This window comes from Diadema antillarum, unplaced genomic scaffold, assembly GCF_040938485.1.
Source record: "Diadema antillarum isolate AM-2024a unplaced genomic scaffold, OU_Dant_1.0 scf00000029, whole genome shotgun sequence".
In the NCBI taxonomy this organism is placed as follows: domain Eukaryota; kingdom Metazoa; phylum Echinodermata; class Echinoidea; order Diadematoida; family Diadematidae; genus Diadema; species Diadema antillarum.
Genome location: NW_027270918.1, coordinates 5405088 through 5466436, shown reverse-complemented (window position 1 = coordinate 5466436; position 61349 = coordinate 5405088). Strand labels below are relative to the sequence as shown.

The 61349-nt window shown below is 38.6% G+C and overlaps 4 protein-coding genes and 1 pseudogene across 4 annotated transcripts; 3 read left to right on the top strand and 2 right to left on the bottom strand.

Annotated features, from left to right (window-relative positions):
* The first annotated feature begins 1705 nt into the window (after nt 1-1705).
* On the top strand, nt 1706-2563 carry LOC139739869 (beta-1,3-galactosyltransferase 1-like; annotated as a pseudogene).
* Nucleotides 2564-11983: 9420 nt separating this feature from the next.
* LOC139739860 (beta-1,3-galactosyltransferase 1-like) lies at nt 11984-12613 on the top strand. Its single transcript, XM_071650464.1, has one exon. It carries the CDS (start codon nt 11984-11986, stop codon nt 12611-12613), a length of 630 nt encoding a protein of 209 aa, XP_071506565.1.
* A 6119-nt stretch (nt 12614-18732) lies between these two features.
* On the top strand, nt 18733-28059 carry LOC139738524 (maleylacetoacetate isomerase-like). Its single transcript, XM_071649151.1, has 8 exons — nt 18733-18912; nt 19568-19619; nt 20339-20400; nt 21803-21883; nt 22876-22953; nt 23743-23790; nt 26099-26280; nt 27819-28059. The coding sequence occupies exons 1-8, from the start codon at nt 18898-18900 to the stop codon at nt 27943-27945; spliced, it is 645 nt and encodes a 214-aa protein (XP_071505252.1). The 5' UTR covers nt 18733-18897; the 3' UTR covers nt 27946-28059.
* An 8981-nt stretch (nt 28060-37040) lies between these two features.
* LOC139738513 (uncharacterized) lies at nt 37041-44696 on the bottom strand. Its single transcript, XM_071649141.1, has 2 exons — nt 43607-44696; nt 37041-38108 (listed from the first exon to the last, which is right to left on the bottom strand). Exons 1-2 carry the CDS (start codon nt 44397-44399, stop codon nt 37459-37461), a joined length of 1443 nt encoding a protein of 480 aa, XP_071505242.1. The 5' UTR covers nt 44400-44696; the 3' UTR covers nt 37041-37458.
* Nucleotides 44697-52214: 7518 nt separating this feature from the next.
* On the bottom strand, nt 52215-54591 carry LOC139738502 (left-right determination factor 2-like). The gene is made up of 4 exons (XM_071649131.1): nt 54324-54591; nt 53739-54030; nt 53087-53320; nt 52215-52608 (listed from the first exon to the last, which is right to left on the bottom strand). Exons 1-4 carry the CDS (start codon nt 54589-54591, stop codon nt 52215-52217), a joined length of 1188 nt encoding a protein of 395 aa, XP_071505232.1.
* Between the last annotated feature and the right edge of the window lie 6758 nt (nt 54592-61349).

Sequence of the window (61349 nt, the reverse complement as noted above, 5' to 3'; positions counted from 1 at the left end):
CATTATTATTATCATCATCATTATCATCAGCATCATCATACATCATCGTTTATTGTTATCATTTTTACTATATTATCATCATTACCAATTTACCAGAATATCTATCTATCTAGTAACAAAAAGGCCTTTCAAGCACCCATTCTTGGTAAAAATGTGAGATTTGAAATGCGCCTTCTTGATACGACTAATACGGCAACATTTTCATTCGTCATCATGCTGAGAAAGCTGCATTGAAAACATCACTTCCGCCGTACCAGTCAAGATAGCTTTCCACATAAACCGACCTGCTTTATTAGTCACTCAGCAGTGGACGCGTAGTCACCAATACATGTAATAGAAAGGACTGCAAAGCCTTGTGTTAGTGTTCTTTGTGGTCACCAACACGCTCATGACATCATGTTATGTTCAATCTAGCTCATCTCCTGCCTACATTATCCATCCAGATATTTTCCTCGGAAATGAACAATCAGTACGTGATCATTATGAGCGTCCCAATTCTGACCCGGCGAGGTGCCTGTGCAACGATGAACAGGGCAATTATGCAAATAGATAGGAGGCATAGGAGGGAAGAACAAAAGAATTACTTTGATACGCAATATATGTTTCATTTCACTTTTTGTATGTCGACAATGTTCATGAATTCATTTCTGCCTAACAACTCACCATATCTCCTCTCTTTTCTCTTGTCGTCATAAGAAGTTTGTTGTACTTTCTTCGACAAAATTACTAATCGTATTTGCTGTGAAGTTGATTGAAATGGAGAGATAGGCTGTGTTTCTTTTTTGACATTACAGGAAAATTTATAATCCTTTTCAATTTCCATTTCAGATCGTCGGCTCCCCATCTTTTATGGAGGATTCGTTCCATCCAGACAATCGAGTAGGTAGCCAGCGTTGGCGAAGACTGTATCGGATTACTACTCTAAAGATCTTAGAAAAGGCATCACCAAACTGATCGTCATCGCAACTGGGATTGCAAAAACAACAGAATGAAATTTACTCAACTTCCAGTCGTATTCTCTCCTTCTTTATTGACTGCAAATTAACACTCTTGATAAGAACGAGACGAATCTCAAAGTAAGACGTCAGGTTTCCGCCGCGGTTGACGCTTTACAATATCTTTATACATTTTGAGTCCTGCAAGCATCGACTTCCAAGAGTGTTATCAACATGGCGCTTTTGATGTGCAGTCAAATTGTACATCACTATGCTTTGGAGGTCATGGAAATGATGCATTATTCCCTGGAAATTCATAGCCGGCAGGGTAAAATGATAGCTTGTTCTTTTCATCGTGCAACGGCTGAACCAAGTGAGCAGAGATGAGACTACGACTAAGGCTGAGAAAATGGAAGCCCAAAACATCGCAAGTCGCCTTTATCTCCCTCTTCACTTGCATTGTATTGTATGGGTCGACGAGAGTGCGAGAAGTAGCTCAATCAAAGCGGACTCAATCCGACCCGCTAAGCCGGCGGGTTAGCCGTTACCTCGATCCTGTACTTCCGACTCACAAGGAACTCAAAGCGAACTCCACAGGAATTCGTATAATGGTCGTGTGCACGAAAGGAAGGACCGCACAGACAACTTCTTTCTGAAATACACAAAATCAGTTAAGACAGTAAGGGGCAATGGCTCTCAAAAGCGTAAAGGCAAATACCTTTCGGAACGAATAGATCCACATGAATATACATATCTGAATAGCCCGTCAAATGTATTGTAGTGATGAGTTAGGGGAATGCAATCCATGTGCAATTACTGATTTTGTGATATCAGCCCCAGATCACTTGAAACGGCGAGATTACATTCGTGTGACGTATGGAAATGCCGAGACGTGGGAATTTGGCAACCGTAGTATAGCACGGACGGTTGTTCATGCTTGGAGCCACCTCGGACCCACTGCTACAGGCAAAGATTGATGACGAGGCCCGCATGTACAAAGACATCGTTCAAGAGAGTTTTGTTGATTCTTACCTAAATCTTACACGGAAAACTGTGATGGGGTTAAAATGGGTGAGCACATATTGTCGACATGCTCGTTTCACCCATCAAAATTGATGACGATTCCATGATCAACAAAGCTCGCATCTTAGATTTCATATTCAATGCTCCTTCAACCGACTTGCATGGTCGGGAAACGTCAATATAAACATGCCCGTAATGAGAAAGAAGAGTGGCGAGTTTGCAAAGTACTACTTGTCTGAGGATTTTTACCCTGAAGCAATTTATCCGCCCCTACATCTCGGGCAACGCATACATGATGTCCACTGATTTGGCGGAAGCTATCTACCGCACGGCGCTCGTCACCCCCGCTCTTCCCGTGGGAGGACGTGTTTGTCGGCATGTGTCTTCAAAAGATGGGAACCAGACTAGTGCATGATGAATACTTCCTGTGTTCGCTCCTAGGGCCAAGGCCTGCCGGTTGCTCCGACAACCAGTGGATCAGATATGCAGTGTTCATGGACCTAGACACTGATCACATGATGCGAGTTTGGGTGGAGAGCAGTATCTACGCAGACAAACTATTAACTTCACTGCCTGCCTTAGAAAACTTAGAAAACATCTATTAGCCATGTGAACAGTGAAAAGCACCTTTTAATATCTATGGTCCTACATATCCGCACTGATAAACTGATGTCACCTCAAGTTTCATTGCTTGTTTGTCTGTTTTGTTTTGCTTTGTTTTGTTTTGTTTTTATAAAGTGAATGAATCTGCAAGTACCAGTTTACTGCCTGGGGAAGGCAATGATCAGATTCCGCAAATGAGCCATAATGAATTATTCCTTCTTTTTGGCACGGTGGTGGGTGGTGAAGTCAGTAATATGTGACAGGGAAGCATAAAGTTAGTCGTCTTGTTCCCGATTTAGGAGACGTTGATGACTAATCCTGAAGCGAATTCCCACGGCGTCTATAAATGGCGAGTCGGGAGCATGACGTGTACTGTCAAACTGGTGACTAGGAAATCGCTGGGATAAATCCAGGGCGACGGAAAATCCTGATTTTTGTGCGATTTCGGTCAATCATACACTGTAAGAAGACTGTTCAATTTTGCACCTTTACGTGCGGGCACCTATTGTAGCAACTCTCTACGGGTGCAATTTTGCATCTTTCAAACCAGAAAGTGTGCGATGCTAGTATCCACCATTCAGACCAGAAAGGTGCAAAGTTGCACCTTTAGAGGTGCTCAATGTTTTGAAAGGTGCTAAGTAACACCCAAAAAGGTGCTACAATTGTGTCACACGTGAATGTGCAAAGTTGAAAATATTTTCTCAGAGCGTAATATCATTAAGGTTAAGAGTTAAGCCGCTCTAAGTCGAGCTTCTACGGTGTATGGACCAATTTTCATTGTTGCCTCTGCTTTGTCTTTTCTTTTTCAGTTCGAACTTCGTGTAAAATTATACATAACTGTGTATGAATGAGTACCATACAACTTGCTGCAATTTTCCTTTAACTACTGAAATACGCCATGCTTAAGTATATATTTTGGAATAGTCTACATGTATCATGTAAAGTTTGTGGTAATTTCCACGCAACAAACGCAATATTTTGTAATAAACTGATTGCAGTTTTATAGCAAAATGTTTCTTACATTTAACCTTGTTTTCCTTTGTTCTCCATCTTTTTATCTCATGCTTCATTATGTCCATAACTTTTCAAGTTGCATTGCTTTTGTTTTGAGTGTTTTATTGTACCAGTCAGATCATATCTCTTTGGGTATCATTGCTTCAATGTTGTTCAATGTTGCAGATTACTCGTAAACTCGTGGAATGGCTCCTATGAAATCAAGAGTAAATTTTGTATATCATTGTGAATGTTCGTCAAAGGAAAGGAAAGAACTGTGGTAAGGCCAGAGGTTACTTTCTGCAACCCATCAAAGTCGTGCTGCAAGCTTCATCGTCAAAATGATTGCAGCTTTTAAAACAAATCTCTTCAGAGAGACGAAGTAACAGGAAAATTTCAACTGAAACGGGTAGCAAATGGTTGATATAACTTAATTTTGCCGCTAATCTGCCTCCAAAAAAAAAAAATCACCTTTGGTCTTGACATTCGTTGATTTGATTTTTTTTTTTATAAATGATGTAACTTGAGATTCAAATAAATAGGGAATATTTCAATTGATAGCAATTTTTCATTGATACTAATATCAACACAATTTTTAGCAGGTAAAAAAATACCAGTGCATATAAATCATTGGCATCTATACACGTGAATAAGATAAAAAAGAACTCTTTTTTTTGGGGGGGGGAGCAAAGCATTTCATTACAAACCATTGTGAGCATGATTATATTACTTGAATGTTACAAGTCGTATGGATGACTTTGCCAATTTTGAGCTTTCCTTTTACTGGATTATATACGGTTATGTATGATCACATTGAGTATTTCTGATTGGCATAGAATAAGGATAAACATTTTGCTAACAGTAACAACAAAACAGATAAACGAACACAAGCACTGACAAGGTAGGCGGTTTTTGTTTTTCTTTTTTCTCGTGTAAATTAGCAATTTTCGAATATGTTTCCCCAAATTTACATTTCGAAACGCAGACCTTCTCATGTTACCCTCATCTTCAGGGATAGGATAAAAATGGCAATGACAAAACACAATGGCACTACAAATATGCACCTACGACCAACTGACGAACTTGCCGTCATGACAAATAAAAGAAAGATGAAGCCGGTGCTCATATCAAAGCCATGTAAACGTTACGAATGCCCAACGGAAAGAATCACATCGCAGTACAACATTAAGAAGTTTGGGTAACTCTTCGTCGTTGATTTCTGCACAGAGTATAAGTACGCCCAGTCATTTCCCCTTATTTCCACTATAATTGCAGTAGCATGCACAAACAAGCTTGCACAGTGCGGCGCAATAGCTACAGCGTTCTCAGAATGCGTATCGGCATCTTTCTTGACAACGCTAGACATCATGACATCTAAATCCTCTTGGGTCTGCACATTTATCATTGGCAAAGATAGCATCACGGAACAAGTAGACAGGAAAGAGGATAATTGCAATGCGGGTGCGATGACTTTTATTTTTTAACCCCGTGAACCGGAAATACTGCAACATTTTGATACAGTTCTGAATTCGAGAGGGGCTAGTAGCTCGCCGTGAAGTAGGGATGTGTCTCAAGTTTCTGAAAGTGTTCCCATAGCAACCGAGGAAGTACGCACGCGATAGCCAATTTTCTCATGACAGTTCGCACCAGCAGTTTGAAAAAGAATTATGTATATGAAGACAGTACTAGCATTTAGGATCCGAATGAGGTGTTTGAAACTCTGTTCAAATTAAAACAGACACACAGAGCTTGAAAATAGCAAAAACAAAATGGCTTTCGAATGTTTTTCGGTAAAAGCCAGATATTTAAAAAGTATCACCAGTTTTCAGACATATTATTGTACTGAATTCAGTTTTGAATCAAATATTGTAAACTTTTATCAAGTGGGAACCTTTCAGGATACCTGGCAAGTGGAAGCCTATTAACTAACCACATCCATAGTTTGCAAACTGCAATCTGTCATGGTAGATCTGAGTTTATAGCAAGTGTTAAGGTATTCATTGCAGCTTATTCTTCTCCTGATATTATCAGTATTAACTTGTAATTATTTTAGAAATCAGCATATATGAATACCGATGATAAAATAATCAACAACAGTTTACAGTTTGTATAGCATATCATGATTCAATATGATGTCATTTATGGAAGTTATGATAGTATCTAAACATTCATACAATCTTCACTTCATGTGCAAATGATGACGTAGCATTCAATTCATTTCGATTTACTGATTCATCGTAAATTACGAAAGAAAAAGGTGCACATACATACAGAGAGCATGCAGGGTAAAGAATGAACCAGAGAAGTGTTAGAGACAGCAAGGAAATACAAGAGAAGCAGTGTCTACATAGTAAGATTTTTGACGCTTCTCTGCAGACGGCAGAGGGATAGCTGACTGCTGCCTCTAGCGAAGACTGTCATCAAACAGCGGATGTGGCGGGGAGGGTCTCTTGCTCATGCCGACGTGACAGCGAGTAAACCACTGCGCGTGACACTGAACTTGAGCTTGTGGTCTCGAATTATCATTGCTGGATTATTCCAGGGTATCCATTACAAGCTTCGCCCCTGCGCTCATGGAAACCGCGTTACTATTGGGTGAGGAATTTTGATATCATGATTGTGAATCATGTTATCTGATTAACGGTCTTGATCTAAGTGGTCCTTTTACACTTCTCCGATTTCAATCCCGAAAATAGAGTTCATGAGGTATATTTCTCAAAACTGCCCATTACTGATGAATGTCGGCAGCTTTCATGGTCTGTTTAATGAATATGTTGATGACGTAATCTCAGAGCACTTGTCGGCTAATACGATGCTTCCCTGGCTACATGCGGTTCCATGACATCTGATCCGCCAACAAATGCTCCGCCGATAATTACTCCGAAAATTGCGATAAATGCTCCATCGGCAATACCCTATTGCTCCGCCGACAATTGACGGAGCATTTTGTCAGCAAAGCATAATATTGTGTCAGCGGCTAAAGCACTATATATGCCTATGAAATATGAAACAATTTATTTACATAGTGAGTCAGCTTTACAATGTTAGCACAGAACTTTACCATAAGCTTTCATACGAAAATAACACATTGGCATTAAAATTACAAATCGAATTGAATTCCATCGTAGATTCTATAATCAAGCAAATAATTAAACTCCAGTGAAGAAATAGAAATCAAGGGTGTTGATGGTGGGTGGGGGAGAATAGCCCTGTTCGTCACAGAAAATGAACCTGTGGGATCTGTGTTGATTGTGATTACAGACTCTTACGTAGATTTTTCACTAACAAAATGTAAGATTACTTAAAGAAAAAGCCGAAACCCTGTCGTGGTCAGCACTTTGAAAGAAAATGAAAAAGGAAAATAGATATTTCAGTGTATCTAACGATCAGGGTGCAGTATTTTGAAAGCAAATTCTGAAACCCCTATAGTTATATCCAATGTCCGTGTACAGAGATTTCCATGGTTAGAAGCGGGCTTAAATGGTATAGTACAGTCCCTTGTATTACATCACATTCTCTTGACGAGGAGAATAGGAACGAGCTCACGTAGATATCATGGAGTCCCGGAGTCCCAGAGTCCCGCAGTCCCGCAGCCCTGTATGGAGTCCGGAAAATGTTTAGGCTTGTTCAACTTGACAGTTTGCTGACACGATATTAAGGTGGAATCATCTAGGCCGGATTTTTCTAGCCTATCTTTCAAGTCATTTTCATTGCAATCGTAAATTAAAGACCATATTTTGCCATCGACAAAGAATTTGTAAAATTCCAGTTCATAATACATTCTCACCGGTTTCGGCTCTGAAATTATACAAGTACATATATCGGTATTCATACCAATGTGTCTGTCCAATTTTTCTGAATGAGTCGAGCATACATTATTACCCACATTACAATATCATGTTACAGTTTTACCATTGATGGATTGTCACCATGCACGTGTTACTACTGTATGGATTATCATTCCAAGCAGCACATAACAAAACATCTTTCACACCCACTCCACCCCATCACAAGTTGTAAAAATAGGTTCCCTTATCTACAGATTAAATGAATACAAAATGAGCTGCTAATGAAAAGTCAAATATTCATGACAACAGGTGACTCCTGGATTTGAATTTGTTATAAGATTTACGTAATGCCGATCCACGCTTTTCTTTAAATCTTCAAATCAATATTTTTTCTAGATTACATGCAAAATTATTTAAATCATTTCTTTTATCACGTGCCTGTTGTACATAAGAGCAAGTTGACTTTCGTAGAACCTGTTGCTGAGTAGTGCAAGCCTTCTACGAAGCTTTATTTCTTCTTCAGTTGGCAAAAAAAAATGACGAAAAAAAATCTGTGCTTAGCAAACAAAATAAAAAAAATCCTGGATTTCGAACCACCGAAACAGTCACATTTTGAGACAATACTTCTTCATTAGAACTTTGAAATTTGAAATGCTAAAGCTTTTTACCATAGGAGGGGGAAGGAATACCCCCCTTCTCCACACCCTCTCTCTACGTCGATCCCTCGGGCAGCAGCGGCGCTAAGGTGCCTCGAAATCTCTGCCCTTGGCATCTCTGAGTTGTCCGGGTATTGCAATGACATGAAGAGGTCATACAGTACTTGAAGAGTAGAATAACTCTGCTGCAGTGGACGTAGAGGTCGCTGCTACAACACGGCATAACTGATGAATTGGATGATAGTTTTTGTTTTTGCGAATTCCGCTTGTTAACTTATATTCACGAGATTGGCCGCTTGTGAAAATGTTGCCGCCGATATGGCAGAAGTAAAATATTCATTGTCTTCAACTCAGGAAAGCACTGACTTTTCTCTTGAACAAAGGATAATAAAATTAATTCAACCACTCTCAAAATCGTTTTACACGGGTCGCAAAATATTATGTAATGTGCGCAGTATGAGAGTGTCCCTCTAGTCCTGATTATGTTGCATATAGGCTTAATGCCACCAGGGAGGTGAATCACCTCCCTACTGCCACGTAAAATAGCAGAGGTTATTAAGCCAAAGTTGTTTGACACTTGTGCCTGCACGACAGGTTAGTTATTTTGATAGACCAGTAGGGGCAGTTGTGGTTTGTCTTGTTTCCATGTGGTTATCAAAATATTGTTAATTACTATATTCAAAAAGTTGCATAGCATTGCTTCGTAGTACAGTTTAGGGCATACAGTCTCGTGAAATAACTTGCAGATGAAAAATACGAAGGGGGTGGGACGGATACTGTCTGCGCGGACACGCTACTAGAGAGTTGCCATGCAGGGAGCTTGGACTGGTCGTCGGGTTGTCAGCTAGCTGTAAAAGGAGGTCAACAACGCTACCGACGAGGGCTAAAGCTATATGGCGCTATAGTAATAGTCGCGAGGACGGTGGGCCTATAGTCAGGTGGCGCGGTCACGATGGAAACGTTACAAGCAGCTTAGCAGCCGAGCTGGGCGATGGTTTTAGCGGGTACAACCAGCTATACTCAGGGGGTCAGGGGACTGGTCTCACCTCCCTGCTTAAACCAGGCGCCAAGTGTATTGCAGGTGTCATCACACCTGAGTACAGCAATACTCTAAACACAAATGCTCAGACGATATTCTATGTTCATGCCCTTTATAATGTCTCGGAGTTCCTTATACAATGGTTAAAAAAATATCAACGCCACATAGATTTTATCGTATCAACGCCACATAGATTTTATCGTGAGACATATACATAGTTAGGTAACAGGTGCATTGATGACGTGTGTTGATAAAAGCGTTCATCAGAAACCAAGTTTTGCGTAGACTGAGATGATAGCAAAAGTAAGCACAAGCATAACAGACATTAGGAAACGTGATGTAGTAGTTCAGAATTGGATGAACCAGTTGTCGAAACGATCTTTCATTTCTTTCTGTTTCTATGAATTTTACCTATTTATAGAAGACCAGAGAAGATTTAAAAAAATGTTTTTTTATTTTCATAAAAATAGATAACTTAATTAATGATAAGCATTTTTTAGATTATTAAGAGTTTGAGTTTTAAGACAAATTTGTATAGAATCTTAAGTTCTTACTCATGCTTTGGTGACCTTTCCAGATAACTGAATGTAAACATTGTCTTGTTTTGTTTCTCTCCCTTTCTTTGTCATGCCTAGCTTTAGTTTTATTTTCTGTCTGTTCCGGGAGGTTATTTCCTGATTATTTCGCCTGACATCAGGATATCAAACTTTTCATGCTTGGAGTCCTTGACAGATCTTGAGATGCCCTCACCTTCTAAAGTAATTCACAAATTTTACAAGCTATTATGATACAGTAGTATGCTTTTCTTGTGAATTCCTCTTTTCCATAGAGTTACAAATTAAGATTGTATTGCTTACTTGTTTATTTATCCAAACCAAAGTTGATATCATTATAATATTGTATTCATGTTTTGTTGAAACTTACGTGATTTAAAGTTCCTTTGAATGTTATGTACTCTCGATTATGTATATTACTTTGCATTATACTTTATATGGAAATAAAATCATTTTGAATTGAGCAAAAAAGATGATTTTTTATTCATTGGTATATTCATCTAATCATCTATCCCATTCGGGGGGGGGGGGTAAACTAAAAATGAAATAAGACGCAAGACTAACTCAAACCAATGGAATAGTACAACCGACGTGCTTGAATGCTTCACTACATTTCCGGATAAAGAATCCTAGACATCCATTGTAGGCCTATTCAATCTTGTATAGATGTCTATCTTTCATTCTCCACTGAATTGCTATTTTGTCTGTCTGAACCAGGCTAAGAAGCTTACTAGGCCTACTATAATGAAAGACGAGATTGAAACCAATATGATATACACACAAGGAGAACACCACTATTATGATTATAACGAAAAAGCATGGGGGAGCGGGATGGGATGGCGCAATCAAGCAGTTCGATATGTTGGTAGTGGGCACAGGGCCAGAGACGATCTGCGAGCTAGTAAGATTATATCGTAATTCAAAAAATTGAACACACAGTGTACATAGGCCTACACCGAGACGATGGACTAGCGGTGCTATATAAGGATGGCATGTTACTGGCAGCACGAAACACACGAACAAAGCGGGAGAGATATTCTTCTATTTAATACATGATACATTAATGAAACATGCAAATCTCTGGTCGTTCTTATCGAAAGTCCTATATCATCTGATGACTTTGTAATCATTTTTTTTTTTTGTGGTAATCTTTTCTGCTAGGATGTGTAGGATATTGGTAAAGATTTAATAGGTCTACATAGAGTTAGACTGTCCATCTGATGCTACCCCAGAAGGTAATCTCATGCTAGTTAAAACTTGCTGTAGAGCAGAAAACTAAGGTCTCCTTCTCCACAAACTTCTTTTGTATTTCGAGAGATGCGAGAGAATTGATTGAACTTCCACAATGATAATTATGACCAGCAGAAATGCATGAATGATATACCTATAGTTTAGAACAGCTCAGTTGAGGAAGGAACTCAGTTAATCGGCCTTGATGCACTGTAAGTTTTGTTTTTGTTTTGTTTTGGGTTTTTTGGGGGGGCTGTTTGTTTTGTTTTGTTTTGTTTTGTTTTTTGCCAATGTTCATACAATGCGGGGGGGGGAGGGAGGGGAGAAAGTAGGAGGACAAACAGCAAACATTCCAACCACAAAATCACAAGCTTTAATGCATTATTTGGTAGGAAATATAATGCTGCAGTTACAATAGAGCTGGTAGGATTGTCCCTGAAAGAAAAATACGTAATGTTTGCGTTTCTATAACCGATCAGTGTGAGAATGTTTTTTGTTAGATGACGGAAACTTTTGATTGGTTGCGGTGTATCTACGTGGGTAAATGTGTGTGTAAAATCACTTTCCGCACTGGTGAGGATTACGTTGTGTTATATTTACGTTAGTTTAGTTTCAGGTATTCATCTAATTAACTCAATTGTGCAACTACAGTCAACACCATAATCCTGGATAACAAAATCTACCAATATACACTCGTTTGAACATGCATGCACGCAAGCCGAGATGTTGGCGTCTAGTCTTCTTGATCATTGTTGGAATATGCATCGTTTCCTTTCTACTGAAAAGCCAGAAACGAACACAGAGGTATACTTCCTCCTTAAGCAGTCCTCTTCATCTCAAATCGTCGACGGTGGCCACTGGAGGACGGTCTAATGTCTCGTCAGCCACGAGAGAGCAAGCGGATAAGAACGTCTCGAAGCCATTACCCAAGTATATGCTAGAGCCGATCGACAGTCACGATTTCCTATACTTACACAATCCAAGAAATCTGTGTGGCACAAGTGATCATCGTGGAGAGCATCAAAGGGTGGATATTGTTATTTTCGTGTCATCTGCTCCTGCCAATTTCAATCGACGATATATCATACGAACTACTTTTGGACATGAAAAACAATGGTTGTCATTTAAGAAGACCGTAGTACGAACAGTGTTCATGTTGGGCATGACATCTGACGATGCTGTGCAATCGAAAATTGACCAGGAATATGAGTTGTACAGGGATATTGTGCAGGAGGACATGATCGACAGCTACCAGAACCTGACACGAAAGACGATCATGGGTTTGAAGTGGGTGACGAACCATTGTCGACAGGCCAAATTCGCAATTAGAATTGATGACGATGTAATATTGAATGTACCCCGGATTGTCGACATGCTCTCTAAAGCTCCATTACACAACTATACCGCTGGAAACGCTCTTTTCACGTCTCCCGCCATTCGAGACAAGAACAGCAAATTTTACATTTCAAAAGAGTTCTATCCGGAATCGATCTACCCGCCTTACCTGACAGGGCAGGCTTATATTATGTCTACAGACCTCGTAGAGGCAACTTACAGGACCGCTCTGACCACCCGGCTCTTTCCTTGGGAAGATGTCTTCGTTGGTCTGTGCTTTCAGAAGATGGGAATTAAGATCACGAGAGATGACTATTTCGTGTGTTTTCACGCAGCCAAAAACTTCTGCAATGCCGCCAAAGACAAATGGAAATTATATGCCGTATATTTTGATCTGTCCGAAAATCTCATGCGTCAGGCGTGGCAAAGTCTGTCGCCATACATGTTCACCAAGTAGATAAATGTTGCTATAAAAGTTTGCTCCATGTGAATATTGAAATGTATGTTTGTGGTGTCATTGTACATTGTGTTATATGGGTGATTTTTTTAATGAATTTACAGGGGAAATTGTTATAGTTCGTTCTGCTGAAGTTCTTAATCCAAATATGAAATGAGGTTCGTGATTCCGAAGGTTCATTAATTTGAAAATTTTAAAAAAAAAGTTCATCAATTCCAAACGTTCGCTATTGTGAATAGAAACAAGGTTCGCAATTCCGAAGATTCAATACGTACATTTTTTTTTCATTTTATTCAATATGTACTTCGATTTTAAAGCCCTCTCAGCAGACATTGAGAAGAAGAATACGAGCAAATCGCCAATTACCTCCAAAATGCAAAAGCTAGCTAAGATCGTGTTTATTTGTTTATTCATTTGTTGATCCATATATTTAACACGTAATTCTCCCTCATTCAATAGTCTTGCTGTTTAAACATTCGTCAATAGTTACATTGAATTTTAGTTGTTCAATTGTCTATCTATACAGTCCTTGTATTTGATATTTCATTGTGTTCAGTACAAATTACACCTCTCATCCAATAGAATCAGAACAACACTCAACACCGCATCAAAACAGTCACAAGATTCATCTCCTGAAAGAAGTAATGCATGGGATGGATGGGTTTATAATGATTGATTTCAGGTAATAGACGAAGACGCATTCTAGGGCATGGTCCAATCATGCACCAGGCACCTACTTTATGACCTCACATATAATTATGTTGAACATAGGTAGGTTAGATAGGTTATGACGTCATGCAGCACTCTCGAAACCTCCCGTAGGAGGTAAGTCAAGTGCTCTTTCGATTGCCTTGAGAATAAAATTTTGATCATCTGTTCCACATAGTATATTGAAAGTGTTTGAGGGCATTTCCTGTAGTTATTGTAAATTCACCTTTTTCGACCTCTATTTTGAGTTTCCGGTGTTGACTTACATAAATAAAGGCTACCAGCTGCGACAAGAATGATTACAGAAATGTTTGATTAATATTTTGCATAGTGATTTATATTTAGATATAATCGTATCAAATATATTTAGATATTTTTTCTATTGTGATGGTTTGGCAACGAATTTCATTCTTTTCTTTTTTCGTCAGTGACTTCTTCCTACCAGTGCCCATGTGTATTGGTGTTGAGCTGAAGCTTGCTTCAGAGAATACGGCACTACTGTATTTATGCTGTGCTGTAGTCATTATACATGATGAAGTGAGCTGCGGCAAAAAGAAATTTGGACGTGTAACACGTATCAGTGGCACTTGCATTGTTCAACCTTTGACCTTATAAAAACTTTTCATGTGAATGTAATTTTCCATGACTACAGTATCAGGGTCCAGATTGGTTGCTGAAAGATACAGGAGTACAGACGGCCATGGAAAATTGTCGAAGGTAATTTTCTTGCGGTAGATTACTTTGTCCTTACAGCGTGCTCTGTGTGACAAACAAGCGTTCTTTTTAAGGCGTGCTTCATTCGCTTCAAATGACAGTAATCCATGCGGTGTTCATTCAAGCCCATCGCAATGTTCACATTGTCCCTAGCACAGGAAGGCCATCCACTTCTTGCCTATAGGAAAGAGTAAAATGTATGTGTCAGATATTATATAGAATATATTATATATATGTATATATATATATATATATATACATATGTATGTATATGTATATGTAATATGTATATGTATATGTATATGATATGTATATGTATATGTATATGTATATGTATATGTATATGTGTATGTATGTTTGTGTATATGTATAAGATAACCGACTGGACACGTCTAGTCAGTGTTAACCGACAATAGCTTAAAATGAAAATTAATCACCTGGTTTGGGGTTTGTTTTAGAGAAGACTAGGAAAAAGAAGGAATGTTAAAAAATGATTCTCTATATTTCCTTTACGAAAAAAAAAGTGTCTTTGTCATCTGGCCTTGTTGTAGTACATATTTCAACTTAGCCAAAATCAATACAAATACAAAGGAATTTTAGCATCAAATGTAACTCAAACGCTATAACTGAAGACATACTGTAGAAACGTTAATTAAAGCAAACAAGTAAACAAGCATGCAATGCAACGACGATAATATAATGTACGTGCAACACGATAGAACAAAAATGTAACACAATCTGCATCGCAATTACAGAACAACGCAACATTATCTGCAACGCGATAAAGCAACGCAACAATATCTACAACGCGGCAAGTGTTAATGGCCATCTTGATTATTATACAAAGATAGAGAAGGGATCAAGATAATAGTGTAAGACACGCAGAAAAGATAGAGAAAATAGAAAAAAAAAAACCTGGAGTACTACTTGAGAGTGTCTGTAAATCACTGTGATCACGGTTCCCGTGTGATCGTTTTTAATCCAAAGGCACTAAATGCGCCCAACATAGGAGGTCCATGCAGTCAGGACCTGATGGTTCCAGGTATCGGTGAGTAATTGCCTGTTTTTGTTTTTGTTTCTGTTTTTTTTTTTCATTTTAGATTTTCGTAGATCGCGATTCCCTTTTCTCATCCCAATTTGCGTCTTTCGACGATATTGTTTTCTTTGTTGGTTAGGATACTATGTTTTCTTTTGCTCTTTCTCTCCCATTTCTCTTATTCGTATTCTGATGTGTCTTCGTTTGTTCTTTTATTCCGCCGTCCTTCGTTCCAACTCAATGACCTCGATTTATCTATGATCTCTGTATAAATCTGCAACTTTCTCTTTCGCGACTTTTGACAAATCTGTAGTGTGTTTTCTTGCCCACTGTCAGTTGATTGTCTCCGGTATGCCGAGGAAGGATACTAGTAAGCAGTGAGTATTGTCTAGGGTCATAAAATGCCTGTTGTACAGGTGGATGATCTCTTAATTCCTCCTCTCCAGCTTTCAGGACGAGATAGCATATCATTCGATGATCTTTTCAATATTTTTTTTTCTAAATCTAATCACGCAGCTCTCTTGTCGTTCGATCACAAAACCAACAAATAGTTGCCAGACATGCAGACGTAGACTTTAAGCTTTAAAATTATGTATGATTCAATTCAAATGGACTCTTCTAACCTGTCTTAATACTGAAAAGAAAGCAGTGCACTCCAGAAAGTGTACAGGGTTTGTTCAAGAGCTTTTGCCACGCTGTGCTAGCTGTGCGATTAAGGGAATAAAAAACAGGATCTAAACCATCGGAGCAACAACAATGAAGGGATTATCATATTAAGCTGAAATTAAACTGCTGAATCAACACATTCTATAGATTATAAATGCCCACTTTCAAAGCAGTAGTATCATCCTTTCCAAAGTTTTTATAGAGTTGAAAGTGAAGTGTGCGGACGGGGTTTTTAAGAAATGAAAAGAGGACGCTATAAGACACACCTAATCACACTATTCAACCAAGAAGTGTTCAAGAAAAACTGTTAAAAGGCAAATTTCCTGTTCGTTTTATGCTACTTCAAACTTCAGTGTAATGCAGAAGACCTGCTTTTTCAGGAAATATGAAAAAGTCAAAATTGGCTGGGCTGACCAATTTGACCTTATTTTCAGCCCAAACACAAAATCAGTGCTTGCGACTTTCTGTTGGTTTTGTGATGCACGGTCACAATTAATGTCTCATACAATATTTCAAGTTCACTCCTTGCAGCTTCTTTCACTTAAATCCCGAAAGTACGCTAGGAACACATTGTTTGTGCTCACCTCCGTAGCCATCAGGTCGACCAAAGACTTCGTTGATGGTCGGTGGCGGCTTCTCCCTCGTGGGAGGCGCCAGTTGGTAGAAATTACTAGAGTACGGTACTCTAGAAATGACAAACGCACGAACAAACCCTTTTCAGTAGAGATTTGTGTCAATTTGTGATGACATAAGACTTCAATTCCATGCGACTTAGAATAAAAGTTGGATATTAATGTATATAATTATATATATATATATATATATATATATATATATAATCACACATATACATGTACAGTGTATACATAAATATATATATATATATATATATATACATATATATATATATATATATATGTGTGTGTGTGTGTGTGATAATATCATCAAAAATAAAACTGAAACGAAGTTCATGCTGTATTCACCAACAGTTTATTTCGGCACACAAATTTTCGAGCGATTCGCTCTTTCTCAAGTGTTGATCCTAAGAGAACAAGAGGTTCCAGGTATCTTTTGAACTATGAAACTATTCCTCGAACACCCAATAAATCTGTTGTGAGTGTTTAGGTTTACTTAAGGCATAATTTACCATTTACAAAAGAAACAAAAGCCCAGCTGTAGTGCTTTGAAATAGTTTTAAAATATGAGTTAGGGATAGAAACAACCAATGTAAAAAATTTTAATCAGTATAATAATGTTTAGTGTTGTTTAATATACAAAATGTAAACAATAGTTATAATAAAAATGAAGAGTTTGTTTGCAAAAACCGATAAGTCCATTTTGGAAGATTTTGAAGTACAGTATCTGTCATAAAGTAAAAAAAATACCTTTTAAATGATATATTGGTCACTACACAGAAATGTACATTTTTGAAGTTATGGTCAAAAGAAGCAAAAAAATATTCTTTTCATTCTTCTTGACCTTCAATCGCAAATATCTCCATTTGACAAATATGGACTTATCGCTTTTTGCAAACAAACTCTTCAAATGTTTCTTGACTAAACAGTTATGATCTACTGAGAAGGATAGTGATATCTCCCTATGTTTTAGGCTTTATTGCAAAATTTTTACATGGTAGGATGTTCTGTGATTCAACTGACCTACATATCTGCATCATGTGTTTTATGTCTCAAACATTTTATAATCACTGCTCCTAAAGGTAAACTATACCTTTAATTTGTGCTCAGTGGTGCAAATGTCATTGACAAAATAAGGAGTTCAATATGAAAATACACAAATCTAAAAAAAAATATACCAAGGCAGCGTATTGCCACCGTCAACATATTATCATTAGGAGTTTACCTAATATTTCAAAATACATTCAAGTCATATAAAACTAGATAGGAAAGTAGCTTTTAACATAAATTAAATTGTTATACATAGGCCTAGATTACATTATTGAAATATAGGCCTCCAATCAGGAAAACATTTCGTCTTTTTTATAAACTTTTTTTAATCTTCGAAAATAATGGGCAACAAAGCAATTGATCTGTCTGTAATTTTCAAAGCATCTTTTGATTATCGTTCTTTTTATATGACTGTAACCAATTTGGCTACTTTATTTTGTTCAAGTTACCTTTAATTGAGACAAAGACTTATTAAAGACATCACACACTGATCACCCATGGTATACTATGCAGTCTAAAATAATCACAGGAAAAAAAATATCGTCAGAGGCAGGTGACTTTAAAGGTTTTAAGGCTCAATGCTGAAAGAAAATCTTTTATCTACTGAATATACGTTTGTCTGAATAATAAAAATTGATACTCTGACCCAAAGGTGCATTATTGTGTTGATTTTGCATAACGATATGCCAAACATAATTCTGCTGAATCAAGTCATGTAATGGTACAAGTCAGGGTGTAAACGCGAATTATTTACATTATTTCTGGGAAGTTTGTGAACCTGTATCTCACTTTTTTCTTTTTGTTCTTGTTCTTCTTCTTATTCGTCTCTTTCTTCTTCTCCTTCCTCTTCTCCTTTCTTTTTGCGTGTCATTTTCTGGTGAGGGCTATTATTCAAACTTACTTCTTATGTAAGGGCATCCCTACACAAATTCAAAACAATTTCCTGGGGTACGTTCTTCATCAGATCACTGTTTGTAAATCATCACATATGACCTAATCTGTGTAAATGTTTTCCAGTAGTTTGACAGATCCGACTGGAATAAATCCAGATCCGATTGCTTAGATTCCAACGGCGTAATATTACGAAAACACCACTCGCAAGCGAGGAAGAACACCCGTTTGCAAGATGTCGAAGGAGTACTTGAGTACGTGGTGTGACTGCAAGCGGTCGAAAGAGGGCACTCTTTCACAAATCCACAGTGAAGAGATGAATTGGGGAAAATCTCTTTGGTGGTACATGTACTATATCACACACGTGTGGTACGGAAGTTCAGTTTCCCAGGCATCACCATTATTGCACAGGGGCCAGCTAAATCTTGTTGAAGCAGCACAGTCGCCCGATTATAAACGACACAGCAACTGTACAAAAAAAAAAAACCGGGAACCGTTCAACGGCCTTTACTGTACGCTAGAAACAAATATTTCTTACCTGCCTTCAGTAACAGCAACTCAAGAGGATATCAACGTCAGCAGCCATGGCTTCGTCAAAGGTTAGTAAATCTTCGATCCATAAAAACACACGTAAGAATGTATGCAGCCTCTTCTCTTGATCTTGTTCGGTGGCGTATTGTGAGTCAATGTGACTGCCTACGTATTTACTCACTGTACAAATGTACTACAATTCACTGATCATGCTGAGCGAGCTAAGTCTTAGACTTAAGTTCGACCATATCTTGTCTGATGACAGTGATGTAACTTACTCTTAGTTTCTACTATTCTTGTCTGGAACTGTACCGGTACCAAGGCCAAGGGGTTGATATTCTTACACGGTGTGGCCCGGGGGCTCGGGGCGTCAGTCATTTCTGTTGAAATGTTGAATGTTGAAATGTTGAATTCTAACTTACTAGAACATAGACCTAGTTCGCAGAGTTTGGCAAGTCTTTTTCACTCAGTGTATAACTAGTATCATTCTTATTTGCTAGTAAGTTGAAAATTCACACTTTCTTTGCCACTTCATATTTTCTCTGGTCCCCCAATCGCGAATTTAACTACTCGCGAAAATGTGTGACAGCGACAATTCGCGAAAATTTATGTACCCGGTACGCGAAAATTATACTAGCGTATACAGTACAAAACCTATCCTAGGTAAAATAGGATCAGAAGTGTCTGACTCAACTCTTTGTCTTCACTCATTGATATTTGCAGCCCATCCTTCACTCGTACTTCAGGAGTTCTTGCTCATGGAGAGTTCGTGCAGGTGAGGTGAAGTAATATGGCCGCTATGGGTGATGAAGGTGTCTGTGTGTCATGTCTGTGACTGTGTCCCCTCTTCTTTTGGTAAAGTACCGTCCATCAGCATCATGGGTTGTGCAGCAGACTACTTGTACTACAACTGTCTCTGGTATTAAATGGTACAGTGATGTGAGGTGCAGGCATGTACAGCTAGTAGAACTGTATGCCGAATTATTTGCGAGATTTTTATTTTCACAAGTCAGATGCTATTTCATTTGCAAATTTAAAAAGACATGAAAATATTAACTCTGATTCCGACGTGAATGTGATGTATGTGCATGCACTTCTCTGTTCAGTACTGTCCTCCATAATCGTGAATCTAATTGCGAATCTTACTGCTCACAAAATTGTCGGGAAGTCCCCATTCGCGAAAAATTAGACTCGCTAAATATATGGCATACTAGTACAGTACTTTAAAACAGCTGTGAGGGTGTAAGTATGTAAAGTGCTAATTAAAACATGAGCACATCAGAGGAAAGCCAGAGGTGCACTTGATGGTCTGGTCAGATAGGCTGTTCCATCTTATAAAATTCCTTTTTTTTATCTTTGGAGGCAAACTTAATGTATATTCTTTATTTATCTTTATTTCAAAGTGAACAATGAAGACAGTGCATCTACATAATTTGATTTAATTAATTGATTCATCAAAATAATCTCAATCAGTCTCTTTCTTTCCCTCTCCAGCTCTTGCTTTAAAAGGCATCGACTATGAGTATCGAGCCGTCAACTTGCTGAAGACTGATCAGGTTTGTAATGTGGACCCAAAGGTCATGTGTAGGATGTAAAAGAAAGCTAAATTCCAGCTCCAATAATGGGAATATACATTTTGCTTTAGATTTTACCAGGGCAGGCTAATCGGTGGAATTATTCTAACCATTCCCTCATTGTAAAGCATAGCTGTGCCAATCAATCACAGACTTTGTGAGGACTCTCTATCTCCATTGGAAAGTGCTGCATACACTACAGTGCACTCCTGTGTGTTATAATGAACATGGTTATGATGAAATGCTCGATGTAAGACTTCAGGTCAAAATATTGTCATGTATATACATTTGTGTACTTTACTCTTAGACTGTAACAAAATTTCCTTTAACCTGTTGAGGACGGTTTGATTTTGCTACAACACGCATTTCCCATAGACACTTGCCCGAGTATACTCGGCCCCGAGTATACTGAGGACTCGTCCTCAACAGGGTAACAAAAGAAAACTGCCAGTCCTTTACATAGGACATTGTTATGATGGAAGTGCACTATGTTACCTAGCCTTTTGTCAAGGCCCTCTCGCTGTATGGTGAAAAGAGCCCAGCTGAGTGGGGTTGCGCGAGGGCCTTTTGAGATCTGCTTCGCATCCTTTTGTTAGCCCTATGAATTACCGACTTTTGCTCCCCGATTTCGGGAGTAAAAGTCGACCAATCAGCGTGTCTGTCTGCTCGAACCCGATTTGAATGGATCGAATGCACGCCACTGACCTCACATAACTCTACACACAGAGTGTGTAGAGTTCTGTGGCAGACCTACACTGACCGGGTGGTCAGTGATGCATGCGAACAGGCATGACAACACACCAAGACTGGCGATTCGGGGAGCGCGCCATTCCATTGGTTGACTGGAACTGTTAAAATGAGTATTCAGGAGGGTTCACGTTCACATTACAGCGAGAGGGCCCTGACAAAAGGCTATATATTACCAAGCTTGTAGTTGTACGTCCATAGGAGCTGCATAGGTGTATTTATGCAACAAGTCATTAGGTCTACACTTGAATGGTTATAGGCTGGTCCACTGTTTATTGCTGACTATACCACATAATATGGAAATATTATTCCCAGGCTTGTTTGCCTGTAATTTCAAGTGATAAAAACTGTAAGATGATTAGCTTATGTAAGATATACAAGTAACTCCTGGTATAACAAAGTCCTAGGGATCAGTAGTTTTCTTTTCTCATATCAAAATCTTGATACTGAATAACTGAAAGAAAAAAAAAAACCATAAAGATATGTACCATGTACTGTAGATGATTTGGAGACCTGAATGTTTTCATTGTTGTAATAAAATTTCATTATGGGGGTGTATTTTTCTGTTTTCAGGTACATGTAATGGGATATCATTTTCTTCCAGTAATATTTCATTACTATGTTTCATCCTAAATAGCTGTCAGATGCTTACACAGCCCTAAATCCACAAGGACAAGTTCCATCTCTGCAGATAGATGGCGTGTTGATGACCCAATCAGTAAGTATATCTTATTTACTCAAATAATGCCACGCTGCCATTCCGTTTAATTTCTAGAAAAACAAGAATAAAATAGATTTTACAATACCCAAGTTTTCATCAGTAGCAGAGTATCAAATCTGGAGTGAGTTTGTAAATGAAAATAGCAAGATTTATACTCAAATCATTATTCTTTTTCATATTCAACTTTTTTTGTGTGTATCTTTCTTGTTGGGGATATTATGATTTGTGACTTGTAAGCAAATTTTTACATTGTATATTTCCTGTAGTTCATAATGACTCAAATTGTGATGCAAGTGACAGCTTTGTGATTTTGAAAATATGTTGCTTCTTGAAGATTGGTATGTTAGGATGTAGTCAGATTTCCATGATTTTTTTGTTTGTTTGTTTGTTTGTTTGTTTTTTAATTCAGAGAATTAATTGAATATTGAGTCACAGTGTCATGGCACTACTCTGTTATCCACAGAAAAAAAAAAGTTATATTGGGATGTTAGGTTTTGCTTTTTATGCATCAACCCCCCCCCCCCCCCCCAAAAAAAAAAAGACAACAGAGAACAAACACACACCAAAATCATCATTACGAATTTGTTACACCTGAAACTAATGGAGCATCAAAGTAGTGCTTGGGGTCACCTTTGGTATTATCCCGGCTAGAGTACAAACACTGATGTTTTCTTTTTTGCTTTTTGTCTGTTTGTTATTGTTTTTCAGTGAGTGATTACTGTATTTCTTCTAAATGGCCAGATATGTTGAACAACTACGTAGAAAACATGGCTCATTTTTCAAGCCTGGTCCACATGATTTTCTGTGGAAGTAGTGTGTGAAAACTACTATCTCCACAGATTTGATTTGCTTGAATTGAAACTGTACCAATATTAGAGTGATGATTAAAATACTATAGCCATTATTACTGATGATTTTGATTCTATTTTAATGAAAATGATATGCTTGTTATTATTGTCATTATTTTGTCAATGAAATACCTCTTTCAGCTGCCCATCATTGAATACCTTGATGAAACTCGAGATGGCGTCAGTATACTGCCAAAGGACCCCCTTCAGAGGTATTCGGTATGTCGACTTTCTTCCTTCTCCAATTTCTTGTCTCTGTGTTTCTGCATTCGTTGAAGTCATTTTCATGATCTGTTGTTGGCACATGGTGCATGTGCTCTCTTGAACACATATTCCTTCTGATGAACAAGTGTACAACACTGATTTGAAATGAACTGATACAAACATTATTGATTTCTGAGAATGTGTACAGTGTAGACAAAGACATTAATCCCATAGTAAATGCATGACACCTTATGCTCTGGAACAAATCCACCATGGACTTGGTGCAGTACTTCATTACTGGAGATTTAATTTCTTCTTTTTTTTTTCATTGTGAAACTAAGGCTGTGACCAGATGTTAGAGGTGATGAAGTGGGAGATAGGGGTTTGAAATGTGTGTTTTATGTGTTTTACAGTGTAAACTGTGTGCAATTAATGCACAAAAACCCTCATCAATAATGCTGAGCATTCAGGAAATTTTTTGTTATGAATTGCACATAAAAAGATGAACACTAGGAGAAATTTATAGTATGATACTTAGGTATATTAAAGGATATGCAGGACTTTGCTAAAAGAACCCAATTATGTTTATGTTGACATTTAATAGTTTGGGCATGTTTTTATGCCTCCGCAACGAAGTGGCCGGAGGCATTATGTTTTCGGGTCGTCCGTCCGTCCGTCCGTCCGTCCGTCCAAGACATTGTACTATAGACCTATTAGGAGAACCATGCATTATGGCAGAGGCATATCAGTCGCCGTAGCGATATATCTAGTTATCATTTTTGTCTTATTTGTTTCATATTGCAGACTCGCAGGTTGGCTGAAATCATAAATGCAGGAATCCAGCCCCTTCAGGTACAGGTACACCATTAAATGTGTGCAGTGTAGGTTTCTCCAATTAGAACACCATAAGCTCCGCTGCTACGCTTTGCTAATCACAGTGTGATCAACATTCATGGATGCTTATGCATGCTAACAATATCGTGTTCAAGACCTTTCTACCATTGCTTGTGACGCTCATCAACTGTTGAGTAAACATTAATGATTTGTTTAGTAATCAGTTATGAATTTCACTTTGGCACATTTCCGTATCAAAAGCTGCTTATTTGCATGTTTAGTGCATGCTATCTCAAAGTTTTGCCATTTGCTATGCAAGATATTGTCTGAATTTGTGATCAACTTAACCATATCTCTTTGCTTTCATTTATTGGGTTTGTACTGTTTTTGTTTTTTGTTTTTGTTTTTGTTTTTTTTATGGCTCATTTATAGTTTATCAGTCACTCAATTTGTGATGGGTCAAAAGAAAAAAGTTGCATGCTTGAAAACTGGTATTCAGGATTTTTTCAGCAATAGGAAAAACAACACATCACGATTATTTTTGAACAGAGAAATGTTTTTGTCATTTGCATTAAGACTACATTGTGAATGTAAGATGTGTTTCTCTGCCATACAAAATAATGTGCCCCTACAGTCATCAAGAGGGGGCCACTGTTTTCTTTTTAGGAAACACTTCAGGTCTAGTCAAATTAGAAGGTACAGAAGAGTACCTTCAAGAAAATAATTTGTGAGCATTACCCATACCTCAACCTGACCACGTCCCCTTGGACAATTTTAACTATCTCAAACAAGTGATCACTTATTCAAACGTACGGACCTTATTAACCCGTTGAGCAGGCGCGCCGGAAGCAGTTTTGGATTGGGGGGGGCAAATATTGGAGGGGGCTCACGATAGACCATACTTATGTTACACAATACACACGTACACACACACACACACACACACATATATACATATATATATATATGTATGTACAGTGGCGTACCGTGAGTCGAGACATTGGGGGGGGGGGCACCTTGTGGAAAAGTAATTTTTATGCTTGTGCGTGTGTGCGTGCACTGTCAGTCTGCAAACTTAATGGGACTACAATACATTACGGAATGTGATACATTCAACAACGCAGTCATGAGCAACATTGTAAGTTTTCCTTACATGGATTATGGAATGACGGTGTGAAACGACAAGTTACTGTCAGCAACATCTCAACTCAACTGCTGGCAATTACTGGCAGCAACATTAGGAGAATGGCATAACGATTAAATGCGAGCGAGCAAAGCGAGCGAGCTTGAAAATTTTGACAGTTTAAAGTCCCCAAACTGCCGTTTGTAGCTATTTTTTTTTTTTTTCGCTTTGGAAATTAAGGGGGGGGGCAGCCCAGGCGCAACTGCTGGCAATTACTGGCAGTAACATTCTCTTTTACAATGGCATAACGATTAAATGCGAGAGAGCTTGAAAATTTTGACATTTTACAGTCCAAAAACTGCCGTTTGTGGCTTTATTTTTTCGCTTTGGAAATTAAGAAGGGGGGGTGGTGCGGGCGGGGGCTAAAACTATTTTCTGGGAGCGCTACCTACGTCAGGTGTCACGTAAGTAATAACGACTAGCGGTGGAAGAGGGACGTATGGAAGATTTTTTTTTTTTCTCGGGGGGGGGGGGGGCACACGTATAAAAATTACATAACAAAGAAGAATTTTTTAAAAGTTGCTTCAAAAGGAGGGTTGGCATGGGCCAGTTGTGCCCGCCTCTAAATCCGCCAGTGCTTAAAGCTAACATTTTGATATTTACACGATTTTCCATAGCCAAAGGCCTCTAAAAACTGCAACGGTTACCGTTGAATGCGGTTGAGATAATCTGCTCACATGCAACGAAAAATGAATGTCTAAACATTTATGAGAGTTAGAATTACTAGTCTTAGCTAATAAATTTCCCTATTGTATTTTATATATATGTATATATATATATATATATATATATATATATATATATATTATTTTATTTATTTTTATTTATTTATTTATTTATTTATTTATTTATTTATTTATTTATTTAGTCATTTATTTATTTAGTCATTTATTTATTTTCTTTTTTTTGGGGGGGGGGGGCAAAATTGCGTTTTGCCCTCACCCACTTCCGACGGTTTGATTTTGCTACAACATGCATTTCCCATAAACACCTGCCCGAGTATACTTGGGACTCCTCCTCAACGGGTTAATGTCTAACAGGAGAGCCAGTACTGGCAACTATTCTTAGAGATGCGGGTTGCATTTTGAGAGACCTGTTACATACAGGAGAGGAAAATGGTTCATCTTTTTCTCATCCTTGCAGAATCTCAGCATGCTCAAGTTTGTTGGGCCAGAGAGAAAGATGGAGTTGGGCAACTCAGTCATCACCAAAGGCTTCAAAGCCTTGGAGAAGATCCTGGAGACGACTTCTGGCAAGTACTGTGTGGGAGACGAGGTGACCCTCGCAGACCTCTTCCTTGTCCCTCAAGTCTACAATGCCAACAGGTGGGTGTCGGCTTCAGATCAATATACAATGTAGTAATGATGGTGATAATGATGATAATTACCTCTGCCAAGGGAGGAGGTTATGTTTTCATTACCATTGGTTTGTTTGTAAATAGTTAGTTAGTAAGTCCATGTGCAAAATAACTCAAAAAGTTGTGCACGGATTTAGATGAAACTTGCAGGGAATGTTGAGAATGACACAAGGAACAGATGATTAGATTTATGTAGTGATCTGGAAATCTTTATGGATTTTTTGAAGGATTTTCAATATTTTGGCAGGTAGGATCACTGAACTTTGGATTTCAAGCTGCACATTTTTGAGGTTTTCATACGCGCACTATAGTGCATGCTCTAATTTCTGCTAGGAAGAGGCGCACCACGCAGCTGAGGGTTTATTACATAACAAAGGCTTCTATATTGGGAAATTGGTTGATTTTTCAGCATGCATACGTATGGTTGGAAATCACTGATCTCTAGGGAAGAGCAAGATGATCGGTGGAAAGTAGCTGATTGGCAGTGTTTTCTAGTTACGACTGTGATTACAACAATATACAACAGTCGACCTTGCCTAAGTGCATCTCGCATAATTCATCAAATTGGCTTAGTCAAAAAAGAATTCCAACCCAAATGGATATTTTTTATTCTATTATGTAAGTCAACATTCACTTACATGGAAGGATTTTCTCCAATTCTTTTGGATTTAACAGAGGCTAGGTTGACTGTACCATCATTTTTATGTAAATCTGTAACTTAGTACTATCAAATCATAATTACTCTAGTGGGGTACAAAAGCCACTCATACTTGATGTCATAAGACTATCAGTATTTATATATGTTTTTGCACTTGATTCAAGGTTGTTGGTGATATTGAATTTCTTATTTATACAGTGCACTCCCGTTACAACGAACACGGTTATAACGAAATTTCGTTATAACAAAATAAAACTTCTGGTCCCAAAATTATCGCCATTAATGTCTATGGTACAAAATTCGGTTATAACGAACACAGTTATAGCGAAATTTTCGTTATAACGAAGTCTTTTCCAAGCCCCACGGACAAAGGAAAACAATAGAAATGTGCTCCGTTATAACGAAATGTGGATTGCTTTCGAAAATACGTAGCGGAACAAGCATGGGCGAAAGCTTCACATCACGGTGTGTTCGCTCTGTGTGTCACGCACAGTTTCCGTCAGTTTTATGCTCTCTTTAATGTAATATCCAAACGAAATTTAAAAGGTACAGTGTACCATCATGTTTCACATAGCTGCACAGTGTAAGATGAGTTTTAAACAAACAGAATTGATATATGCGTGGTTTCCTTGTTTTTGTTATATATTGTATTTGTTCGGTTATAACGAAATTTCGTTATAACGAAAGAAAACTGCCGGTCCCGAGCATTTCGTTATTACAGGAGTGCACTGTATAGGTAAGTTTTTGTATATTTCGCATGCTGCCTATGCAAATAACATTAAAGCAATCATTACCCATAGAAGATGGCCCTGCACTGACATGGTGGTTGCCTCCTTTTTGCATAGCAGGTTTAACGTGGACATGAAGGAGTTCCCCACCATTTCAAGAGTCAACGATGCCTTGAGCACCCTGGAAGCCTTCAAGGTCAGTCATCCACATGTCCAGCCTGACTGCCCCGAAGATTTGAGACAGTAGGAAGACAGCACAGTGCAGTGTGACAATGTCAAACAGGATTCCTGCCTTATCTAGGAAGACGACACCCGTCGTGATACAGACCAGTTCCATGGTGATGCTGAATGGTGTGCAAATCAGGACCATGTGATTGAAATACCTGTAGAGGCGACATCTGCGAGTGATCTCTTTATTCCTACCTTTTCTTTCTTTTCTTTTTTTTATGCAGTGAAAACTCACTTTGAAGAAAAATTACAAATTCTTGACATAACAAAATCTTCTTCAGTCCAGATGAAACATGTTTCCATTATTTTAATTGATTTTCATAGCAGATGATATGACGAAGTAGCTGATATAATGAACAGAAGTTACCAGTCTCGAGAACCTTTTGGTATTGAGCTTTCCACTGTATCATGATGTGATACTGAAATTGACTGATGCTGCTGAAACTGACTTGTGCTGCGTACAGTTCTTCCAGAATCTATACAATTTTGAGGCAATCATTTGTTTGTGTCAAGTGGACATGTACCATATAGATGGCAAATAATGTCATGACTTTTCACAACAGTAAGAGCACAAGGTATGCATACCTGTCCTAAACATGGCAACTGAGGGGGATATTGATATATCTTTTAATGACATAACTCATCCTCTATAATTTTGGAAGGTACGGGCCGAGGACGGATCAATATATCAGCACAAGCCCCTGTTGAAAGGGTTCATCATCGCTTCCGTAATTGATGTGATGATTCCGTCTCGTACCATCCAGTGTATACATCATCCATCATTTTCAAATTGATTGTCTTCAACTCATTTACGTGGGGATCAGTTATTAATTCACTTTGGTATTTCTGGGGTCTATCTCATTTTCAGCTTAGCTCTAGGAGAAATTACAATTCAATTATGAATAAATCATGTCAACTAAATCTTGCTTGAGAAATTAGAGCTTGTGTATTATCCATAAACTACCAATTATACCAATCATGCAAACAAGGTTCTCATTCCTTTCACAAGATGTTCAATTTGACATAGATAAAGAGTAAATTGGACAAACAGAACTAGAACTATCACTCCATGGGATTAGTGATCCCACCTAAAACTGAGAGAGTTAGCTAAACCAACAATAATTTTGTATGCTTTTTATTAAAGAAAAAAACGAACAAACAAGATGTTGTAACCATGACAATGCATTGTTCAACGTTGAATAAAGATGTGTCTTACTCATTTAAGAATCATAGTAGTCACATGTGACATATCTCAAGCCAAATGCTCAAATACTGAGTGAATTAGGTAAATAAATTGGTAATTGCTTTGATTTTCATTCAAAAAAATGTTGTTACCATGGCAACACGTTTTTCATTAACAAAAATTGAAGTTTGCACATGTGGTTACGTGTGTCAAATTTCAAGTCAAATGTTCAAAAGCTGAGGAATCCATAATATCTTGTATGATTTTCATAAAAAATATGCTCTTACTATGGCAACATATCGTTTGATAAAGACCAAAACTAAAGTTTGTACATTCACATACTACTGTATACGATTCACATGTGCCAAAATTCAAGTCAAATACAGTGTATTCAAAACTAAGGGTGTTGGCTTAAAGGGATAGTACAGTTCTGGTTGAGACCTAATTTCAGGTTTCTAACATTTTTAGGTAAGATAATGAGAAATCTCATATGAAATATGAAAGAGCATGCAATTTTATGAGGAATTTAACGTTTATTTGATAAAAATTGGTTTTGAAATGGCTGAGATATCAAAAAAAGAATGATTCTAATAAAGTGTGGGACCCACAATTTGTAACGATCGCTTTGTTTTACTTTGTTTTTGGATGTTTCAGTTATTCCAAACCCGATTTTCATCAAATAAACTTTGAATTCCTCTTAAAATGGTATGCTCTGTGCTATATCATAAGTGTTTTCTTGGTATCTTGCAAAAATTCGAAAGCCTATTTCTCATCTCAACCAAAACTGTACTATCCCTTTAATCCACAATATTCTTGTGTGAGTTTCATGCAAACTGTGCTGTTACCATGGAAATGCATTGTGAAACAATTACGAAAGATGAAGTTTGCCTATCTATATGCAATAGCAGTCACATGTGCCAAATTTCTAATGAATGCTCAAAAACTGAAGAAGTTAGCTGAACCATGAGAGAGATATGTAATGCAATGACTGAAAGTCAATCTTTGGTCCACTATATTCATATTGAAAAGCAGTTTAAGCCACCAGCTGGGTAACTTTCCAATTAAACTCCTCCAAAAAGTCCTGCAATTCCTATTTGATGTGTATTTGATGTGTCATATTTCTCTTCAAACTACATCATTTCATTAAAATGTGACTTTATAAAGAAAGCCTGATTAATTTTCTTTACGATGGCAACTCACTTGTTTACATTAGGCATTCCTGGAATGCACAGTATGACTGAGTAGGAGGAAAGGTCAAATGTGAAATGTTGCAAAATAGAGCAAACGTGTTATGTCAAGCAGTATGATTCCCATTTGCTTTGTTGTTTCAGGGAAGGAATTTGCTTGAAAAGAATGCATTGTGATATTATCATTAGATTCCAGTCTTCATCCATGAATTAAAAACTGCAGTAGTATTAGCAGATTAAGATTGAACATAAAGATTGACCAAACAGTCATCTAATGTCTAGGAAATGGGAGTTTTTGAAAGTGCTCTCATTTCAGCATTGCTTATTCCAGTGGCCTTTTTTCATCAAAACTGTACGTTATCAATCGGAGAATTGTTGCGACTTTTCACTTTTGATCTGTCCCCATACTCAGCTGTTTTGCACATTCCAAGAACACCCAATCACAGCAAGTGAGGTGTTATTTGAAAGATAATTAAGGAAAGGGGGGGGGGGGTTGCCAGTTTGAAACCCATATAATGACCTGCTTTTATTGATGCACTGTACACATTTTTGTACTTTGTGCAAGTCTCAAAGCCCCCCATAGAGACACATTCTGTGTTCATCGTCTCACCATCTCTTTGCACTTTAAGCTAGTTAAGGTTTGCTGAATTTATGCTTCATTCGAAAATGTGTCATATGAGGCCATATATTGTATTTACAGTCTTCATCTTTTTATCCAAGTATTTATTGCAAAATGTGATTACACTGAATTCATAACATGTGAAGAACCTTTAACATTTTGCCATTGTTTTTGCTTTTAGCTGACACCAAATTCAGTGATTAGTGCCCTGTGCAGTACTATGTATTTAGGGATTAAAGTGGTCTGCAGCAAAATTTTTTAATGCAGTCAGTGTCAGTTTTGAATGGTTTGTTGTGATCATCAAACCCCCTTTGCTTGTGTCCTTTCATATACAGTCAACCTCGCGTAAGTCGACATAATCGGGACTGAGAAAAACACGTCGACTTACGCGAAAGTCGACTTACGCGTAAGTCGACATTTTGTCGACTTATAAATGAACACAAATTTCCCCTATACAGAGTGAGATTACGATGCGGATCGCTACCCAAATCTTACTCCTTTTGCCGCCAAAACATACCTACTGACATTAACAATTATGTTTTATATCATGCATAAATCTCGCGCGGATTAGTAACGACAACGCACAATTCCAAAATCTTTAGAGAGATTTTGAGAGAGCAGGATCGGAAACCTTCGCCCGTTTCTAGACACTGCACGTTTTAAATTTGATTTGAAAAATCAAACGCATATCCCCCAAATTGCATGCAACTTTTCGATTTAAATTCAAATGCGTTGCTGTGAAGATATGCGTGTGAATTCGTATGATTCTGTCGAGATAACTTTTCAGTGCCGACTGAGTTGAAATATGATGTGTGATTTTCCATCCCTACGTCGCCATATTTGTTTTGCTTAAATTTCTATTGCCATACTCTGAAAATGAATTGTTCTCGCGCTCCGATTCGCAACATTACCGTTCTGTATGGCGCATGCCAGTCTGAAATAAAAAGAAGAAGAAAAAGTTTGACAAAAAACGACATCTTTCGGATTACTAACCTTCGTGAAAACAAATCACTTCCCAACGTCGGACTAATTTAACTTTGGTCTGAGATTCAAACCTTCGGCATAGCGAACTGTAACAATAATTTGCTACAACATTCATTGACATTTCGTGAAGCAGCATGCGTTTCGGTAGTTTGAAACGTGTAAATGTTGCGATGTCTTTCCCCTGCTAGTGCAGACTAAGTTCAGTCATGGCGAAAGTTCCGTTACGAAACAAAAAATAATGCAAGTCTTTTCAACAATAACGCACTTCCGTAGAGATTTTTATGCGTTTAAACGCAGTTTCTAGTTTCGTCAAAAAACCGCAAGTCTTTTCTGCAACCCTCTTGCGTTTTAAATACAGCGTTGCTTGTGATTAATGATGGACTTGCATTTGATTTTTAGAATTGCGTTGAAACGCAATTGAGTTTAAGTTTCTTACAATTTTCTAGTTTCGTATGATTATCAAACGCAAGTCTTTTCAGCGTTCCGTGTGATTTGATGGACTTGCAGTTGATTTCCGGGGTTGCGTTCAATTTTTAATTTTGCGTATACGAAATAAAATGATGCAAATCTTTTCAATAATAACGCACTTGCGTAGATGTTTAGAGATGCGTTTAAACGCAGTTTCTTATAGTTTCGTACAAAAACTGCAAGTCTTCTCTGCAACGCTCTTGCGTTTAAACACAGCGTTGCGTGTGATTTGATGGACTTGCATTTGATTTTTAGAATCGCGTTTAAACGCAATTGAGTTTAAGTTTCTTACAATTTTCTAGTTTCGTATGATCATCAAACGCAAGTCTTTTCAGCGTTCCGTGTGATATGATGTGTATTTGATTTTCAGAGTTGCGTTTAATTTGTAATTTTGCGTACGAAATAAAAAATAATGCAAAACTTTTCAACAATGACGCATCTCCTTGGATGTTAAGAGAAGCTTTTAGACGCAGTTTCTAGTTTCTTACGAAAACCGCAAGTCTTCTCTGCAATGCTCTTGCGTTTGAATACAGCGTTGCGCGTGATTTGATGGACTTCATTTTGATTTTTAAAGTTGCGTTTAAACGCAATTGAGTTTCAGGTTCGTACAACTATTTTGTAGTTTCATATTTATGATTATCAAACGCAAGCCTTTTCAGCAACGCAATTGCGTTTATGTGCAATGTTGCACGTGATTTGATACACCTGCGTTTGATTTTTAGTTGGATTTAGTTACATGTAGTTGCATTTTAATTTATTTTCTAAAAATGGGCCCCAGGTTTCTAATACGGTTTCGATATACATGTAATCAACGTAAGAATATTCGGATAAACGGAAACACCTATTTTATGTTCTGATAATGATTCTCTACTAGGACCTATAGGTTTACAAAATTTGTGCGTTTTGAGAATAACGAGAAGGAGAAAAGGGGGAGAGTGAACTACTTTCGGTACCACATGTAATTCTCCAATGTATAGACTAGTAAATGAGTGTATGCCCTTTCTATTTTGGCGTACAAGACAATGGACGCGTGGCGCGAACGCTACCGCGCCGTACACTAGCAAATTACCGAGTAGAAATGCTGCGAATCGGAGCGGGAAAACAATTCTTTTTCAGAGAATGGCGATAATATTTTGAGCGAAAAAATTATGTCGACTTAGACGAGGGAATTAACACGTATTTTAGCTCAGTTGGCACTCAAAAATCAGGTCGACTTACGCGAGTTGTCGACTTATAAATGTCGACTAAGACGAAGAAATTTTCAAGGAATAACAAAGGCAAAAATCGGGACTTTTTTATTGTGTCGACTTAAGCGAGTTGTCGACTTATGCGATGTCGACTTACGCGAGGTTGACTGTACCTTAAAGCCAAGATTTTGGCAAAGCCCATACATTATGTTAGATATTACTGGTTAGCCTAGTTTGGTAAGAAATGTCACTACCATTGTAATTTGGGACTAATTACATATGTATGTTGATTTATGTGTGTAATTTGAAACATATACATGTATTGCTTTTAGCTTCTTTATGCCTTGACAACACAGGGTGCCATAGGTTGTGTATTTTAGGAGTGGGGTTGTGTATTATTTCCTTCCATGTAAAGAGGCATATCTGCTTGAATTTATTCAATTTTGTACATGATAAAAGTAATATGTTAGACAGGGCTAACTCACAGGTGAAAAGCTGCTTAATTTTACTTTGAATCTTTTATTTGGTTTAATGTCACTGAAAGTTGAACTTGACAAAGTTCAAGCAAGGTATTTCCAGCTGTGCTGTATACATGTGTGTTAATGTTAACCACTTCTCTCAAGATGTAAATGTGTGCTTGTTATAATGAATTCCACTTCATTATCATTTACATTAGTACAAGTGATGATGTGATTTTCCAAGAAGGAAAGATGTGTTGAAAGAATAACTTTTAAAAGAGGTGCAGGTTACTGATTGTCATTCAAAGGAACTAAATGTGCTTGTTACTGTCATTGTAATTGTTACTGTCTATATGACAATAAAGTCTAGATGAAATATGTGCCATGCAGTGTCAAACTTTTCTTAATGTATTGTATTTTGAACATAGTCCCATATACTTTCTGCTTCAGCATAGAAAGCATTGTCAAGTGGATTAAGTTTTTGACATTTCAACATATGTGTATTCTGTTCAAGAGGGAACTCAAGACCTTTTTATTTCCTTTCAAGTTCTTTCAATTCCTGAATGAAGCAATGTGAGAGGATTGAGGTCTTACCTTTCTGCGCCAGGAGTGCCACTGTGCGACAGACATGGCGCATTACAAGACTCCATTATTATTATTATTATCATTATTATAAATTACCACCAGCCTTTCTTAAATCCTTGTCCACTGGAACATTCTAAAAATCAAAAACTTATTGAATAGCTTACTCAAACTACTGAAGAAGAAAATCTGTTTGTGTGTGTGTGTGTGTCTGTTTGTTTGATGATTTTAGTGCATACATGCAGGTCGACCATTAAAGAGCCAGAACCAAGTATGTTTCTGACCTCAAGATTAAGCAGATCGGATTTAAATTTTTGCATTTCGAACATAATGAAGATAAAACACTCACACCAATACGCTGAAGAAATTGATTATGTGTCACAGTCCTATTTTTAATCAAATGAAAGAATGAAAGGCTGTTGGAAGGAACATCTGATAGTATTTTCTTTTCTTTTTTTCTTTGAGAAACAAGGAAAAGTAAAGACATGTTTCACATATGAAAACACTGAATCATCTAAATCACTGATAATTGTCATTCGTGCATGTCTAGATCACTAATTGTACCATTTCTTTTTAAAGTACTGCTCACAATAACATTACAGTCTAATCACGATTTCAAACAAAGCGAACTGAATGAAAGTGAAATTATAACTACCTCTTCCACCCAAACGAATTCTACATAACATTTGCCTAAAGAAAGTAACTTCAAACTCGAATAAAGAAAATGAAAAAGTGTTTGTGCCTTATTCAAACTAACGCACGGCTTTGAGTTGGTCTTAGAACTGAGTGAATTTTTGAGAACGGGACCACAAGTATATACTTCAGTAACGCGAGTGTTCAACTCGGCATGTAATTAAACTTTCACAGACATTAAAAAAAAAAAAAAATGAAGAGAAAGAAATGAGTATCTCGAGTGTGGTTGTATACATCATGCTTTCCAAAGAATATAAAAATATATGGCAATCATGAGCCCAACAGCCTCGTACACAGAATAAGCAATATTTCAGACCAACTCGTACAAGCAGTAATATTTGTGTACTTTGTATGCAAATTTATGGTGACTGTCGACTTTGGTCAATTTTGCGAGCTGACACAATACCTTGTCATCTCTTTTCACCTAGATGGTCCACTTATCACAAACCGAGAAAAAATAACAATCTGACATTTGCATCACAATCTCTTGCCCTTACATACATTGTTTTAACGCAAGATAGTACTTGAAATTAACTGAAGTGTAACAACCACAAGAACACTGGAACATAACGATTTCGAGCTGAAACTTAGCAACTCTAAACAATTCAGCAATCCTGTGCATAACAATTATAGGAGATCGCGTATGCTGATACTTTCGTTTACCGAAATACCAGATATCATTTGTGACAGTGACAACTTTATAATCATACCTTGACTTTTATCTGAAATGTATACTTCACTTTTTCCAAAACTACCCTTTCAGTTTGGAGAAGTGTGAATGCTGTAATTCCCTCAATTTCACCTGATAAGAATAGCTCAACCACCCGTCGTCCGGCAAGGAGGGGTGCTGTCAAGTTAATGTCGGGTCTGACATCATACAATGCATTATACACGGAACACCTTTCGAACGAGACATGATATGCTTACAGCTCTGCAAGGGAAGGGAATTTACACCTTCCTTGTCATAAAGATATGCCGTGTATATTATACGTATCCGATTCACATAAATGAACTAGACACCTGGCTCTGATAAGGACGCTTCTTTTCACGGGACACTAATTGCGCCGACTTACTTCAAGCCATGGGTTCGTCTTCTTTTCACCTTCTAGCATTGCTAAATCTGGACTGCAGTCTCAAAAAAGAACAACTAAATTTCAGAAATGGGATATCGTGTCCAAAATGGGATATCGAGGAGTGTATTTGAACAGTGCAAAGTCACATCACTGATAATATGTAACATAGCACAAGATCCTGAATATTTTGTTTCACATAAATTCAGCTGAATTCAGTTGACTAGCAACGAGACAACAAATGAACAAATTCAATCAAAGACAATGTTGTATTCTCCAACAACTCTGCACAGATCTTATTACGGTTTTGCAGGACCAGTTTGATTGTCGCTGATTTAAATCAAAAAGTATGTACGATTTATTCATGGAAATTTTAGTTTTGAGACAAATTTGTGTTTAAGTTTTGCTTGCAGATTTCTTTGTTTGTTTGGCTTTCTTCAACCTCCTTGCTTGGATTCCTCAGACCCTTCACCTGGCTTGAAGTAAAAACAAAACGTTTTGTCAATCTCTTTGGAGACAATTAAGTAGCAAACAATGGCAACAATTTGGGCAAATGAATACAGGGACGTAAGCTGCATGGCTGAGATTTTCAACCCTTATTACAAATGGTAAAACTCAACACACACAAAAAAAAAAATATTCAGCTAAAAGCACAACGAAAAGAACTGCCTTATATCCTGCTATAAATTTACGGTACACTTATTGTAGATATGAATCACGTTGAATGCGTATCACCCTACAGTTCACGTATACATTTGTGTGTCTGTAATCATGTATCGTGCTGTTGATTTCCATACCATTCAGTAATTCTTTGCAAAGTAAAGTCTTTATCAAAGCTCACTTATCTCGACTTTGCATTGTAATTTGCTTACATACCAGATGGCAAGGCCTCATACGACAAAACAAAAGTTACAAGGTATTTCCGTTTGATTCTTATTTGTCATCAAATCCATGTCAAACATGTAATATGTCCCTCAATGTTATGCGTCTGTCATTTAATTCTCGTTACGCCTACAATCTTGTGAAGAGGCTTCGTAGTATGAGTTGCTATGCAAACGTGTGTCATATTTTTTGAATGGCGGTTTCCCTACCCCAAGGTGGTCACAACAAGACTTGATCATTTGGAGGGGCGCCATTTATGAAAATGTCGCCTCCATCAGCATGCCGTGACCAATAATCTTTCTGTTTTTCGGCGACCTGCTGGTACCGTGCCAACATCCGCATCCTCGCGCGGTGCTCTAGCTCACTCATTTCCATCAGTCGCTGCATCCTTGCGACTTTGCTCTTCTCGTAGTCCAGTTGCGCTTGGATGAGCTCCATTCGTTTGGTGTGCTCCTCTTCATCTCGTAGCTGCCGCGCTTCCTCAATTTGACTCCTTATAGATATTGCGTCCACATCTACAGCAGTCAAGGGAGCAACAGGACTCGCGCGCCGGTGAGCACGGTTCTGATTGACTCCCTCGCGGGGTTTGTTGCTTTTCCGGAACGCAGAAGAAGCCGACAGACGAGACGATATGGACTCGGCGGCATCACCAACGGAAGATGATACCGAAGGAGCACGCTGTGTGGCAGTTAGAGTGACGTCACTGGCAGGCGGCGGCGTGCGAGTAGTGTGTAGTGATGACGTCCCTCCAGGAGAACGAGCGGGCGAAGAGGTCGAGGCGCCATTCCACAGAGTCATATGACTCTCCTGCTCAACGGGTCGCACCGCTTCGAGCATATCTGCCTTCATGTGAAGCCCTTCACGGTCATCTGCATAATTATGAAAAGCATAATCACGAGAATAATACTAATAATGATAATAAGTACCCTACTCACATTGCTAGTATTTTGTTTATGTCGCTAATTTAGCAGAAATCTCGATAACTGACAACTCATTGTATCATATGGAGATATATTATATGGTTGTTAAAATCGGATGTTAGAAAGTCTTTATCAGTGCCTATCGGGCAATAGTCATGATGATGCATTTCATAACGTACAAAATGTATATCACACTACGCAATGTACATATTATTTTTTTTTTGATATTTTTGATATTTGATATTTGAGAAAAAAAGTTGCATGATATACATATATATATATATATATACATGTATATATATATATACATACATATATATACATGTATACATGTTTGCCAAGTTATGTGCACAATTTTTCAAACACTAGAATGTTATGTCTTTTCATTGGTCACGCAAAATAATGATTACTTCTCAATATCATTAGGGAAATTTCTTCGCCCTGCTGATTTCATTTTATTTACTTTTCTATTTTTTGGTAAAACTCTGCCTAGGGTATATAATGGACAAAATCACATCAAAGGAGAACTCCTGATGATTTTCAGACTTTTATATCTGAATAACTATAAATTGGTTAAACTGGGTTCAGAGTTTCAGAATTTATAGTGAGTGAGATACGGACTAAGAAAGTTTTCAAAATTTATCAACAACTCACAATGAACAAGGATGGTGACTTAGCAGCTTTACCTCAAGAATACATGCGTGGGGCTCAAGGAACCAGAATGAAAGAGGAAAGAATGCATAAATTCTACACAGGTGACCTTGTTAGCCAAGCGGTATTGTAATTGAATGACATTGTTACCTTTCTGAAATATGTGAGCCTCCGACTCGTGCATGCTTATGGTGAGCCCCTATCCATGCATTCTTATGGTGAAGCTGCCATGTCATCATCTTTGTTTAGTGTCGTTTGTTATGGGTTTTTCTGAGTATTGGTTTCTCCGCTCAAGGACCATAATTACTTTCACAGATCTATTTTATGAAATAAAGTTTTGCGTTCGATGTGAAAACGTGCACGTTTTCCCTTTAACTATACAAAGAGGTCAGAGTCCTCAACCCAGACGTAACGAAATTATTGCTTACACACATCATACTTTCTGTCGTTTTAGTTGCAAATGGTTCTTTTTCACACAATATGAAGTTTGTATACTCCATCTTCTTTACCATATATCTTGTGAAATGAAGTTTTGCGTTCGATCTGAAAAGGCCAACCTTCCCCCTTTCATTAGATAGAGGTCAGAGTCTTTAACCTAAATGTGACGAAATTATTCCTTACATATACAATATTTTCATTCGTTTTGGTTGTATTTTTTTTCACACGATATGACGTTTGCATATTCCATAATCTATATCTTGTGAAATGAAGTTTTGCGTTCGATGTAAAAAGATGAACGTTTCCCCTTTAACTAGAAAGAGGTCAGAGTCTTCAACCCGATTGTGACTAAATTATTCCTTACACATACAATAAAACTTATTTTTATTCGTTTTGGTTGTAGATGGTTTTTCACACGAAATGACGTTTGTATATTCCATCATCTATACCATTTATCTTGTGAAATGAAGTTTTGCCTTCGATCTGAAAAGGTAAACGTTTCTCCTTTAACTAGAAAGAGATCAGAGCTAGCCTTCAACCCAAATGTGGCAAAATCATTCCTTTTACATACACAATTTTCATTCGTTTTGGTTGCTAAGATTTTTCACACGATAAGTTTGCAGTGATTATATTCTATCTTCTATATCACATGTGAAATGAAGTTTTGCGTTCGATCTGAAAAGGTAAACTTTTTGTGCTTCCATTTCTACACCGGTAATCAGACATCGAAATCATTGAAAATAAAACAATTCGAAACAAACTGAAACAAAGCGAAATGTGCCATGTATCTCCAACATCGTCATTACACTATAGTTCATGGCAGTATTGAGAAGAACGACGAAGGAGACAGGTCCTAATTTCGAGTTCGTCTATTGTCCTGTGCATATTTCGTTATCACTTTCAGGCACTTCTACGTTTTACAAGATTGCACGATTGGTTGACAAAGAATGCGATATTGACCATGCCATATTCCACCAATTGCCCGCATGGTTAGTGCTTGCGTGTAAACTGTTGACGCGCACTGAAATGAGGCTGGTAAAAGAATGACCCTCGTGCTCTGCCCTTTATGTCATATCCAGTATGGATGTAAAACTAAAAGGTGTATAGTCTATATCCTCTGTATAGGCGATGTTGGCGTATCTTGACTGTCCGAGAGGGTCATTTTGAAGCGACTTTGAATGCCTCAACAACTGCATGCTCTCAGATGGCCTCTACACATTCTCACTTTTACGTCCGATTTGCTCGAGTCTTTGCTAAATTTACCCTGCTTCACCACTTTAATTGGAATTGCTACCATATTTTTGATGCGCCAAAAGTTATCATAAGAGAGAACACATTTCGCAACTTTCATGGCCTCTGCCACAAAACCTGACCACAACATGTATGACAGAGTAAATACTTATGACTTATTCAATTTCATGAATGCAGATATTATACTTTCCACTGAAAGTATATTTCTCAGTTTTCACCAGTAGTCCCCTTTGTTTTATTCTTGATAATCTTCTCCTTGGGTTAGATCTGTTTTCAACTAACTGCACTGCATTTCTCTATGACATCAATAAAGAATAATTTTGTCTTTAAACAGCAGAATTACCACCTGCAGCTTCATATTCAAGGTTTAGAGTTCATATGATTATAAGAAATATGATGTATGTATACATGCAGCATGGTCAAATATAAACTATGGAATTTTCGTGCAAAGAGCGCTGATAGACCGATTACTGAGTACCCGATATTTGGTTCCTGTCGATCCCAAGTCCCAATTCTTTTTTCTTTTTTTTTTTACTATCATTATCATTATTCTTGCGTTTGGCTACTGACACAAAATCACTTAAATGAGTAATAAAGACATTTTCTGGTGCAATATTCATCTTTAATTTGAGTTCCAATGATACATGCAGGTCCTATTATTAATTTACTTGACTTGCGACGCCGTCTTCTATACAAATTCATAAATCTAATGCAATAAGCCAGTTCGGGGTTCCAGCTTGCACATTATGATCAGAAAAAAAAAAAGGTCTGTTGTACCGAGAGACAGGTTTTCAAATTCACATATAAGCATCTGTGATGCAATGATTATTCATATAATTCTTATCAATGGTGCCTGCCAGTAGACATCCACCTGACAGCAAGCCTGGTATTTGGCAATGTTAACAGAACAAGTTTGTCAATGCATTCAATACAGCTATAAATGAAATGAATGCTTCCCAAAGTGTTGATTGATCAGACGAAGCATTCTGGTCACTTGATCTACGCTGATTCATTCTTGTTTGAATACGAATTCCATAAAACGCTATGTTGGGCAAGGCGATGCATTATGTCGCTTTGAATCGAGTGAAGTGCCTATATAACCAACACAGTAAAAAATGAAAGGTCATTATAATTTGTACCCATCATTTGCACATGAGCTATCTCCGAACTGGCTTATTGTTCAAACTAACTGTTATACGACGACTTAATGCCGCATTCTGTCAAGATGTGTGAAACGAACTGGAAGATGCATCCCTGTACAAAAACGTCAAGGGGAAGAAAAAAACCCCGAAGGACCATGTAAAAACAATTTGTGCCAGAAAGTGGTGAATGTATTTGGATTCTTCAGTATATGTACGTTGCTCACGAGATGTTTAAACTCCACGCATGCTTCAGTGCAGCGGTGTGACTCAAACTACTAATTGATGTCAAATCTTCAACCATAAAACTATAACAACCAATATAAGGCGTCGATTCAGTAAACGAGGTGGACGTTTTGAAAGGGCACAGATGACAACTAAGATCAAAATTACAAGGTAGGTCGTAGTATGAGATAAAGAAAAAGGAACACAAGAAAAGTGTATATATATGAAGACTGCGTGGTTTAAAATCTTTAACAAAGACGTTTCCTTATGTATCAGTATCACCCACTAGACAGTCAGTAAACGAAAAAACCGTATTAACAAATCGAAGTACAAATACCATCAAGAACAATCATTAACGATACGGTTCTTTGGGTCTTTGCCGAGCGCCAGATAACTCGCTGTTAATTGGCGCGTTATCTGTTACATTATTATGAAGAGGCAACTTAAAAAACCGATACCCCCCACCCCCCCAAAAAAAAAAAAAAACAAAAAAAAAAACATTCAAGTCATGAAGTGAAAATACCGATTTCATCGTGATTCTTTGAGAGTTCTATTTGTTTCTTTATTTCCTTTTTAAGTTGATGACACAATTGTTTTGAAGGGAAATACATGTATAGACAACGAATCTCCAATATCAAGACAGGTGTATATAGATCGAAGCAGGATCTTCCCACCTCCCTGATTGAAGGATGCAGTTACCGTTTACTATGCGTCAGTGAGATAGATGTCTTCCATAGGCTATATTGACTTATTCATGATTACAGCAAACACAATCGACTCAACTCGAAACTGGAAACCTTGTCCAAACGCCAGGAGAGTTGACAAGTGCGTTTCGTAAGGAGTCCATCAATGCTCTCAAATCATTGGAAGGCAAGCGAGTGAAATACAAGGCGGGACATTCTCATACATGTACTACTGTAATAAGCCACGCACCCAACGTCAATGGCTCCTATGGCAACGACAACCCCCGCTTCATTATTAATACATCGCTCGCGAATGGAAAGAGCTCTTGGAAGAAAAGCTCGCTGGGGGCGATTGCCACTATCCACGCGATATCTATCACATGAGTTGGGGAAGTCCCGCATCTTTGCATATGGACAAAATATAGACCTATATGACGACACGAGAGGCTACCTCCATGTAATATGTGCGAATGTTTAGACATTATCATGCTTTATCACATCATGTCATATAACATCATAAAATCTGAAAGATATCGCAGGCAAGATAACACACTGGACCTGCCTTCTCATCAAACTCATAGCATCGCTTCAGATCTATAAAGGCATGCATTTATATCGTACAAATGTATACGTTCACGGTCGCTGAGAGTCAACTCTATTGATGCATCGCATTCGTGTCAAGAGACTGATTATGTACCACATCGTCGAAATTTTGGTGAACAGTCAATATCCTCTCAACCAACCGCAGCAGCGCTTTTGTGTGATACTTCTTTAAAATTGTAAGTGAGGTGTACCGGAGGTCCGTGTTTATGTTACGATCTCATCCGAGACTCTGGCTATCGGACGGGATGTCATTTAATAAAAATAGGAAGGGTGTGCGGGATCACATTTCACATAATGATATACAACCCCCCCCCCCCTTTTTTTTTTTAACTTCTTCTCTACTCTGTGATGGAGCAGTACAAATCAGAATTAATTAAAAAGACTACCCCTTGCTTGATTTGATATCATGCCTATATAGAAAACAATTTTTACGCAGAAGTACAAGCTATAGCCTTACCATTTTCTCCCGGAGGATCTTCCGCCATCCAGGCATCGGCGACGAAACTTCCTATGAGCTCATCATCAGGCGGGTGGTTTACGTGGTAGCCGTCGGGAGGGTGGGGCTCTCGAGGGGGTCTCCTGAAAGATCCACTCGCCCTTGATGAAGAACTCGCAGCGTCATCAATAACGATTGGCTCCGTTCCCATGGGAGCGACAACCTCTTCTTCCTCATCGTCATACTCCACCTCTTCGTTATAAATGTCATCACCCTCGTCATGCTCATCCACGAAATCGCCACTCCCGATGAGCAGCGGGCGACGGGTATTCCCCACCGTCACCGGTTGGGGAACGTCGACGTCAAACCCCGCCTCCTTTGCTTCGCGACGCGCACGCCATTTCATGTTTTCCCAGCATTTTCGCAGTTGTTTTGCATTCCTTATTCTTTTGTCAACCGACTGAGTATTGAATTTTTGTGTTATTATCCGCCAAGCTCGATTCTTTTCATCCAACATATTTTGATTGACGGCCTTCTGTTCCACGATTCCGATATATTTGTTGACAAGATTTTGCAAGAGTGTTCGATCACTTGCTTCAAATTTATACCGCGGAAGCCTCTTTTGACGGGGCTGAGGTTTAAGAGTGTACCTCTGGGTCATTTTAATCATTGTCGGTGCTTCTTTGTACAGGTCCATGGGGTAAAGATTGTCTTTGCCCACTTTGGTGGCACATTCACGAGAAAGAAAACAAACAAAAAAGGAAGCTTGATTAAAACTTTCTCCGAAAATGTGTCCTTGACGGAGCAACCACATACGCGGGTACCTGCAATAAGCGCTCAAGCTAATACGAGTCGCGGTTTGAGACAGCCAACCTTTAATAAGACTTTCTGGTTTGGACACGCTAAAGGAAGTCAGTGTACACGGAGCGCTTTTGAGCCAGGGCACGCGATCAAAGGTTGATCGTCTCGTAGCGAGGAGTCATGCCAATGTACACGATGATACACACGCAGTTCGTGCATACACACATTGTCTGGCGCGGACAATAAGGAAAGCAGCAGCTGAAGGGCAACTACAGCCGAATGCATCTATCCAGCGGTGCGAGAGTCTTGCTCATCAGCATTGGAGTTGAGGGGGGAAGGCCACCACTGCTGTTGTGCAGGTGATTACCGCAGTTACGTACGTGTCGAGTTGAATGGGCCGAGAGCTGCAGTTGGTAATCGTGGAATGAGCTCCCCTGTGTACTTGGACTCTCCTTGACAACAAGTCCATATGATATTCTGCAAAATAAGATACATAGAAATGAAAACGGCTGATTATTTTGCGGCAATACGGCATTACGATACCACCATCTGGGGTAAGGGGTCGAAACACTCGGAAATGTGGGCATTGTTACATCAGCTGATGATGTGAAATAAGGATGATACCAGTATACTCCTGAAATTATTTTTGAACACCAATTCTAATAAGTACCTGTTAAAAACAAACGCAGCACTGACATGCAGAACTACTCGAATATGATCATCATTCCCTGCTAGAAAACACGAATCAATAGACGCGGTTACAGGAACTGGTGCAAACTGTTCACAGACTGCTCACTGTGACAGGAAAACCGTGGTGATATTAATACGCACTGCTTCACAGACGCACCTCCCCTTTACGCAGGACAAGCAGGTCTAGGAGAGCACGCGAAGCGAAGTCAGCTTCCCTTACAGCCCCCTTAACCAAACTACGTCACTCACTCCTTACAATCAGCAAGGATCCACGCTAAGTCCTGCCCACAAGCTGAGAGCCCTCGCGCGAGTGGATAAGAATGACCTTTGTCGTACCCTAGTACCCAGCCGTGCAGTGGGAAATTCTAATCATTTTCCGGAGCTCTTGAGTCGCTCACGGAGTGAACGCTTGATAGATTAGACATGTGTGTCGCTTCTGCATGAGGATCCACAGTCGCGCACACATCGCTGTTGAACTACTGCCATGGTACACTCACTCGCTGCGCGTACAAGATAGGGTTTCGAGGAGGTCTGTGTGTTTGTGTGTTCAGTCACTCACTGCACACAGAGGCGCACTGGGTATCTCAACGGACGACTAGGAGTTTGCGGCGCAAAGAGCTGGAGCCGTCGTTTCAAGAGGTCATTGAGGGAGTGGCTTCGGGCTTGAAGCTTGCCAAGTGTGGCATATGTGCGAAACATGTCTGGTGTTCCCGCATAAATTAAACCGCAGCTAGAGTGGTTTTTGGGTGGAAGTCGAAAGGAAGAAACCTACAGAGAACGCTGTCGAGGCCATGAAGGTGTTACTCAAGTTTTCACATGTATTTTCAGTGGTGTGCTTTTCTATAGCTAGCCACCGTTTCTCACATCAACAGTATGACAGCATGTATAGTTTGAATACCCATTTAAGTAGAAAATTTCCATGAAAATGCCCTGAAATGGCGGATCGATCATTATGACCTTAATGGTTGAGGATGAGCAACTTTTGGAGTGACATATCAGGACAAATGCCCAAGTTATTATCAAGTCCAAAGGGGAAAAAACATGAGATGACCAACATGAAATGAAATGAAATCCGACACAAACTATTGCAGAAATTGGGATAGATGCTTCATTGGTGAACATGTATGAAGGAGTGTATATTTCATAATATGTTATAATGATATAAGTGCAATTAAAATCCCGATCTGTGTGTGCGTGTGCTTGTGTGTGTGTGTGTGTGTTTGTCTGTGTGTGCAGTGGCGGATCCAGAGGGGGGCGCAACCGACGCACCCCCCCCCCCTTATTTTTCGTTAAAAACAAAAGAAATACAAAGAAAAACAATGAAATGAAACCCGGAAGTGGCACCAGAAATGTTAGTTGCACCCCCTCCCTCTTTTTTTAAACAGAATTCCTGGATCCGCCCCTGGTGGATGTGTGTGTGTGTGTGTGTGTGCGGCCTGCGTGAAAGGAGATTAGTACACAGAGCTTTCTTGTAATTAGGTCCTATACTACACCGAAAGTTTATCAATCTCTCGATTTTGTTGAGTATATGTCTGACCACTATAATCCGGAGCACTTGGGCACCTGCTATTGATGGGGCAATTAATCAAAATCACGTACACAACTTCTGCATGACATACATCTCAACGTGACAATCACAAAACGCCTGTAAGGCTGTACCATCAGTTGTAGTCGTGTCGACTGCAAGTTCAGTTTCACTACTGACTGAAGGGGAGGAATTCCATAATACAGCTAACAGTATACCTGTGTCCACACACAGAATTATATACTCAGTACACACACGCGCACAATTATTCTGATGGGTGTGTAATGTATGGGGAGTGCTTTTCCTCATCCATTTTCTGCAATTTTCTTTCCCTGGTCAGCTCGCTTTGTGAAAAGTGTTTTTGGTTAGGGCACCAAGTGATAAGCTAACCTTTCGAATTCCATATCAAACCGACATCAATTATTTGTGTGTATGTGTGTCTGTGTGTGTGTCTGTGTCTGTGTCTGTGTGTGTAAAACGGCTGTAAAGAGTGATAATGATCAAAACACTGCATTGAAATATCAAATCAACAGTGAAAACTACAAGAATAAGTTCGTCTGCGTACCCGTATACAGTAGCATGTGATTCAGTCCTAAGCACAGACGAAAATCATCTTCTTTGGAATACTGCAACGACTGCATGATGCAATCAGTATAGTTAAGTTTGGTGCGATCCCATGAGAAAAAAAAAATCCCCAGTTATAATATCAGATCTACACCGTACTCTAGATGCATGGTCACTATACACCTATCAGTTTAGAGTATCATAAGTATCATTTTCATGTTATTTACTATGCATCAGTAGGCCTACATGGAGAAGGAGGTAGAGGGAGTGCCCAAGAGAAGGACAGCGAATTATACAATGTCCAACATGTCTTTTGTATAGTGGATATCAAGTGGAATACCCTTCGCTCTTCTATTGGATGGACCTGGGCCCTCTTTTATGAAGAGTTGTATTGGTTATAATTATAGTAGTTTTTATGGCAAGTTTATGGCAGCCTGTGTGGTAAGGAAATTTATAATCGATTGTATCTCTTGATAAAACGGGGCCATGCAGTATGAAAGTGAAGCCTAAATCGTTGAACACCCCCCATTTTTTTTATAAAACTCTTATTGTAGAAGGCCTATGTTGGAAAACAATTGTAGTAAGTTCGTGTGACTTACTGTTTATGATTTTTAGATGAATAAATATAATTAGATTACATACCCTTTGATAATTGATTAAATTTTGGTCCTTATAACGCTCTCTTCAATATAATCTACCCCTCGCGTCTAAAAACAAAGGGTGCACATAACGGAAATTAATTCTTTGGGAATATTTGCCGTGAAATATTGTTCAAGATTTTCATCAGATTGCCCTCCCCCCCCAAAAAAAAAACAGAAATAAATAAATGAAAATAAAAATGAATAAATAAATAAAAGCATTCATTCTTTATGGTAAAAGCATATCGGCGTACTACATGATGACAGGTAAATGCTTTGAAAGTGACTTCAAGTTTTGTCGGTAGTTCGATACACATAAGGCAAATTGCATCGAATTCTTGTATTTATCAACATCTATTCATCCTCATGATTCGAATCCATTGAAGACCTCAGTGGCGGATCCGGGGGGGGGGGGGGGGGGAGGGGCACCGGGAGTGCGCCCCCTCTGTATTAAGTTGTTAAAACAAAAGACATGAAAAGAAACAAATAAGATGAAACCCGGAAGTAGCCTCAGAAATATTGTTTGTGCCGCCCCCCCCCTTTTTTTTTTTTACGGAATTTCTGGATCCGCCCCTAGACCTGTATGTTGTCCCGATACTTCACCTATTTCCTGTACGGTACAACTGTGTGAACAATACTGTGGTGATCGAGCACAATAGGGAAGACGGGCTTCAGACAAGGTGCGTATACCTGCTTAGTATCATGAATGACCTTCGTGACAGAAGTAGGATGTGCAGAAGATTAAATACATTAGGGAAGTATAGTCTCCTCTCAGCATAAAGACGTATACATAAAAAGAAAAGGATGAGGGCATTTGTGTGTGTGTGTGTGTGTGTGTGTGTGTCTTCTCCAAAACAAGTTTTCCCTGATGATAACAGATGATAATTATATACTACGAGACTTCCATGATCTATGTGCCCCGCGCCATATTTTCATAAAAGCATATGGCAGAGCCGTGTGTAGGCCTTGCATGCACAAGGTTCAACAGCAAAAATCAATCAAGTTTCGTCTATTTATCGTAAAAGAAAAAAAAACAGAAATTGATGCGGCGGAAAAAAAAAACAATGCGAGCGGGGACACGATATATATATATATATATATATATATATATATATATATATTTACTTACATTTGGGAATTGCGGGTCAGTAGAAGCCTAAACGAGGAACATATTTAATACCTTAAAACTCGGGACTTGTGTGTCGATGCAAGTCAGCTTAATGCATAAGGAGTTCGTCTGTCCCTCTTTTAATCTGCGTACGCATATGTACTTCTTTTCTCTTTATCTTGCAAATATCAAAGGTTTATATTTCCATAAATCCACTCAAACTTCCGGGCAGGCAGACTATGTGTTGTTGTTTTTTAATCACTTAAAATATGTAATTGAATTGCTTTTGCTAATTCTATACCAAAACAAATACGATTTCTCTAAAGTTCGAAGACAGCGTGCCTGGCCTCCGAATGAGTATCTGAAAGGAATTAACCATCGCAAACTATATCTATAGTTTGGCATTGCCTTTTTTTTTTTTCTCTCAAAGAGACACCCCACCCCCTACACACACACACATACACACATACAAACACTCAATTTGATCTCTGTACGGTAAACTGACAAGAACCCGAAAGTCGATGGCACTCGATGTGGTAAGAAGTCTACTGCCCTCTATATTTCTTGAATCGTCTCCTCTCTCCCTCTCTCTCTCTCTTCCATTACCGTGTAGCTCTAGGCCTTATGTTATTGTTTCTATTGGTTCCTATTCGTTCTTGAATATCTGTATAAAAACCATTGTTTCCGGGATGCACGAACATTTTATTCTATACTTGTCAGCAGATTCACAAGCACGATAGCAACACAGACACACATGTGCGCTCATAGGCGTTATCAGTATATACAACACACACATACATACACAAACATCGTTTTTATCAATGTAATCCCAAGATCTACACACGTTATGAAAGTTGTGAATTTTTCAATGATTTGCAGAAAATTAGTGATTATCTTTGATTCTTTAGCAAGACACACCGCATCACTGTTTCTCTGATAATCAGCTCGCTGTAAGGGCATAGTTTATAAACATATAAACACGAATACATGAATATATAAATGTATAAAGATATAAAATGAATACATTTGTATCTTGTAAATATACAAATATATAGATATATAACTATATACTAACGTCAATTTGCATAGCACAGAACCAATGTATTCTACTGCCCTGCAAAAGGTCCCAATTATCCAGGCAATTTATTATTAGATGAAAAAAAAAAAAAAGGTGTTTTGAGCCTTAGTTTGAAAGTTTGAAACTTGTGACACACGCACACACCAACACACACAATATTCTCTTAAATTGTTCGTTTTGGTTTTGTCTCGTGTAAGCAGATGTACTGTTAACGTACATTGTTCTTGTTGCTAATTATACTGTAATCCCTTACTTAACTAATAATAATAGCATTATACTCATAATATATTGTTTGTTTTATATGATATTATCTAATTTTTTACAAGGGGTTCGGCATCAAGAGGTCAATGGCCTATATTGCTATTACCTTCTACGATCATTCTGGGTCATGATCATACACGTTTTAAATGTTTGTGAATGAACACTATTATTGTCAATTGTATTGTGCTGTTCATGCTATTTTGATATCTGACATGAATTCTATATCTTCATTAGAAGTGGAATATATATATATATATATATATATACATATATATATATATATATATATACATATATATATATATATATATACAAATGCAATTTCAAGTATATATATATCCGTGGTTCCATTAATCACAGTAGTGAAATGAAATACAGCTACAGATAATATTCGTGCACCAACATAACTAAAACTCACACGCCATACATACCCAAGAAATAATCCGTCGTGTACCGTTACGCCTTCTACCACCCATCACACACCGACATAGTTTTCTCAGTTATGAATCTTGATATATCGTAGCGTAATGGTAAACAGTTACTGCAGATTTCATGTTGCCAAATATGTGTATTAATACACTACATATACATCTGTTGCGTTTCTAATTATTGTTTACTATGCCGACAGTATACGGGTCTTGTTTTCCCGTTCGACAGGCAGCCATTCTAATTAACCTCGGTCAATCGCATTCTTTTTCGAGATCGGGAGCTATGTCTGGGGCGCGAAAGGCGCATGGCTATTATCTTTGAAAATGGTCTCCTCTATTCAAACCCGTTCCGTCATTGTCCGCTACAGCCGCAATTGACGACGCGTCTCGCATCGCTAAGCCCCTTTCTCAAGCAGGTGCTATGTGTGTGGGACAGGATAAGACTGAAGAATACTAGGCTAGCCTCACTAATTACCCTACAATGGGAACTCCCACTCGTTTCTAGGTTTACGGTGATAGAAGTTGCGGCGATAACTCAGTGGGTCTGACGTCGCTGTTGAGAAATTCGCCTTGCGAGTTAAGGGAGCAAAATTGCTACTTGAAGAATTACTCAGAAAAAAAAAATGCATTGCAGTCGTTATGCAAAGGGACTATTCTGATGACTAACTCGAAAAAGTGATAGTTTGATACATCCGATGGTAAGACAATAGTTATTACATACATTACTTTTAGGGAAAATAATCGCTCTAAGTGTATGACAGTGCTCACCAGTAATGACATGTGTGTACAGCTGTATATTTGCGTATTGAGCAATTTCTTAACTTTGTTGTCATTTTGCGTGATCAAATTGTATTACTCAAATCCCCACACACGCACACACACACACACACACACAAACACACACACACACACGAGCACACATGATTATCGGTACTATAGTACATGATCATAATGAGTACACTTCACTTTTCCGTATTAAAGCAAAACTACGATGCCATACGTTTCTCTGAAATCAACAAACAAATAAATTCCTGTCCGCACACAGATACAGACAAAATCTCGCAAAAATAAACAAATAAATAATTGATAAATAAACCAACTCACCCGCTCATCAAATCACATTAGTGCCAAAGCACAAACTCTTAAAGACAAGACATGCTTAGGAGGCTAGTGGGTTTACAGACTGAATTTCCACAACGAAAACAAGTTATCAGTTATATTGCAATTTATTAATGAATACATGAGCAATAAGTCTTATGTGATTAATAATATAGAAAATATAGATAATCTATGACAGTACTCTCTACGATGGCACTTTCGTTTGAATCTTACATTCAAATGGTTAAAGACAGTTAAGCTGTACACAATAGCTTATTAATACGCACAAATATCGATGTCTTACAGACTATTTCAGCAAAGCTGATCTAAATTCAAGCAATTTGATTTGGAGTCTTATTCAGGTTCTCAATACACCATTGTATCAGAGAACAGATAATACGATTTCATGCTTGGTTTTGGAGAAAAGATATTCCAAATTCACAATGTGCATTGGCAGTCCTCAACGATCATGTTTGGTATCTCTTCAACTTTAAGCTCCACAGTACCACTCTCGGTCTCCGCGAGGTACATCATTGGTAGCGAAGACGACCTAGACACGCCACAGGTGCGGTGGCGGCTCCCGGGCCTGCCCCCAGTTCCGGCAGTCGACGAAGAAGACGGATAGTTGCCGAAGCTGGGTAACCGAAAAATGTCTCGAATGAAACGATGATGCGAATTAGGGCAGTGTCCCATACACTCGAAGGCTTCAAAACCGGCGGGTTCAATGATCCAGCGGCTGGTCCAAGTCAAGTCGCGGAAGTCGACGTACTTTCGACGGCGACAGCATCTCTCCGCTTCCTCTCCTTCGTATTGACAGTTGTTGGGCTCCTGTCTAGAATAGAAATGATTGACAAGAAAAGGATTATAAGTACACTGTGTGGAATAACACAAAACAAAGTAAACTTTGAAATTTGGATAAAAGTTTCTATACTTCGTCAAACCAAAACACTTTGGGACGTATCAGTTGTACTCGAACTTTGGAATTGGTGACTGATGTGACATATCAGTCATTAGTGTTGCTATTTAACGTTTTTGCAGAAGTTGCGAAAACTAACAAAATACATGCTGACCTTGCGACATGCCTGATAATATATTTCATACGTTCAATAAGCTTATTCTAAATTGTGAATAGAAAGCAACGTTTACTACAGTGGCTATAACCAAAGTAGTTGACTACACCTCATAAATGACTTTGTAACCCAAAGCATGTAACTCAAAACAAACTGCAGGTAGAGCATTTCATTAAATATGACCAGTATATTGATCAGGGAGGATGTTTATATTGAAAATCACGTTTTAAAGATGCTTACCTTGGTGCAAACTTTGCTGTGTATATCACAAGGACTGGACTGCTGTTGGGCGAGCTTGGGTGAAACTGGGTGGCAAAGACTACGCTGTCAGCAACGTGTTCCGCATGATGTCCGCCCTCCAGTGGGTCGATGTGCAGTTCGATGCCGTGGTTGGCTTCGGGGTCAGCTACCCAGGTCTGGATGGTGTTGGTGACATCGAAGACCTTCCAGCCCGAACTATTCATAGCAATCTCCCTGTAGACAAATAACAATAAAGGTGGAAACAGTTTATACCACATGATTAACTTAGTGTCTCTATACGTTCTTGGTTGAATTGTAACATTATATGTGTAGAAGAATATTATTTGCTGCACTTTCAGCATCGAATATCATATCTCTGACCCTAGCCTAACGAAGAGATTGCATTCCTCTCAGTATGGTTTGTGCAGCCGGAATTTCACAGATACAAGCGAGCATTCATTTTTTATAACATTCTGATCAAATGATTTGTTGTAGACCCAAATATCTGTTCAGGTCGTTTGCTTGTTACAATCCAACTAAAACCAGTGGACTAAAGAGGTAACACATAATCCTAGCAGTTGAAGTGTCCCATTGCATTCTTTAGAGACAGACATCTCTCACAGATTGGTAAATGTGTGAAATGCGTGCTCACCTCTGATCGACAATGGTGTTCATACTGTCGCCCAGTAGCGGGTCGTCGCTCATAACTTGCTGGACGGAGACGAAAGCGTTGTGTTCGTGGTTGTGTTCATCCGCTAGAATCTCCTCCACATCGGAGTCGACGTCGTGATCATCTCGCCCGGGTTTGAAGATGGAGTGGTTTGGTCTCTCCTTGTAGACCTTGAGCTCAGCCATGATGACCTCACTGCCCTCAGGAATATGCGAGACGTCGAATGTGAATAACTGGCGGCTGCGGTCAGTGTACGACACCTGACCATGAATCTCTGTTGAACGAAAAAAAGAGGGAAATGTTTGTTTATTCCTATGTTAATCACGGTGATTATTATTTTATTATGTATGATAAATTCTAACTCTCTGCCCTTCTGATTTCCGATTCTATCGTTTTAAGAAGTCACTTGAGTCTTAATTAACGTAGTGACACCCCCCCTAGCCCAATGGAAGGCGGTTCCCCCTTTAATTATGCCAGCGTTAAAAGACAACAATGTCTACTCTACTCGATAAATGGATGCAAGTTCACAAGTTCTTGAAATAACTCTCGTTCCTGTATTTTCCTTACCTCCGTTCTTATGGATTCCCTTGGTGATATAGGCGCGTCGAACCCTGTGCTGACGATGTAGTGACTCGTATCGCTGGCGCAAATGTTCGGGAACAGATATCGTCTCCTTGTCCACAGACGGGAAAGACCAGGGATCCACGACACCAATCTTATCAAGAATGTCCATTTGCAAGTAATATTCCTCCTGGATGGGAAGGCTTGACGCCAACCCAATGAGTACGATAATCGCAGACGTAATCACTGGAACACTTTTCTGTGATAATTCCATATTGATGAGGTTCGAGTTATACGATAACGGGGCGATGTGACGGGATAATGTGATATATTCAGGTGTAGCTATCAGACGATGTTCCTTGGACGAGCTTTGCTGTGAAAGTGAGGGGAAAGGGGCAGATGCTGGCTCTTTAAACCTACCCGTCTCAGAAAGCGAGCCGAGACGATTATAATTAGCCTTGAATAGATTACGAGTATAGCGGTTGTCTGAAAAAGAAGGTATCCGCTAGGTGGTATTCGGTGCGGCTAATGCACGTAATTAAGCTGTCTCGAAAACACAATGGGAATGTAAATAGCGCATTCACTCGCATTGACTGCTCATGACACTGAGTGAATATGATAGAAGAAACCTCCTGTCAAGCGCTCGGGTTTCGGGAAAGCCCTCAAATGACGCTTACAAACACGCTTTTGTCAGAACCACAGCTGGCAACAAAAAGGATATGGGTACGTCTCGGATTCAGTTTTGGTCGGAATCTGCGACGTACTAATCACTGTCCACGTCGCAAGAATTCAAGCACCTTCGTACACACAGCAAGGTGTCGGGATTGTATAGTTGTCATGGTCTTCAAGTAAAGAAATACAATTTGACCAAATATTATGTAGTTTTGTATGGTCAACAGTGGCAGAAGACGAGAGCGTCATTTCCAAAAAGGCTCTTAGCAGTTAGAAAATGATACATTCCTATATCAAGTCGGAGGGTACGTGATATCTCTACAAAATCTGCTCTGAACCAGTGGTACATATGAGCTCTCTGTTGATATTGCCTCCAAAAATCAATAAATATGACGACTGTAAGATGTGGCAAAATAGCGCTTTATTAATCATAATGCCCACTTTCCCATAAGACACGATCTTGCGGCAAAGCGGTCCACAAACAGTTGGTTCGTCGCCATGATACTAAAATGCACTTCATGTTTGGAGCGGTAGCAAAGCAACCGTGACGAAATATGTCACGACGTTTCCACAAAGAAATGCAAGAAGCACAGAGTATGGCTGTTTCTTACAAAGCCTTGCGATTTAACAGATTACCCTTGTTTTAATGAGACAAGAAGAATCATAACAAGTGATATTTTCTGACTGGCAAATATCTTGTAGTTTATATCTCGAAAAATTTAAGGATAAAATATTTTCACTACCGTGAACTTTCAAACAACTATCAATCATAAGCGACCGTGCACTTGCACATAAACCATCAACAGAGATGGTAAGTGGAGCAACCCACGTGTCGTACTCTTACAGAGAAACCATGTCAGCAGACGTGATTAAACCGTGATTGACGAATTTCACACCTCCGAGAACAGTGCTCTTCGTGAGAGTCAAGTACAAAGGGTGACCTACTAAGTAACCGGCTTACAGCAATTACACGTAACAAAAGAAGAATGGTCTAGAACCCCAGACTAAATTCGGGTTGATATCACCGGGTCAGACGAACTTGCAGACTAAACCTTTATCACTCATAATACCACTGGCTGCATGTGTACTATAGCTATTTGACTTTTACGTCTAAGTATGTACAGTAGTTGTCAAGAGACAAAAATAAAAGGTATTAATAAAGACCCACTATCCAAAACATAGTCACTCACTTGTCACATACCAAGAAATTCGTGCACATTGGTGTGTCGTGAATTTCGGCTTTAGAAATAATTATTTCCAAGGCGGTTCACTTAACCCTGTTCAGTCATTCGTGAGGCTCGAAACCCATATTTTTTTTTTTTTTTTCGTTTCATGCTGGTGCCTCGATACACCGGAAAAGGGAAATTCTTACTCCCTCAAATCGTAAAGAGTTTCCTTAGTCAATACCAAAGCGGAGACAAACTTCATACCATGATGCGTCCCTCCCGAATTCGAAGCGAAATACTGCTATCTCTCCCTCTCTCTCTCTCAACCACTCACACAACATTATGTTTGATAAACAATGTTTACGCCTTACACATATATTTTATACCGAACATCAGTTTTAAAAGCATGTATGGTGCAGATTAAACTTTCTGAGATACGAGTTTCAGCATGAATTATAGTGTGCAGAACGTGGAATTGTATGACATGACACGAGATTACCATGGTTGATCGATCTGCATGCATTTCAGAGCAAGGCTGTTTACGCCTTAAGAAAATTGGTTATTGCAAAATAGGCAATAATTATAAAGTTATAGACAAAACTTGTTAAACAATAAGCATTATTATGTATCTGTGACATAGATTTTTTATGTATTTTCTATGTATGTTCATTCTCATTTTGAAAAGTGTGTTTCACAAATGCAGTTAGTACAAATTATTACGTTATCTTCCATACCTAATCAAATATGTCATCTCCGTGAAACAGATCAATTTCTCTGGACGAGGGTTTGGAAGGCCCGCTATTTAAATTAGAGATGCGCCTCTGATGGCAGGAGTGTCTGGTTGGTGTCTGAGCGGTCGCTTGTTTGCTCCAGTTTGTCACCGGCGTGTTGAATGCAGGAACAATTTGTTCGCCTGAGCCTTCCAAAGAGAATGAAAAGAACAGAGGTTCGAGGCACAGCTGTGGGACAAGCAAGTGTCAATTCCAAGCTCCCGTACAACATGTCTTATCATACAGGTGAGAAAGATAAAGGTGTAAACAAATTCCTTCATTGAGCAAATTAAACTACCTTTACTCTTAATTCGATTGCCTGTACATATCACCGATGTCACCTCGAGGTGTCACCTCATTATTCTTTTCTTCAACGGTTACTCGCCGTCTCTCATTCTTACCGTAAATGAGCACATTGTTGTACAAGTTTACATGAATTGAGTTCACGATCAGAAGAAAAGAACGCAGAAATTACCTGGAAGTGCAACCGATGCTTCAGGATTAACAGCTACTGGGGCTCGCCCGGTAACTGGGGTGCAGGGTACGCCACGGACTACGTGAATTAAAGATGGACCAATGTAGATAATTCAGCAAAAATAAAACGATGAAACAACACAACAAAAATATAATACGTGGATTCAATTTTAGCCGAAGATATACCACGAAAACTAACACACGTTAAGATGACAAAATACGTAAATTCTCCATGAGAGCGAATATGGAATTCACAGATGCCCAGTGGTATCACAGTTCTATTTAAACCTTGGTCACGAACCCTCATACATGGACAGTCCCCGTGAGATATAACCTCAACACAACTCCTAAAGGCAGCTTAAATGTGGTCACAGGCTTATCTTGTCGTATTACCACTCGTAAGAGCAGCACATATCTGACCTTGTAAAGTATTATACAGGTATGTAGCTCTCTGGGCAGCTCATAGTTCATTTTGAGCTCTGCTACTTAGAATACGATGCAGGGCCGGCGTAGTGTTTTCAAAAGTGTGAGGGCCCACTTCCGGGTTTCATGAGCTAACAAGCAAAAAAAAAAAAAAAAAAAAAAAGGTCCTCAGCTCATCTCTCCACGTCCACTTCCTGGTTTCTTCAGCTGACAAGCAAAAAAAAAAAAAAAAAAGGTCCTCAGCTCATCTCCGCTCATCTCTCCCCGTCCACTTCCGGGTTTCTTCAGCTGACAAGCAAAAAAAAAAAAGAAAAAAAAAAAGGTCCGCCATACTTCAAGATCTCTTATTTCTATTTTAGTGCCACTTACGTACTTCCGGGTTGAAAAAAGTGTGGGGCCCCAAAGTGATGACACCTTATGTATTCCTTTGTATGGTGCACAAAAAGTGTGGGGGCCCAAGCCCCCACGGCCCCCACGGCTGCGCCGGCCCTGCGATGTACTGTCCAGAAGTATTAAACAGTTGGAGAATACTAGCGAATCTTCACAATAGTATTGTAAGGAATGTCAGTAGAATGTAAGTTTGTTTGGTGCACTGTTATCCATGATCAAGTAAAGAGCGAAACAAAACTTGCAATAAATAGTATCCTTTAAAAAATGGCTCTAGACGCCGGACTCATTTCAATACTATATATATATATATATTTGATAATTGGACTCAGTTTTGAAGTGACGTGCATTTCTTTTTAAGTACAGATGATTAATACAAGCGAGATTCTACAAACATTCGTCCATGAATTCGTCCATGAATACGGGTGCATTTTCAAAGTTATTTGATACTAATGATCATCCATTTCGTCATATTCTCCTAAAAAAAACACCTAACATTTTACCTGTCTTCGGTATATTTCGACCCAACGAAATGGAAATACTCGTCAGCACACAAACAGAAATAAGCATTAATGATTAATGAGAAATGTATGAAAATCAGCAGTAATGTAGGTCCATTTCAGCTCAAACTTGCCCGAGCCATTTGGATATGGGCTGTCAACTTCACTGCAATTCAGAAGTGATGGGACGGGTGAGTTCACGTGAAAATCTTTAATGATGAAAGGGGAACATGGCACAAGTTGCGAGGGAGACTGTGACACTTCCGTCATCTTAGAAGCTGCAAGACAACAACAACAACAACAACGCTCATGAGTTCTAGTTGATCAGCAATTGTAAAATGTGCTGGAGTGGAATAAGATATAAAGTGGAAACTGTCGTACAGAAACTGAAAGCGTCACTGAATGTGGTAATAATATCAATAATTTTTTTCAGTGTTTGTCCTTCGCAGTCATACGTTTTTAGATGAGGTAATCAGGTATATCACTCGACTCGAAGTGTCCTCGAATAAATGATTACCTCCGGCAAATACAAGTTAACTCTCAGATATCCACGTAGTTGGGTGAAATACCTTGGATTATGAGAAATGATAGCGATATTAAACCAATAAAGCAAGAAACAAACATGAATACCATTTCACATAGACCACTGTCGGGGTATGTATGAATTTGTAAAATGGACATGCTTTCAACATAATGTCAAACAATGATATTATGTTTATTAGTTTATTGGAATCTTAGAGCTCTACAGGGATTTTGAAGTCTCGGAGTCGAACACGCCTTGGTTTATGTGATCACTTGATCAGAATCCACAGTAGGCCTAGCTATTTACAGAATAATCTATGATAGTATGAAAGCAAAAGAGCTCACCGAGTGACCTCTAGCAACCTGGATCTAACACTCCCATCCAGTAGCATAGCTATTACTAGCACTAGTAAGTAGTAGCAGGTTTAATTATGTGCATCTAGGCAACGTGAACCCTTTTAATAATAATAATAATAATAGTGAGACTCTTATAAAGCGCACATTTCTACCTAAAAAAGATACTCCAGGCGCTATAGAACAGAGTACATATTGTGTCACGTTACAACAGTATCACAGAAAATAATAAGACAATAAAACAACAAACAATAGTCCTATATACGTACACATACTATACATACAGGTATACAATATTTTCAATTCAAATTACAAAGTGTAAAAATATATGTCTTGAGATTCTTTTTGAAACTATCAATGGAAGATGCTTCTCTAAGAGATTTTGGTCGGCCATTCCATAGTTTTGGGCCCATATATGAAAAAGTCCGATCCCCCCAATTATGCTTGATTCGAGGTACCTGTAATTTTAGCGAGTTTGATGAACGGAGATTACGTGGTGGTTGGTGAAGATGAAGAGTATTTTGAAGGTAGACAGGGGCAAATTTACGCAATGTACGGTAAACAAGAAGAAGAATCTTGAAGTTAATACGTTTTTCTACAGGAAGCCAGTGTAGGGAACGAAGTATTGGGGTAGTATGCACAGTTTTCTTCTTGAAAGTAAGTAATCTAGCGGCACAATTCTGAAGACGTTGCAGTTTACTGAGTTCTTTTTGTGGAAGGCTGCAAAACAGAGAATTGCAGAAATCTAGACGAGACGAAATAAGAGCATGCATCAGTTTTTCTGCTGCTGATCTAGTTAAACATCTCAGAATTGAGCCCAGGTTACGCAAATGAAATCTTACAGATTGGGATACATATGAAATGTGGTCTTTGAATGTCAGATTTGCATCATAAACAACACCAAGATTACGAACTTTGTTCGAAGGCTTGATATTACTATTGCCAATTCTAACAAAGCATGTATCAGAATTCACTTTAGACAACATCTGTTTGGATCCTATCAGAATAAATTCTGACTTACTGTCATTAAATTTGAGACAATTTCTTTCCATCCATGCCTTAACATCATCGATACATAATTCCAATCGTTTTACAGCTTCAGTGAGTTCAGTCCTGGTTGGTGAAAAGGATACAAATATTTGTATATCATCTGCATAACAGTGATACAGTACTGAATGTCGTGTCTTTCAAAAATGTGTCTAATCCTTGAAAGATATAATGAAAATAGAAGTGGTCCACCTACAGACCCTTGCGGGACTCCGCAAGTAAGTGCAGCCGGATCAGAGTTACTGTCATTGATCTTAACATATTGTGAACGGCTGGCAAGGTAAGATTGAAACCACTCTAATGCAAGTCCTGTGACACCAACAGATCTGAGAGTCTGGGTGAGAATGGAATGGTCAACAGTATCAAAAGCTGCCGACATATCAAGTAAAACAAATGCAGTGATATTCCCAGCATCCATTTGTCTCAAACATTGATCAGTTAGGTCAGTAAGTAATGTCTCTACACTATGATCAGGGCGATACGCTGATTGGTGCCTATCAAGAAAATCATTCTCCTGCAAGTAGTCTCTTTTACTAAATGACAAGTCTACAACGTAGGCCTACAATGTACGTCGCAAAGACTTTTTACAACTACGTCTAACTGTTGAGTGTTAGAGGGGTCTAGATACTAACGTTAGTTGTGTAACTCGTTAGATTTACATTATTTGGGTAGATTTCCAACTAAAACTGATCTTTGTTGCGGTGTGAAACGTGGTTT

Bases quoted from the DNA above. Each gene is read 5' to 3' on its own strand.
- LOC139739860 (XM_071650464.1), top strand. From the start codon at position 11,984: ATGACATCTGACGATGCTGTGCAATCGAAAATTGACCAGGAATATGAG.
- LOC139738524 (XM_071649151.1), top strand. The intron at 19,620-20,338 runs GTGAGGTGAAGT...TTCCCTCTCCAG, and splicing joins CTCATGGAGAGTTCGTGCAG to CTCTTGCTTTAAAAGGCATC. The intron at 22,954-23,742 runs GTATGTCGACTT...TTCATATTGCAG, and splicing joins ACCCCCTTCAGAGGTATTCG to ACTCGCAGGTTGGCTGAAAT.
- LOC139738513 (XM_071649141.1), bottom strand. From the start codon at position 44,399: ATGTGGTTGCTCCGTCAAGGACACATTTTCGGAGAAAGTTTTAATCAA. The intron at 38,109-43,606 runs GTAAGGCTATAG...ATAATTATGCAG, and splicing joins AGATCCTCCGGGAGAAAATG to ATGACCGTGAAGGGCTTCAC.
- LOC139738502 (XM_071649131.1), bottom strand. From the start codon at position 54,591: ATGGAATTATCACAGAAAAGTGTTCCAGTGATTACGTCTGCGATTATC. The intron at 53,321-53,738 runs GTGAGCACGCAT...ATTTGTCTACAG, and splicing joins AACACCATTGTCGATCAGAG to GGAGATTGCTATGAATAGTT. The intron at 52,609-53,086 runs GTAAGCATCTTT...TTTCTATTCTAG, and splicing joins ACAGCAAAGTTTGCACCAAG to ACAGGAGCCCAACAACTGTC.